We start from the raw sequence: 72,089 nt of genomic DNA on the forward strand, positions 1-72,089 counted from the left end.
TTACAATGCCTGTAAATCAAGACTATTACTAGAGTTCACATGCTAATTAATTCTTCTCTGTTATTTTGTTATTAAAACATGAAATTCTAATGCCATATTAATTCAGATCTGTGAACATGTTTTAGGAGAAACAAATTCTTTACACTCACTATTTTCCTTAAGAGAAATATGGAGACTGTATTCATTCTTCAACTATAGAAATAAATAAACTAAAACAATCAACTACAATGCATCTCTCAAATTAAGACCACAGATTTCTGTTCAAATAAAACTGCACCTCCAAACAAGACTTGCCAGGCTATAAGCCCCATTGGAACATAATGATATTTGAGTTGTGAGCCGCCCTGAGTCCCCTTCAGGGGAAAAGGGCGGCATATAAATATAATAAACAAACAAACAAACAAACAAATATTTACTCAAGAAAATTAAAACACAGGTAGTCCTTGACTTACGATCACAATTGACTCTGCACATTTATATTGTTCACTGCAGTTGTTAAGTTAGTAACCTGGTTGTTAAATGCATCTGGCTTCTCCATTGACTTTGTTTGTCAGAATGTCACAAAATTGACCTTCTGTCAATTTGCATGACTCTTGGGCACAGCAATGGTCATAAATATGAACCAGTTGCCAAGCATCTGAATGTTGATCACATGATTATGAGAATGCTGCAAAGTTTGTAACTGTGAAAAATAGTCATAAGTCAGTTTGTTCAGTGCCGTTCTACCTTTGAATGGTCACTAAATGAACTGTTGTAAATCAAGGACTACCTGTACACATAATTGTGCTAATAGTGCTAATATAATTATCTATACATTCAGGAGAAGTCATTTCAGTCTATGTGTATGTGGGGCAGAGGGAAATGCTCACAGAAAAGATTTCATCTGAGCAGTGGTTGAATTCTGAAGTGATCAAATGGATTAATTTCTTCATTAAATTTAGTAAAACATGTTGGTTAAAATATAATTTCAACAGTTATAGTATTTTGAATATTTCAATGCATTCACACTTTGTAAAAAAGCAGGGGAGACTTAGAATTATATAATCAGAAGAATTTAAATTAACACAAGCACTTAAATTAACATAATTTCCTAAGACAATTCCCAACAGCTGTTACCAAAACAAGATACCAAAAAATCCCCTCTCAAAAGAGATGGAATCCATGTGGCAGACAAATAATTGCATCAATAAATATGTTATTCTGTATTTTGCTCCTTGTGCAGCTCACCAAGAATTATTATTTCTACTGTTATTGAATATCCTGGTTGTTCCAATTTGTTTTACCTCCAAATAATATTATCAATCTGATTTTATTATCTTGATCACAATCAAGTACTTGCTGTTCTATACTTTGCACAGTATAACATACACTATTAACTTTAACCTCTTTAAGATATTTTAATATATATCTATTTTCTTTAATCTTAATTAATTGTTTTATTTACTGGTCTATGATCAAATAAAGATTGATTTGATATGATTCCAAATGTTTTAAATTCAGAATATTTGTTATATTATTTATATTGTAATGAAATAATAAATTAAATAATCAATATTTTACAGGGTCTTTATATTTACAAATTAAATTCAAAGACTAGAGAATATTTCTGTGTTTAGGACTGAAACGTTGTAATTTCTTACTGAGATTAATCAAATTCAAATTAGTTACATAAAAACTTTCTCTGATACTTCAGTAAGATTCAAACATAGCTAAGTATATTTTTTTAAAAAGAAAGTTGGCAACTTTATTAGTTGAAGTTAAAGATACACTTATGAGTATGGACTCTGTATGAGGGAGAAGAAAGAACATTGTTTACCTTGAAATATACTATGAGTTACATATTGTTATTTTCTCACCTTTCCAATAAAGTAGTCCACCAGACACTTAATTGTAAATATAGATTGTAATTAATCAAAAAGCATTTCTTACTTAAAAAACAACTGAAACAATTTACACTCATTTTAGGAGTAGAGATCTTTGTTAAAAATATTGGATTTGTATTTGTTTCTGCTTCTTGTAAAATGTACTAACTTGAAGATTCATATAAATTATGAATCAATGCTTTCTAATCTAATCGAGATAATCAAGGAGAGAATCAATTTAGAACTAAGGAGAAATTTCCTGAGAGTGAGAATAATTAATGAAAGGAATAGCTTGCCATCAGAAATTGTGAGTAGTCCATCACTAAAGATTTTTAAGAAGAAACTGAATAGCCATTTATGTGAAATATGTATAAGACAATGATGGTTAAACTGGAGCCAAAATCAGTGGTGGGATTCAATTTTTTTACTACTGATTCTGTGGGTGTGGCTTGGTGGGTGTGGCATAGCTTGGTGGGCATAGTAGGGGAAGTATACTGCCAAATCCCCATTCGCTCCCAACCAGCTGAGACTCAGGAGGCAGAGAATAGATGGGGGGCAGACAGAGGTAGTATTTATCGGTTCTCCAAACTACTCCAAAGTTTCTCTACCAGTTCTCCTGAACTGGTCAGAACCTGCTAAATACCACCTTTGGCACCCACACAAAGGAGTGCCGGAACCCGGAAGAGAGCAGCTGGCCAGTGAGCATGCGCACTGCATGTGTTCTGGTCAGCTTCTCTCTTCCAGGTTCCGGCATTCTGGTGCATGCGCTGCTCCAGTTTCCACACTTGGTGCCAAAAAGGTTAACCACCACTGTCCTATATCATTTTAGACAAATGACTGTCAGTTTCTTCTTAAACATCTTTAGTGATTGACCACTCAAAATTTCTGAAGGCACGTTTTCCAGAAGAGAGCAGCTGGACAACATGCATGTGCATGCCAGAATCCAGAAGGTAGCCAGTGTTCATGTGCGCTGGACTAGCTGGCTGGTGTGCATGTGTGCAACGGAGCCTGGAAGAACACTGGCAATGGTGCACGTGCCCACAGAGAAGCTCTGTGGTTTGCCATCACTGGTATAGGATCTTCTATTTGAGCAGGGGGTTGTACTAGAAAACCTCCAAAATCCCTTCCAACTCTATTATTCTGTTATTCTTTGTTCAAACAGCATGATAAGCCACAGTGCTTAATTTTGGTTTGTAGTAAGCCTTATTTGGCATAGTTTGTTGCATGACAAGAATTTAGATAACATGGATTGGATACTATGTGTGACTAGGGAGAAAATATTCCAAGATGCCAAAAAACCATCCTAGACCCAAAATGTAGAATAGTATGTAAACTGAGAGATCAATGGCTAAGTCACAAGCTATATATAATTGGTTTGTTTTTAGCTTAGCATTATAAGTGAGCCATCTATTATGACCTATTTAGTAATCCAGTTTTACAAAATATGCCTTATTGTTACATGTATGCGAGTTCAGCCAACACTTATTGGAGTAAATACCTGGGGGAAAGGGAGGGAGTTTCCTTGGTTTGAAAAAAGGTACTTTCCATTCATTAATCTATTAAAAGAAACCTTTGTTCATTGCTGTTTGCTCATCAGGCACTATTCTTATCAAGTGAGAATAGTAAATTTGCAATGTGGAAAACCATCCATGCGGTTTTTTTCATTTGTATCTTTAATCCAGGGTAGGCCAATAAGACTTATTAAAATATTATTTAAAATGATTCACAGGAAATGGAGAAAAAGCATTATGTTCAGCTTTACAGAGGCATATGAAAGAAGACATCCACAGTTAATAATTGTTAGAGGAATTAGTGTGAGAAAAGACAGAATGAATCATATTTATTACTCCTAATAGTGGGAAGAAAAACAATGGCTCTTTATTTTGTATTCTCTTTTTTTATTTTGGAAGTATCTATAAATAATGTCTATTAATGTCTACTATTTCTCTCTGCTACTATTTGTGTATTTCTCTGAAGGTGTGTGTCCAATGTTTATGGAGTCTTTCAGTCCAAGTTAATTATTCTGCGGTCTTAATGTTACAACCATGAAAACTTTGCACCAGCTGTCAATTACAGCCCAATTTGGAACAGAGTTGGTAACGCTTTGAATTATGGGAAGAACCATTATAGCTGAATGCTAAACCCATGTAGATAATCCCAGTTAAGCTGTATGCACTAATCAGCTAGATATAAGGGGTTGGGAGAAAATAACTGCAATCGAAGTAAACAGTACTGGGCTAGACAAGTAATATGATCTAGATTATAACGGCTTCTGGATATAAATCAGGACTGGCTAATTATGGGCCTTAATAAACTGAATAACAGTACTAATTGTTTTTATATCATGTTACATATTAAGCTGTGTGATACATTTGAATGGGATATAGTCTTGAAGGCATTCCACAATTATAAATTTCATTCAAGCAGAGATTTCTCATGGTCTGGAACGAATCAGTATAGCTGAGACTTTATTTTGATCTAAACAAGAAGCAGAAAATTTTGGGGCAACTAGGGATTTGCACCGAAATCCTATTTGCCCCTGTGAGGATGAAAGCAAGAATAAGGGGGGCAAACCCTATGTGATGATGCATACAGGTAGTCCTTGATTTGCAACAGTTCATTAATGACCATTCAGAGTTACAACACTGAAAAAAAATGATTTATGAACATCTTTCACACAACTGTTTTAGCATCCTCATGGTAATGTGATCAAAATTGTTTTTGTAACGGACTCATATTTATGATGGCTGCAATGTTCCTGGAGTCATGTGATGACCTTCTGACAAGCAAATTCAACAAGGAAGCCAGATTCATTTAACAACTGCATTGATTCACTTAAGAACTGTGGCAAGAAAGGTCATAAAATGGTAAGAAGTTCATTTAACAACTTTCTGTTGCCTTACTTAGCAACAGAAATTTTGGGCTCAATTGTGGTCATAAATCGAGGGCTACCTGCACTGTTGGGATTAGGATTCTTTGGACACTTCTTCAAAAGGGGAAGAGGAAGTTTCAGAAATATTAGTTTTAGAATCTTCGCGTTAAGCCTTACTGGGTGATTCAGAGGGTTTGTGTGTATAGGTACACATTTGGATATCAAAAGAATATTCGGAGGGGGGGACAGTTTACTGTTAAGGCACCAGGCTAGATTCTAATCTTGCTTTAGGCATGAAAGCCAATTTACAAGCTACAAAAATAATAAAGGTGAGATATAATTGTGTGTGTGTGTGTGAGTGTGTGTGTGTGTGTATGTAGTGAATGAATGCAGTTGTTAAATGAATCTGGCTTCCTTGTTGACTTTACTTGTCATTCATATATATATATATATATATATATATATATATATATATATGTATGTATGTATGTATGTATGTATGTATGTATGTATGTATATATGTATATATGTATATATGTATATATATGTATGTATGTATATGTGTGCGTGCGTGCGTGCGTACGTACATACATACATACATACATACATACATACATACATACATATATATATATATATATATATATATATATATAATGCATGCCAGAGGACTGGAATAGAGCTGATGTGGTTCCCATATTCAAAAAAAGAAAAAAAAATAGATCTAGGAAACCACAGACCTATCAGCCTGACCTCAATACCAGGAAAGATTCTGGAAAAAATAATCAAGCAACGAATTAGCAAACACCTAGAAGTAAACAAAGTAATAGACAAAAGCCAACATGGGTTTGTCAAAAACAGATCATGCCAGACTAATCATTGCATTCTTTGATAATGTGACAAAATTAGTGGACCAGAAGAATGGTGTTGATATAGTTTTCTTGGACTTCAGGAAGGCATTTGATAAGGTAGACCATAACCTATTACTAGATAAAGTAGAAGAATGTGAGTTAGACAGCATCACCACCAGATGGATTCATAACTGGCTGACCAACTGCACTCAATGTGTAGTCTTCAATGGAACTGCATCTATATGGAGGGAAGTATGCAGTATAGAGTACCCCAAGGCTCTGTTTTAGGCCCAGTACTCTTCAACATCTTCATAAATGATTTGGATGAGGAAATAAATGGGGAACTCATCAAATTTGCAGATGACACCAAGCTGGCAGGAATAGCCGTGTTGAAGATAGGCTTAAGATACAGAAGGATCTTGACAAACTTGAACATTGGGCACTAATCAAATGAAATTCAATGGTAAAAAGAGTAAGGTTCTACATTTAGGCAAGAAGAACGAAATGCACAGGTACAGTATAGGTGGTACCTTGCTCACTTGTAGTAACTGCGAGAGGAATCTTGGAATCCTAGTGGATAATCATTTAAATATGAGCCAGCAGTGTGCAGCAGCTGCCAAAAAAAGCCAACACAGTTTTAGGCTACATAAACAGAGGGATAAAATCAAGATCATGTGAAGTGTTAATACCACTTTATAATGCCTTGGTAAGGCCACACTTGGAATACTGCATTCAGTTTTGGTCATAACGATGTAGAAAAGATGTGGAGACTCTAGAAAGAGTGCAGAGAAGAGCAACAAAGATGATTAGGGCACTGGAGACTAGAGCATATGAAGAACGGTTGCAGGAACTGGGTATGTCTAGTTTAATAAAAAGAAGGACTAGGGAGACATGATATCAGTGTTCCAATATCTCAGGGGTTGCCACAAAGAAGATGGAGTCAAACTATTGACTCCTGAGTGTAGAACAAGAAGCAATGGGTGGAAACTAATCAAGGAGAGAAGCAACTTAGAACTGAGGAGAAATTTCCTGACAGTTAGAACAATTAATCAGTGGAACAGTTTGACTTCAGAAGTTGTGAATGCTCAAACACTGGAAGTCTTTAAGAAGATGTTTGATAGCCATTTGTCTGAAACGGTTTAGGGTTTCCTGCCTAGGCAGTGGGTTGGACTAGAAGACTTCCAAGGTCCCTTCCAACTCTACTATTGTACTGTACTGTACTGTACTGTATTGTATGTTTGTGTGTGTGTATGTGTGTCTGTCTGTCTGTCTGTCAGTGTATCATGTATCCATCCATCCATCCATCCATCCATCCATCCATCCATCCATCCATATGTGACACCTGACCTATTCCTGGAATAGAATTATTAGGAATGAGTCAGTCATTGAAACGAAGTAAATACTGGGATGTAGATGTTCTAGAACAGTGGTTCCCAAACTTGGCAACTTTAAGACTTGTGGACTTCAACTCCCAGAAGAGCTAGCTGGAGAATTCTGGGAGTTGAAGTCCACAAGTCTTAAAGTTGCCAAGTTTGGGAACCACTGTTCTAGAACAACTTAAATATTCTGGCTGCATTCATATATTGTGCTAAGATGTAAAATGGTTTGTTTCCTTTAACACTATGTATACCATGTTACTGTACTTTGCTAATCATTATTTATAGGCCTTACAAGCCTTACCAGCCACCTGTGGACATATTGTGGACAGCCCCAACCTATTCGAACACAATTTATAGCTTAAATATATTCTAGAATTAGACTGCTGAGTTGAAACTATGGTTAAAAACTGGCTTGTGAAATTGGAACATAGGAATGAGGTGGAGCTACATTAGTTACACTTTTAAAGCTGACTCACTTATACAATATAATGAATCCAAGATGCACTTAGTTAAATCCAGATTAAAATAGTGGAAGTGAATCCCACTATACGGTATTTAGTGGGAATTTTTCACAGCATTGTTTATAAATGCAGCAAAACCTAATTTCTGACTGATGTAAGAATATACAGGCCTGGTTTACCCTAAGGCAACATGAAGCAATCACTTCAAATAAACTACTATCAGAGTGCAATTCTCATACCTCCCACTCATAAAATCATGGATGATGGGTTTCCTGCCATGTTGGCTTGCCTACCACTAATTATAGTTAATGAACTTTAACATCAGAGATCAGAACTGACAAGCAGAAACAAATATGATCCTTCATATTAGCACCCAATTTTCAGCTTTGCAACCTCTTGTCAAGATTCTGCTTGAAATTACACAATAAAAAAAATAACAATATGCTGTTCAACCATTCCTCTATTATACAAAAAGCTTTTCATGTTAGGTTAAGTTTGGTTTCTTTTTCCTTATGAACTGGCTGGAATCCCAGTTTTGATGACAGAGTTATCTTGGGAAAGCCACCAAACAGAGAGGAGTGGTTTCATCAAATGGGCTTTCCACATTTCTACCCACTGTTGTATTACTATTCAGAATGTGGGAGCGAAGGTTCCACAGTTCAAACACTGCAACTTTTCCTTTCACTTTTCTAGTGTGGTAAGTGATTTTTCTGGATGAAATGAACATGCTGGACACAGGTGGCCTTAACTTGGTTTAAGCCTGGATTAGATTTATTTGTCACAGCCCATCTGGTAATGTATGTGTCATTTAGAGAAGGTTGCGTAGCTGTTGCAATTATACATCTGCAAATTTTAACTCTTTGTGGATGCTCAAGCAGCATAACACAGCAAGAAGTCGGGTGAACCCATCTAAATAGGATGTGTACTTCCACATAGCGCAGTTGGGATTTGGGACGCTTTGCGTTGGCCCACCTGCAGCTATCTGCCACTTATACTTACCCATCAAGCCTTTCTCAGCACAGATATTAAGCAATGCCTAAATGCAGTTGCTTGGCATTGCTACATACCTATACTGCAAAGGAGTTGTACCTTGGCTGTAGACGACTGCAGAGGGCCAACACAAACATCCCCCAAATCCCAATTGTGCGTTTTGCTGAGGTGCGCGTCTTGAGTGCTGATTGGTCGATCCAACTTCTCTGTTTGAGCGCCCCCTAGCCGGAACGTTTAACGTTCACAGACGTGTTCACGAAACAGCTATGCAACCGTCTCCGAAAGGCAGGCGCACACATTTGCTGACGGGCAATGACGGAGAAGTCTAATCTGGGCTTTAGGCGGCTCTCGGAGAGAAGAGCGTGGGTTGATTGTCAAGCGGCAACGGAGCGGAGGGCGGAGAGAGCGGCTCGCGGCTTTGCAGCCCAGAATGGAACAATAGAGGCAGGGGCGAGAGCCTGAGCCGCTGCTATAAAACAAAGGGCGGCTGGAGGCAGGTCTACGCCCCGCTCTCCACCCATTCCCCGTTTTCCCTCCCTCACGTCTCTTCGGTTTTTGCTCTTAACCTGCTGGAAAGGAAGGGAACAGAGCAGCCGGCCGGGAGTCACACCGGCATCAAGCGAGCCTTTCGATGCCCAAGCACCCGCGCCATTCCTCGACAGTTTCCCCAACACTCCGGAGATCAGAGAAGAGAGACCTTGGCACAGATAGGCTTTCGTTCTTCACCTTCCTTTCTTCTTTCTAGTTCCTCTGCTGCGAACTTGGTTTTGGTTGCCAGGACAGGCGGACAAAAGGCTTTTGTCAACAGCTGCTTTGCAGGCGGCAGCAGCAGCAGCATCCAAGAAAGTTAAACGGGGCGCCGAGGCGGATGGAGAGTTTCTCTGGAGAAGCAGGGCGTCGCTTCTGCCGCCTTCGTCCTGTGATTTCGGCCGAGGGATGGCTCTGTTCTCCCTAACATGTGGCCGCGCTCCCCTTCCGGCTCCGCTGCTTACTACCTGCGTCTCGGTGGGGGTGGTAGTTCATCCCCCTGTCGCCTTCGCCACGGTCTCTACAGGGTTAGCGACTCCGTGACGAGCTTCTGCGCCGGGACTATGCACGACCTCCGAGGAGAACAAAACTACATTATGTGGATCTCACTCCTGGCTTTCCTAACGGTCGGGCTCGTCTCGCTGCACAAATGCCAGCGGCATCCCGGCCCGGTCCTGGGAATGAGTCGCCTTCTCGCGGTGATTGTGCCAGGCTCGGGGCAGCGCCGTAAGTTTCTTCTTCCCATCTTGAATCGCATCATGTTTTCCTCTCCCTTCTTCCCTCTTCTTTGCCTGTCTGTCTACACGTAATCCTTGAGATGCACCTGACCGGCTCCTTGCAGTTGTATCCGCGTCAGCCTCGTTATAACATTAGTGGGATTTGGTCCAAACACGCATAAACTCGAGCTTTAGTTAAATTTAACACGATAATTCCAAGAAATCTGAGTTTTCTTAGAGTGTAGCTCTAATATAAAGTTATAGTTATATGAATTTATACGAGCACTTTTATACACTTCTAAAGGGTTTAATGTTATAAACAAGGCAGGAGTGACTGGTCTAAAGTAAATCAAACTTAGAAGAGAAAGGAACTTCATATCCTTTGAGTTCATTCTTTGAAAAGTAATCCTAAGTAATATTGTGTCTTTTGATTTTGGGGTCCTAGCAGATGCTTATCCTGACTTTGGAGAGAGACATTGGCAGTGGTTTCAAAAAAAATTGCCAGATGGTTTGAGTAGGATCTTCTGCTTGAGGGGGTGGATTAAAATAGTGGTCACCAACCAGTGGTCTGCGGATCACTGTGGTCCCTGAGAAAATTTTGGTGTCCACAGAAAAAATATTTGCATTTTTTATATTTCACTAAATATTATTCATCTTTTTAAAAATTAATATTAGTAGTCTGTGGGATTTAAAATTATGAATTTAGTGGTCCCTGAGGTCCTAAAAGTCCTGCTTGTAGATACAAACAACTGAAATTTAGACTTCTGGAAAATAAACAGCATGATGCATCACTGAGTTTAACTATTTGCAGTTTATGTTTTCCATATGCATGAAATGAAAAACTTTAAGATGTTATCACTAATTACTACTTTTTGGAAGCATTTCTGTACTTAACTTCGGATAATTTAATAGTCCTAGACTTTACTTTTTGCATACTATTGCTCTTCAGTTCCATTGGTTATAATATATATTTGAATAGGTGTCATCAAATTGCAGGAGATTTTGCTTGGTAGGTCTTCCCTGGTCCATGAAGTCCAGGATTTTGGGATAGTTGAATAAGAAAATTCAGTCTGCTCAACTTCTCTGCTTAAAAAACTATGCCAGACTGAGGAACGTTTTTTCCTTCATGAAGGGTATATGGTTATTTGCATGTTGCACTGAATAGAACTTGACAAATCAATTATAAACAGGACAAGAATGTTAGACTTTCTCCACAGATGTATTAATTCATTGCCTAAATAAAATATGAGCAATTGTTTCACACCCTCCCCCTCATGAAATAATAGTAATGAAAGAGTTTCAATAGAAGAATGGATAGAAATTTTTAGAAACAATTGAGATTGTTCAAGAAAATAATCTATGTGAAGAAATTCTTTCACCTCTTTCTCCTCCTTATAAAATTATTTCACTAGTCTTCAGTCATCATGTACCACTGACTATATTATGTGATGTACTGATATGTCTTTTGGTGATCAGCACAAGGATACTTATGCAACCAGGTTACATTTGCAAACTTTGTCAGCACTATGATAATTTCAAATTCTCTAAAATATTTTATTGTATATTTTTAGAGAATCTATTGAACTGTTAGGGATTTTTGGAAAAAGAGGACCAAAATTTAAAATCTTACCCTATTGTGAAACCCTTAAGATGGTTTTAGGTTGATACCTTTCTTAATTATAATTTCTATTCTATGAACTGGCACTATATAAGAAGTAAATATTTGGATTTGGCAGGAAAACTCTTACATGGAAGAAACCAAAAGGTTCCTATATATTTAGAATTGTTCAATTAGATCTGTAAGATGTTGTCATGTTTGCTGATTGCCTTACTGTACAGTAAACTTTTTCTGACCTGATGTCCAGAAATGTTGGGATTACCACTGAGAATTTCTAATCAGAAGTTGGAATCCAACACATCTAGGATGCTTACATTGAGGAATCAGGTTTTGGAATGAGACTGGATATTAGATTGTTTCTCATATTTGTGTTCTTATCCATCTAGTATGAAAGTGATTTGTGGCATACAACATTGTATATGTATATGTGTATGTATGTGTGTATGTATATGTGTATGTATGTGTGTATGTATGTGTGTGTATATATATGTGTGTGTGTGTATGTGTATGTATATGTATGTGTGTATGTATGTATATATATATATATATACACATACACACACACACACACACACACACATATATATATATATATATATATGTTGTATTTGTGCTGATAAATAAATAAAGGTAGACTAGTATAGATCTATTTCAAGCTATTTAGCTCTCATCAGCTAGCCATACCCTTACTGGGATTTGAACCTGGGCTATATTACATACTAGGCAGATATCTTAGCCATTAGGCCACAGGCTCTTATCCGTTATCAGCGAATGGTGATAGGTATCTAACAACCCCCGGTATGCCCGAATATGGGAGCAAGATTACTACTTCCATTCTCTGTCCTTCGGCTCGTCACAAGAGACCATCCAGGCAGAAACCCAATATTTTTACTGTTGCCTTTTTGTTACATTTTGTTGTATTTGTGCTGATAAATAAATAAAGGGAACTAGTATAGATCTATTTCAAGCTATTTAGCTCTCATATTTAACTATTTAGCTTGAATAGATTATAGATCTATTTCAAGCTAAATAGTTAAATATGAGAGCTAAATAGCTTGAAATAGATCTATACTAGTTCCCTTTATTTATTTATCAGCACAAATACAACAAAATGTAACAAAAAGGCAACAGTAAAAATATTGGGTTTCTGCCTGGATGGTCTCTTGTGACGAGCCGAAGGACAGAGAATGGAAGTAGTAATCTTGCTCCCATATTCGGGCATACCGGGGGTTGTAAACATCATATATGTATGTATGTATGTATGTATATATGTATGTATGTATGTATGTATGTATGTATATGTGTGTATATATATAATTAGATGCAATTTAAAATGTGCTGTTATTTGCATCTTAGCTAAGAAGAACCCAGCGGCAACTGAAATCCAAAGACTAATTGCCTTTAACTTAGTCTGATATTTGAATTAAATGCTATAATATCTATTTACCTGAAAGAAAGATTCAATTTCCCAAATAATTTAACTGTGAGATAAAATTTTCTGGGAACATGATGCTTTCTTGTCTAAACCTTTTTCGTGAAAGAGCAGAATTGTCTTAAATGTAGAAGCATCATTCTTTCTGGTAAACATCTAAATCATTCCATGCCTAAATACCATGGAGAGTATGCCTTTAACTATGACAGATATGAAGCTATCTAAGAACAGGATCTCTATACAGATTACATAATTATGACACGTGGATTCCAGATTAATTTATTCATTACATTTGCAAATATTCTTGAAACACCAAATTAATCTAATTTGGAAATTGAAGCTAAAGTTTTTATTATTGATGTAGTGGATATCATGTTTCATTTCTTGATTTAAAACATAACAATATTTGTTGGGGGATAATAAATGTTTTTCTTTGCATTTAGCTTATACACCAAGTTTCTGCCTGGAGTCAATTAAAATATTCATGCTGGAACAAATATGTTGTTAAATATTTGACAAGTTAATAGCTCATATTGGACATAACAATAAACAAAGGTTTGTGGAAGAAATCCCTGGCTTCTATTATGCCCCTCCCTTTTCTCTTCCAGTGTAGCTATGGGAGGGAATTTGGGAATGTTTACTTCTGATTTCAATTAATCAAAATTACATAGTATGCCTCAACTATAAACTCTGATCTACTTCATGGCCTGAGCTATCCTCAAAAACTAAAGCTAGCCTTCTTTTACTAATGCAAATTAAGACAAATTGCAGTTTGATTAGGTTCATTTCAGATATAATATTTAATTATGTTTAATCAAATATGGAAGCAACATTGAACTTCCCTTCCTATTGTTTTGCCACAGAAGAGGATTATGTGAAAACCCAAATTTTACTTTTTTCAAGCTGTTAGAATATGCTAACTTTTATTATTAAGAATCAAAGATGTATAGATCATTTGCCCAAAATGTTATTATATGTCTATCCATTTTTATATAATACCTGCTTTTTAAAATTTTAATTCAATCCAAAGGAATATAAAATCAAACTTATTTTAAGCTAAGCCAGATTTAATTATAAAACCTAGATCTGATTTTGGTATCTTTATTTATCCCACTCAAAAAGAATGGAAAACTGTTCTGAATGGCTAATTAATGACATTTAATGCTTACTTTCTTGCAAAGGAGGAAGGAAGACAGAGGAGACTTTGTAAAAGTCTCCTTAAATGCGATGTGATGCTTAAATGCAGCTTTTGTAGTAGATTCTACCATTTCAGTGATATGCCATCAATTTTAAATCAGCTGGAACCATATCTGTATTTTTAATGCCCCAAATTTTATTTTTAAATACATTTGTTAATCTTGAAGGCTTTTATTATGGAAACATATTGATAAAAATAGCTCATTATGTTTCTTCTATTCAAAATTTAATTTAAATAGGATGTAATTAGGCATCTTGCAAGCAGACAAGAAGCTTTGCCCACTCTTAGTACTCACCTAGTGTCTTTCTCTACTAAGTCCTTAACTACTAAAGGTGTAAACTTATTGTACATTGTGTTACTATTGTTAGCACAGATTGGATTCATGCCATGCAGGTATACTAGTGTACTAGCAGTACTCTAGTAGAGAGTTCATTTCATCAAAGTGCTGCCTATTTAAAATGAAAAAGTAAAATATGTAAAAGTAAGTTTTACCATGTTTTAAGTTGGTATTGTGACCATGCTATATAGCTTCTGTATGACAACAAAGATATTCTCAGACATAAGAATACATTTGTTAACAATGAAAGCCTTGCCTCTCCTTCATAGTAGCAAGTTATTTAGATCTCTTAATGCACTTCTTGAGGACTAGTTTTGAAGTGTACCGTGTCAGTGAGAAGTTAGCAAATCTTTGATTATCATTTCAGCCAATTCTTTTAGTTACTCCTGCCCACATAAACAAAACAGAGTACTTAATTTATGAAAAGAAACACAATGTGAAAATAGACCTCAAATCTGGCAATTCTTAGGAAAAAGTTTAGAATGCTGATAAGCAAGAACAGCTTTATGGCCCAGCGACAAAGAATCTCCTGTGACTTTCCCCAAATGGTAACTTAGTTCAGCCAAATGAAACAAATATCTGATGTTGAGATTAAAACACAGGTGAATGCCAAAATCATTTCTCACAACAAGTTGTCTTAATTCCCCCCCCCCCCAGTAATTTGAAGGTTACCAAATGAATATATTTTAATAGCAAGAAGAAAGTCTAATATTAATTAACTAGAATTTGGGAATCATCTACTTTGGCAGGTATAATGATTCAAAGCTTACTAGAATCTTTCTAGAAATGTTTAATGTAAGAAAAACCATGTACAATAAGCAAAAATTGCCCAGTTAAAAGAGAAATAGGAGAATTTAGGAGATTCAAAATGTAGATTACACAGAAGAGCTAAAAAATATTGAAGGATGTTTCGTTGGAAGTTTTAAGCAAAAATGGGCTTACTCTGTCTAGGGAAACATCTTCCATTTAGTCTGCCCACCCTTTTATCTGCTATTATTTCCATTTGCTGCTTTAGTTGAATCAGAAGAAGAAAAAATAAATGTTACAAGAATGAAAACTTCCACAGGATTACATTAAAAAGTGCTGTAAAAGGATGTGTGGAATATAGGGTATTAGGGGGTGCCTTGCATGTAAACCTGTTTTCAGGTTTGATCACTGATAATGCGGAGTTTATTGCCATTTCATCCATTCTTTGGGAGAAAGATAGCCATTTTGAGTCTATTATTTAAATCTTGCCAGGGACAGAAAGGATTGTAGCATTTTCATGATCTTTGGAAGATTTCACTTAGAGGTTACAAAGTCACATTTACAAACATTGCAGCCTCCTCACGGTCATGCAATCAGAATTCAGATGTTTGGTAACCGGCATGTATTTATGATGGTTGTGATGTCCCAGGGTCATATGATCACCTTTTGCAACCTTCTGACAAAGTCAACAGGGAAGTCAGATTCACTTAACAACTGTGTTACTAACTTAACACTGTAGTGATTTATGTAACAACCATGGCAAGAAAGATTGTAAAATGAGGCAAAATTCACTTAACAGTTGTCTTGCTTAGTAACAGAAATTTTGGACTAAGTTGTGGTTGAATGTACTAACTGTACATTCTTCAGTTGGACTGCTTTTCTTTGGAATATATTTAATGTACCTATACATTATGTAATTTGAGCCACATGGAGAATTTCACGTGAAATGAGAACAAGGGCTCTGAGGCTTTCATTTCTGAATAGAAATAAATTTGGACACAAAACATGGGGACTGGAGAAGAATGTCTTTTTTGGTAGAAAAGTCAATGCCAATATATTTTTAAAAATCTGGATTATGCATGAAAATGTATTAGGGTGCTATCCCTGAGAGATAATGAGGAGCACAATGAGGCGTACTAGTTTATCATTATCCTAAGGTTAAATTAACAGAATGTTGCAAACCAAAAATATTTTTCCTCTGCTTTCCTTTTACTATTTGGAAAATTAAGAAAATCCTTTCTGAAAATCCATTCCTACTTTTGTGGGCTGTTTATTCCATCTATGACTCTTTTATCTCCCAAGGTCATCCACACATGCTTTTTCATAGGGATAGCATTGAACCATTAGTAATAGTTCAATTATTTGAATGCACACTTTTTGGTTATGTTTGGATATAATTTAAGGCACAGTTTAGTGGCCAGAGAATGAGCTAGTCACCCCCCTCTCCCCCCAGGATTTGTCCATAAGAGAAATAAGAGTCATTAGTCTATTATTTTCAGGTAAATGTAGTTTGTCTAAATTTGAACATGAAGGCACAGTTCTTTTTTTAATTAAAGTTTTTATTTTTTAAACAAATAGAAACAAACACAACACATAACATAAAAACATCTTCCATTCCATACAGTGTGTCGATTGGTTACAAGGTTTTTGTGCATCCTTTCCATAGTCATCCCTTAAATTTTATATAAAGTCACATATTGTCAATCAAGTATATTTATATACAATATTATTATATTATAATAATTTTTCTAATATAATATGTCAGCTTACACATTTCATCACATTCCATTGCTCATATCATCAATCTAATGTATATGTATATAATTATTATGATTATTAAACATTCATTGAAAATAGCTATTACTACATACTAAATTTATATTATGGCATTTCATTACATCATCCTGGACTCAGCCAATGATATTACATCTTTATATTCTATTCTATATAGAATTGTTTATCTTTTAATTAAAAAAAGCTTTTCCACATCATCTCTATGGTCTTCACTTACAGCTTATGTAAAATTCCATATTGTCAATCTAGTATATATAAATGGATTATTATCATTATTAATCATTTGTTTAACTATAACTATTATTACTTTGTCTTATACATAATACTCAAAATTTAACTATGTTTAGCTTAATTTTATTGTGACATTTCATTTCATCCTGTATCCTTCTACTAGTAGTGCAGTCCAATATCTCTTGCCATTTGTAGAATCTGTATTCTAAATGTTTTCTTGATAAGTCTTATGTGAACTCCTCTTGGCAACTTGTTGTTCATTGTATATTTTGTAGAAACTCGAGACCCTCCATCTGTTCCTTTCATCAGCTGGGCTTTGGTTATCACTGGTGCTTCTGCGTAAAATGCTCTCATTGTTTCTGCCAAGTTTTTTCCCCTTTCTTCATCTATGTTTTGAAACATGAGATAGAGTTCCAGTTCATCTACCTCTCCTTTTAGTGTTCCACATGTCTCATTTCCCTCCTCTCTCGATTTACTGTCAGCATCAACAATTTTCTCGTCACTTTGTTCATGTTTTTCTGCAATATTTTGAACTCTTATCTTCAAGTTTCATCATTGTTTCATCAATATTCTCACCTCTTCCCTCCATTCCTTCTGTTCTTTGTTCTATAAACTCCAGATTCTTTTCTATTCTTTCTGTGCTTATTAGGATTTTTAAAATTTCTAACATGATTCTTTGCAATGTTAATTCCTCTTCTTCTTCATGTTGCACCATCTTCCCAAATTGTAAACACTGCCACTAGGACATCCAAGAGTTTTTGCTAGGTTTCAAATAAATTCAATGTAATCTTTCAAGTCAGGGCTTTCTCTTTACTTCCAACGAACACCTGTATAAATAAGATGTGTTTTCTCTCTGGCCCTTTCAGTAAGCAAAGCCAATGGCCTTGAGATAACAGATGTAACCAAGCCTCCAGCCTCTAGATGGCAGTATTACTTCTTTTTTTCTCTACTTTTAGCTCCCTCTTTAAGCTCCAAGTTTAAGAGTGAAAAAAAGTGTTTAAAAGTTCCGATCTGGCCGAGCATTTAGAGGAAAGAGATTCTTAGTCCACAAATACAAATAATGGAAGAAAATAGAAGAAGAAGGAGAAAAAGGCCCCATCCAATTTAAAAGTAAGAGGCATTTGTAAAATTTCCATCCATAGAAACAAAACAAAATTAAGGGGAAAAAAAGATAACACAATAGTTTTAATTCAAGCTAATCTGCCGCTTGCTCTCTTCTATCTTCAATTTTAGTTTTACTAAAATTACTAAAATACTTTTTGTGTGTTCTCTTCTCTAATTATAAAATTTATCTCACCAATTTCGACACACTGCTCTGCTTCCGTTGCAGGGGGGCTGTCCCAACCTTATGCAGCTTTGGCTGCTTTTCTTGAAGCTGAAAAAAAAGCTTCTCCTAGATCGATCAGAGGCTCTCCCCTGAGATCAGGAGGATGTACTCTTCTCTATCACCGTCTCTACGGGATAGTTTAGGTCCAAAAAGGACTGCCCAGCAACAGAGATTTCAACAACAATCCTGTGTTGTAGCCGTGTCAGCCCTGGATGTCCATGAAGGCACAGTTCTGACAATGATTTAAGCCAGTGATCCAGGATCATGAACTTCATTTTTGAAGCTGGTTTACTCAGACATAAGATTTAAGTAATTCCAGCTCTGAAACAAAGTATTCAGCTACTCAAGTTAAACTAATTATTCTATCTAAAACTAGGGTTTCATTTTCTTAACTTGATTAGAAAGTTCATTAGTATAAATCAGAAATGAATGTTCACACTTTGTAGAATGATAGCTAAGATTCTAACATAGAGATATACTTTTACTTATTTGTACCCTTATTATTTTCACAAATAGCAGTGATCATATCCAACACACCTTCCTCCTCCTATTTTCATCACCACAATAATCCTGTGAGGTGAGTTGGGCTGAGAAAGTGTGATTGCTAATGTCTAAGATAGGACTTTAACTCACAGTCTCTCATTTTCTAACCTGGTGCCTTAACCATTAGACCAAACTGGCTCTCTTTTAAAATGAAGCACTTTTATATCTAATACTTTTTATCTTTAAAATAAACAGATCGTATTTACACTACCGCCAAACGATTATAGATAAATATGAGAAAGAGCTAATTTGGACATACCTTTTCTTTAAACAAATTGCAGAGAGTTTAAGAAAGTTTCTGGAAGTAATAGGGAAGGGTTTGGAGGTCATTGCACATGTTTACCATAGTGTAAAAGAACACTAGCAGCATGTGGTGGGATGTGGTTTCTTCCTAGTTCTGAACAGCACTTATAAGAAGCCTTGCCAGTGACTTCCTCAAAGGTCTCTTGGTAGGCATAGCCAACAAGGAAATCTTTGTGGTATTCCTGTTGACTTTTTGAAGAGTATAATACCGCCTACAATAGTGTTACATTTATGTATATGAGGATATCATTTGACGTGGCAGTCAACAATTGATGAATTCAAGTGCATATTAGCTCAGAGTCTAACATGATTGAATAAGCAAGCAGGACTGGTATAAAAAAGCTTAGCAACTGGTTTGTTTGTTTTTGTTTTTTTGCTATATTCACAAGAAAGAACTTATTCTTGACATGCTAGGAAACTCAAACTCAAAATTCATTGCTACTTTCAAACTCGTCACTCAAGCAAGACAGGAAAAAAGAATTATGAGAAGTGTTACATGAATGATTTCAGTTTATAATTTCTTAAATTATTGGTACTGCAAGAGAAATATTAAGGTGCATGAAAAAAGCTTATAATAATCCTTAAGGAAAATGGACTAAACATTTTAAAGAATGTTTCAAAGATGAAGAATAATTAATATTTTCATGTTTGAATAGTATACATATTAGATTCATTTGAATACTAGGACTTTGCTTAAAAGCGAGCAACCTTCATTCTATCAGGAGGAAACATGAGATTTGCATTTAGGTGAAAATAGTATCTTTTGAATTATTTTTGTTGGTAAAGCTTATTTAGTTTTTAATGAGAACCTAATTCAAATATATGCAGACGATTTAAAAGATTCATCTGCTTGCAATGAGGAAATTTTTCAGGAGTAAAATTAATATGAGTTAAAGATTGTCCAATACAATTATTTTAGTAACTTCAAGGCTTCCTGAGATACAAGTAACCTCTAAAATATTGAGAGAGGCAAACATTTAATTCCAGAACTGTCTGAAATTTGGACAGATCTAGCTCCTTGTTTCTCCACTATGCTCCTGATCTAGAATTTGAGAATCAAATGTCTTACTGTGGATTAAATAACCATGTACAGGTCTTAGAGGAGAGACTGATTTTAAGAGAGCTAATTATAATGTCAGAGACTATGTAATTAATTTTCAGAATAAAGAATTTGATTTGAATACTCTGTGGCTTGCATAATATATATGTCATAATCTAAATCAGTTCTATATTGAATTTTATCTTGCCCAAGTAACACATTCCCCACTCTTACCCCCATAGTATTCATTCTTGCAATGCCTGGCCTATTGAGTCTTATTTAGGGAAATGAAATGCATAAGTTGTTATACAGTTTGACATTGTACAACTAGCTATGCCTGAGGGTTTAATACATACTGTACATATGTCTCTTTAATGTACTGGAGCCAAAATGTGGCTTCTCTTGCTTTAAAATACTCGTTGATACATATTTATTATTTAACTAAAGCCAGTAAAATCTTGCCCAATGATTTTTGACCACATAGATATTCAGTTCTACCAGTTTTGTTTGGATTCTGCTAATAAAATAGTAAAAAAAATTCTATAAGGAGCCAAGTTGTAAAAATATTTTCAGCTTTATTATTATGTTTAGAAATAAAGAAAAAAGGTAAAGTGCTTTAATTCTAATTCTTTAGAAATAGACTGGCAGAAAAAAATTTCTGAATGAATATATCTATAAATGTTATTTCTATCAGAAATTATTGGAACTTATTATTAACCAAACAGATTTTAATGGTATTTTTTTAAATATGTAACCATCTCATGTTTGTTTCCTTGCAACGCTATAAATATGATCTTAAAACAAACATGGTTCAAAAAGATGGTTACGGGTGATCCTTCTTAACTGTTTTCTCTAGGTAGGCAGTAGTTGATTTGTTATTAGACTCTGAGATATTAATATCAAAATTTAGTTGGGCAAAAGCTTCATTAACTTTTTTCCCTACTGTCAAAATGTGCACAGTTTTAGAAGGCTAAAAATTCAGCAGAGTGCAATAACAAAATATTATGCCATTGCCAGCTGTATAAAGCAGGCTATATAAAATAAACAATCCCACAATAAGATTATAGCCGTGATGGCGAACCTATGGCACTCGTGCGACATGCAGCACCCTCTCTGTGGGCACGCGAGCTGTCACCCTAGTCAGCTCCACCGTGCATGTGTGTGCGCCTCCTGCCAGCCAGCTGGTCATCAGATCTCTGCCGCACATATTTGGGGGATGGGGTGTGTGGCGGACCGGGCGCATGTGGGGGGGATGGAAAAAGTTAGCTATCAGTAGACTATAGTATACTTTAATGAAATAAGCTGGAATAATAGAATCTTGCAAGTCTTCTTATATTTTATCTTCCATTCCCCTTATATCCTTATTGAATCAGAGAAGAAGCAACAAAAACCTGAATTATAAGCTTCAATTATTAAATAGGGCTGGGATAAACTCCTCGGCGGCTTTCGATACCATCGACCATGGTATCCTTCTGCGACGACTGCGGGAGGTGGGGGTGGGAGGCACTGTTTTGCAGTGGTTCTCCTCCTACCTCTCGGACAGGTCGCAGTCGGTGTTGGTTGGGGGACAGAGATCGACCACGAGGCCCCTAACATATGGGGTGCCGCAGGGGTCGGTCCTGTCCCCCGTACTATTTAACATCTACATGAAACCGCTGGGCGAGATCATTCGGAGGCACGGGATAAGATACCATCAATATGCGGACGATACGCAGCTGTATCTGTCTGCTCCGTGCCAACTCAATGAAGCGGTGGACGTGATGAACCAGGGTCTTGAGGCCGCCAGGGACTGGATGAGGGCTAACAAGCTTGTACTCAACCCAGAAAAGACCGAGTGGCTGTTGTGTTTCCCTCCCAATAATTTGGTTAGTGTTCCATCGCTCAGGCTGGGGGGCCAAATTTTACACCCCTCAGACAGGGTTCGCAACTTGGGAGTCCTCCTGGACCCACAGCTGACCTTTGATTACCACCTGTCGGCTGTGACCAGGGGGGCATTTGCCCAGGTTCGCCTGGTGCGCCAGTTGCGACCCTACCTGAATCGGGAGGCTCTCACAATAGTCACTCGCGCCCTCATGACCTCTAGGCTGGAATACTGCAACGTGCTCTACATGGGGCTGCCCTTGAAGAGCATCTGGCGGCTTCAGCTAGTCTAGAATGCGGCCACGTGAGTGATTGTGGGTGCACCTCGGTTCGCCCACATAACACCTATTCTCCGCGAGCTGCGCTGGCTACCTGTTGATCTCCGTGTGCGCTTCAAGGTGCTTCTTACCACCTACAAAGCCCTTCATGGTAGTGGATCTGAGTACTTGAGAGACCGCCTCCTGCCAATTACCTCCTCGAGACCTATCAGATCTCATAGATTAGGCCTCCTCCGAGTGCCATCTGCCAGCCAGTGCCGGCTGGCCACTACGTGGAGGAGAGCCTTTTCAGTAGCAGCTCTGACCCTTTGGAACGATCTCCCCATGGAGATTCGTACCCTCGCCACCCTTCAGACCTTCCGCGCAGCCCTCAAGAGCTGGCTATCCCGTCAGGCCTGGGGGTAAAGATTTGATTCGCCCCCACCCGAATGCTGAATGAATGTTGTTTATTCTTTTTAATTATGTGTTATGTTATATGTTACTGTTTGTATCCCCTCCCATAAGTTGTTAGCCGCCCTGAGTCCCCTCAGGGAAAAGGGCGGCCTATAAATAAACTTATTCCTATTCCTATTCCTTTCTAGGATTTTGGAGTGCTAATGCCCTTTACTGGGAAGACCTGCCTTTATAACTGTGGGCTTGGTGAAAGAAAACATTAGAAGGCATCAGCCAACACTTTAGGAAGGCAACAATTTGCAGAAAACGAATAGCGATCATACAAAATTAAATCAGCTAATTGTTTGAGAATGATTCATCTTACTGATATTCTTTGCCCTATAATATGTCTCCAGACACTATACATTTCAGTGTTCTAACTTTTGGTGGACTATATAAAGTTGGTGATAGAAAGGTAAATGATTTTTTTTAGGTTTTAATCATATGCTAGAAATAATGCAGCATATAAACTGAAGTTTTAAGTAAATATTATGTAACATGATTATCTTTCAAATATGAATTTGAATAAACAGACTGAAGTGAAGTCTTAGAAAAATTTAAACCATCAGATTCTGCACTTCTTGTAATTGGGTTATAAGCATGGGGCTCATGTCCATCTCTTTGCCATGTGGTTTTAAGTATGTATATATTTTGGAAGGGTGTTCTGGCTCTGTTTTGGCCTGCTCTAATTTCAAAATTGTTTTTAATATACTGGCATTCAATTTTTAATGAAAAGAGTCATTGACATTTTGGTTTATTCCTTTCATTTCATACTAAAAAAAGAGACCTATCATTTAATAACAAAATGTTACCATTTCTGTTGTAGAATTTGAAATAAATGCACCTTTTAAGTTTCATCTTCCATGGATATGGTTGCTGTACTGAAACTCTGCAAAGTGACTGAACACAAAACAGATTATATTTCAATGGCTGTCTTCCAGTATCCTCTGACAAAGGGATGAAAATAGTTGGTGGCATGCTGTCCTTTAGTAGAGTACAAACCTCTAACAACGTATCAAATATACAAGGGATATCATTTGAAAATAAACAGTAGTAGTCACAGTAATGTGGCCAAATTAAAGTAACTTTTTAATCTGAAACAAAAATGCTTCATTAAGGAATTTTAAGGAATGCTTTACTGTGGGTCTGGAAAAAATATCAATACAAATGAAATGATAAGATACCCATGTGGGCAATTCCTAGACATGCAATATAAAATATGAACATAGTACAAAAACAGGATATAATTACTTACAGACAGTTTCTTACCCTAGAAATAGCAATAGCAGTTAGACTTATATACCGCTTCATAGGGCTTTCAGCTCTCTCTAAGCGGTTTACAGAGTCAGCATATTGCCCCCAACAACAATCCGGGTTCTCATTTTACCCACCTCGGAAGGATGGAAGGCTGATTCAACCCTGAGCCGGTGAGATTTGAACAGCCGAACTGCAGAATTGCAGTCAGCTGAAGTAGCCTGCAGTGCTGCATTTAACCACTGCGCCACAACTAAAATCCTTGGATGAATTAAAAGAGGAAAATGTAATTCAAACATGGTTCCAGTATGGACAGCTACAGGCCAGGTGGAAAACAGATCAAAAAATTGGTTTTATGCAAGTCGAGGATAATTTATTTAAACAAATAAGAGATCAAAGCTTAATGCATATAAAGAGACTATACAATGTATTAATACAGATGGACTCCGAAACAGAATTAGTTAAAGACTGTATGATAAAGTGGGCTCAAAATATTGAAGAACCAATAATGTTGGATACATGGGAAAGGATTTGGGTAAGAAATGTAAAATTTACACAAGGCCAAAACTTGACAGAAAACTTTTACAAGATGTTTTATAGATGGCATTTAGATCCTAAAAAGTTGGCTTCTATGTATCCGAACTTACAACCCAAATGCTGGAGATGTGATTCTCTCGATGCTACATATTTTCATATATGGTAGACTTGCAAAAATGTTAAAGCATTTTGGATAAAAATATGGTGGATTATGCAAAATGTTCTTAAAAATGTTCTTTAAAAAAGGATAAAGTTTACCCGTCAGTTATTTTTGTTAGGTATAATTGCTGATTGTACAGCTGTAGAGATTAATTTGATTGTGCACTTAATAACTGCAGCTAGATTGTTGGTGATGCAATACTGGAAGAAGGAAGATTTGTCTACAATTCAAGAATGGACATTGAAAGTCACAAATTTAGCTGAGATGGCTAAAATATCTGCATATCTTAAGGATTACTCAAATGAGAGATATAAATGAGACTGGAAAAAATGGATCGATTATATATAAAATAAATATGGGACTAAGAAATTCTAGATAGCTTATGATTAAGATCAGGAATGATATAAATTGTTTAAAGTTAGCCTAGCAAGGAGGAGCTAAGTTCAATTTAAAGATGTTATCAATTTTCTATTCTTTTTTCAAATATATTTTAGACTGTTTTTGTTAAATATTTATACCGTGTATGGGTTCTGGGAAGTCGGGGGAGGGAAGGTTGGGGGAAGGTTGGGTGGGAGGGAGGGATGTATATTAGGCTTGACGAGGGGTGTTAGATTTTAAAGTAATATGATTACACATGTATACTGTCTTGTCTTATTTTTTCTTTAAAACTAAGATATGTTAAGTATATTGATATGGTAGCATAAATACCATCAACATAGAATGGAATTTGCTCAGAAGCTGAAATATACCAAGTGAATGAGAGGAAGAGTGGGAAGCAGAGGAGAGAAGAAAGATAGGAAGAGAGGGATAGGAGAGAGGGTAAGGGGGAAGATGAGGAGAATAAGGAGGAGTGGAATGAAGAGAGAGGAGAAGGAGAAAGGAAGGAGAAGTAGAGTAGAAAAGGATGATGGAGGGAAGAAAGAAGATAGGAGAGAGGCAGAAGAAAGAGGTGTATGGAGAGCAGAAGAGCTAATAATGGGTTTTTATCTTTCTGGGCGTTGATGGCAAGAGGAACTGATGTAATTACTACTTAATACAATATGATATTGGCTATGTAATAGTATACATGTGATTATATGTTATGAAAATGGAAAATAAAAAAAGTATGTTTCAAAAAAATGCTTCATTAAGATAAGATAGTTAAGATTTAATGTAAGAAAAGTTGACAGGCAATAGATGTAATAGTAATGTTAGGTAGTAGTTGAATTTTTATGAAATATATATCCCATGCCTTCTTCAGCTTGCCAGTTTGACAAGTATGTTTGAAAAGGTATAATTGTAGCAGAATTGCCATAAATGAACTAAGCAGGACCAAACTTCATGTAGCAGTTTGCATGTAACTGGATGAGTCAGAATAAGTGACATATGGCATTCTAGCTGTTGATCAAAAATTCTCATCATCCTTAAGAAGCATGAATGCTGGGGATTGTAATTTAATAGCTTCTCTAGTGGTAAACATTGCTTATCCCTGGCTTGAGGATAAAGAAGCAAGCCCAATTTCCAAAAATCACAAAGAGATTACTACTCACTAACCAAAATTGTTCTGATGCCTTTGCTTGATTGGTTGCTTTTCAAAAACAGAGAGGGCGAAAACTTTACTTCAGATTTGAAGTTTCTAAAAGACTTTCTACCAACAACTCGTCATGAATGTCTTTCTTTGTTTGTTATGATTGCATCACTTCCTATTTTGGTTAAGATCAGAAGTCTGATGATATTGTCCCCTGCTTTCCAGAAGAGCTGCCTAGTTCTAAAATAAAAGATACCATAAATACAAGGATTAACATTTTATAAATTATGGCTTGGTCCTTCAAATGTTTGCAATCAGTTTAATAGTTTATTTCTTTTTGTAGCAGACAACAGATGTGTCGTATCAAATGCAGCAACATGTACTGCCTGTCTTGCGGTGGGTCCTGAATGTGGTTGGTGTGTTCAAGAGGTAAACAGTTTCTTTGTATTAGTCAGCTGTTATTTATTTGTTTATGTTTCTTTCTCTACCTATACAGTAGGATTTTGCAACACTTCAATTTTGACAGAATGGTGCTTGGGAAATTCCTGGAATTTCTCACACTTAGCAAATTCCAGTTACCAGGCGTCAACACTGATCTGAAGGCACACACATACACAAAAACACATAAAACTGACTGAACATTGTCTTGAGAGCAGATACACATGAAAGGCACACAGTAGGTTCAAACTTTTTCCCATGTTTGGTCATTCATTTTCTTTTTTTTTAACAGACTCACTCGGTTATAGTGAGATGGGTATAAGCAAATTTAATAAATAAATAAATCTCTGGTGCTTCATCTAATAAAGCTCTTTATTAAAGTAAGGAGCTATCTGGGAGTCAGCAGACAGATAGAGGCCACTAACCTTCCTGCCCAAGGTTTTAGTTGTCTCTATATTCCAATAAATTATCTCTATATTCAAGTTGTCTCTATATTCCAAAGGGATGTGATTACTCAGTGGCTAAGACACTGAGCTTGTTGATCAGAAAGTTCAACATTCAGCAGTTCGAATCCCTAGCGCCATGTAAGGGAGTGAATTCCCACTACTTGTCCCAGCGTTTGCCAATCTAGCAGTTCGAAAGCAGGTAAAAATGCAAGTATAAACATAGGAACCACCTTTGGTGGGAAGGTAACAGCGTTCAGTGCTCCTTCAGCGTTTAGTCATGGGCCATGGAGATGTCTTTGGACAGCGCTGGTTCTTTGGCCTTGAAACGGAAATGAGCACTGCCCCATAGAGTCAGGAATGACTATATGTGCAAGGAGAACCTTTATGTTTACCTTTATATTCCAATAAGTAACCAAACCTTTGGCAAAACAACATGTAGGAATATGCTTTGTTATGATCTCCTAATTATAAAAATAGTGAAATAATAATGTTCAGTGCTTTCTCCAAAAGAAAAGAAAGAAATAATTTTTATCTCTAATGAGGAATGCTATAAAGTTCATCTTTTCTCCTATGAGCACATGAAAGGGCTTCGGATTTGCTAGGCAGCTCTATATGATCCTTTAAATAAAATTTCATGTACTATTACAGGCATTAAAGATGAATACCGGCATTTGTACTTGGTCTTAAAGTTATGTACTTTACTATTGATGCTGATTTCTTATAAAATAGTCTGAATAGCTTTATTCCCACCTGTATCCAGTTTTGTTGCAATGCGCAGTAATATCTCCCCTGTCTTTAAAAACAGTGGTATTATAAATGGTTTGGTGATGTTGGCTTTATTGTTGGTTTGGGATAATAACTTTTTGTTTATATGATATTATATTTTCTGGAAATTAAAGTTCTCCAACTTCTTACACTTTTATTATGTATTTCGCCCCCCCCCCCCCAATTCAAACAGGATTTCATGGCAGGAACAAAGCTGAAAGAAAGATGTGACATAGTTTTACATTTAATCCAAAGAGGCTGCAAGCCAGATTTCCTAGAAAGTCCTAAGGTTGATGTAACAGTGTCCAGCAATGAGGCTAACATTCAAGTTATACCAGGAGAAGCTTCAGTGCACCTGCGTCCAGGTTTGGATATCAGAAATATTGTTTAATATAAAAACTACATTTTGCCTTTGGCACAGACTAGGAGACTGAAGATAAAGGATCTTGGATTCTAACAGATTCTGAAGATGTACTCAGTTTTGAGAAAACAAATGAAATGATTCTAACTTATTCAAAAAATACAACTTCATAATCTTTTGGATACACTAATTCAGTTAGTTGTGGAGTTGGTATAAAATTACTTAGAATAATTGGTTCCAACAATTTTAATGTCCTTGCTGTCTTCTTAAATAACTAATGAATCTGGCTGATGCAATTATCTATTGTCTTAATTTCTACTAGCTGTTCATCAAAATTGGATCATTAAAGTTAATCACTCTATATTTAGTTACTGCTCTCTACATCCAAATTCTGTAAATGACATTTTGTTTACATTGCCTATAATTCTTAGGTAGATTTTGTTTTCTTAAATTGAAGACAGGAATATTCTTCCAGGTGTGAAACCTGATTCTGATTCCAAAATGCATCTTCTGTGTGCATGAATGTGCAGACACACAAATACACACACATAAACACATACAAAGTGGATATCTACCAGTAAACATTATATTTCACTTCTGCTACACAATGCCTGTCATTCATTCATTCGGTGCTGGCTGCAAAGTAGCCTTGATGTATTGCCAGGAGCAAAATATTCCAGCTGCTCTGCAAACTTGGAAAACCAGCCCCCACTGCCCTCATTGGTTGGAACCTGCATTTTTCCTACCGGTATGCCTTGCTTTTTAACTGGGATCACTGAAAAGCTCACCATGCTCCCAATTTCCAATTTTGTTTCACACTAACTTGATAGCAAACTCAAAAGGATCTGCATTCTGCAGATGGTGGGGACAAAATCAAAGAAGGCTGAATTTACAATGCACTGGGAACAGCTTGCAAATTCAATAGTTATGGCATAGTAAAGTTTTTTGTTATATATACATATTTAGATATGATTTAAGCATTTTAATAGATTCTTGTTTTCTCTTAAGCATCTAGGTCAGAGGCGGGCCTGTGCATGTGTGTGCTCAGCTCAATTTGCATGATGGCAGGCCAGAACACATGCACATGCACAAGCAGTTCAACTTGAGTACATTGAACTGTGCAGGCATGTGCATGCACCCCCGCCTGCTGCTTACCCAGGTCAATCTGTGCATTTGCGCCCCGGTTCACCATTCACATGGTTCCAGATAGGTCACAGTCTTGGGGTTGAGGACCCCTTATCGAGGTGATCTATTTATGCTTCCTGTATGATCCCTTGATGGGATGTTCATTAGTTTGAGACTCTGAGTAAAATCTGCACTGTATTTGAACTTGGCAGAATTGTCAGAAAAGGCAATCAATGATCAACCATTTGGATGAGGCATTGGGAAGAAGAAAGTTGAATGAGAATCTCAAGGGCTCAGCCAATAAGGTTACATATTGTGGTGCATGTTGCAGCTATTGATGCATTTGAGGATATTTGAAGCACATTGGAAGCAATATATTTTCAGAATTGAATACAGATTTGTTTCTTGCAAATATCCTCCTCTTTAAGTGAAGAGCATGTAGATATAAGCTTGTTTTAATGCCAAAGGTATGTTCATACAGACAAGAATAGAAATAATTGTTTATTTGGATTACTCTTGGTTTGGAAATTTAGATATTGAATTTGCTGATTAAAATGAAAGAAAACAAAAACTCCATTCTGACAAGCTAATTCGGTTTCTGGGAATTATCTAGCAGGTTGAGAGCTGGTGAACTACATTTGTAAAAACATAAGGTTAACATGAGCATTAACATATTGAATTATGGTTTATTCAGAAATCTTGCTCTAGATGTATGAACCAGATACATATAAAGAATTTTCTCTGAGTTACTATTTAACTGTAGCAGAATTTACTTGCCAAACATATACCTCGTCCCTAATCCTTTGTAAGTGAAGGGGAACTTCAGACCATTATTCATCTGCCTAAAGTTTCCCTACCCAAATATTATTGTTTTCAACATCAACACAATTCATCATTGGTCTAGTGAATTGTACCAAGACTCGTCATTCTTCTTGGTAAATTAACTTGCTTACAATAATATTTTCTAAGTTGATGATTCCAGCTGCATTGAAAGCATTATTTCTAGTTTTGCCTATGATCAAAGAAAGTACAATACAATCAATTTACAAGCCTAACTTGAAAAACTTTGGGTTTCATAACTGTAGTATTTCAGTGGGCATCACCTAGCAAGATTAGTGTTGACTCATGTGGAATCGACCACAGTATAAATCTAATAAATACATAAAACAGCATTGCGCATTGCATTGATGTATGCAGGCCTCCTTTTCGATATTTATACTGATTTTAGTGATCGCTTTCATTCCTCGGTACTAGAGAAAGTTCTAATCGCAGCATTTGGATAGTTCACTTTTTATAATCACCTGGCATTATCATAACAAATATGTAATTTTAATGTTGCAAGCAATGTAGATTTTCTACTCTTTCAACATACATAGAATTAAGGCAAATACCAGTACCTTTTTTGCAGTCACGGACAAACATAGAGGAAACAAATGTAGCCCAACTGATACTGATTGCAAGTACCTCTATTAATGGTCCCTTCTTTTAGAATCCTCTACTTCAGGGGTCCCCAACCTGGGTCCATGGACCTGCACCAATCCACGGCATGCCATAAACTGGGCCGCACAAACAGGTGAAGACTTATCCGCAAGTTGCAAGCAGCACACAAAACCATGCCCCCTCTCTCTATGGAATCAGTCCTGGGTGCCCAAAAGTTTGGGGGAGACAGCTCTATTTCACATAAAATCACACACAAAATCCTAGCGTAAACAACCACTCAGCTATGAACATTGCCCAGGGCATGGAAATTTTAAAATGCATCAGTGTGCTCAATTAGCATTGCGAAATTTCTACCAACTAAATACATCTACAGTACTGTCAATAAGGGAGAACTACTTAATTGCTCCCTATTAAGAAAAGATTATAGGTTGTCCTCACATCCATCCATTTAATGACCATTCAAAGTTACAACAGCATTGAAAATAGTGACTCATGACCAGGTTTCACAATTGCATCTGTTGTAGCATCATCATAGTCACACGAACAAAAGTTGGGCATTTGGCAACTGGCATATATTTATGTACTGCCCATGGTCATGTGATCAGCATCTGTAACCTTCACACCTGGCTTCTGACAAGCAAAATCAATATGGGAAGACAGATTTGCTTAAAAACTGAATGATCCACTTAACAGCTGTGGCAAAATGACATAAAATGAGGCACAACTCACTTAACAACTGCTTTGCTTATCAGCAGAAATTTTGAGCCCAGTTGTGGTCATAGGTCAAGGTTTAGCTATTCACGTTTCTGGTATAAAAAGGTATATTAAATAAAAGCCCAAGTAACTGTAGTGCTGTTAAAGGGCTTTGCTACAGGGTTCATCAGTGTTTTATTTATACCTCAGGGAACTATAGGTATATATAGAACATGAATATCTGCAAAGGGGAATCTACTCTGGATTAATTGTGATGGGATAAACCCAGTTGTACCAGATTTCTGTACATGCACACAGGCCTTCACGCATAGGCAGAAATGCACATAATGGTATGAAAATTGTCTGTTGTTTTCTATGGCAAAGCTCCTGCTATAGTTTTAAAATCTACTCATGGATGATTATAAGATGGTTTAAGTTGATTTCAGCCAATAGGAATGATCTTATAAATTTAGATTATTTTTCAGAGCAACTTGGCCAATCTTTTCATTATCCTATTCCATTCTATCCCCTTATAATAGATGTCTGTGTGCCTGAAAATAGAAGAATGCAGTATTCTGAGCCAGCTGACATTTCAGGAAAAAAATCTTAGTCCGTTGAAAATCAGCTTTTAAAATTCTAACATATTTCACATTTTATCCTCTTTCAAGGAAATTGGCATAAAATAGATGAGTTAATCCCAATGTCCCTGGCCTGTAGCAACCCTGTTAGAAAAAGTAGGAGTTGCCTAAAGCCACATAGTTTGCCTGTTTATATAAACATTCATAATTTTCTTATTATCATTAGCAAAACACAGGAAATTACAGTTGTGGCAGAGGTAATATTTCATTGAAGTAGTGTTATGAAGTAGATTATTACTTATTCTGCTACAAGAAATGAGTTTCCATAAATTCGAATGGAAAGTGCTAAGGAGAAAAATATCATTTTGAAATCTCATATGCTTTTCATTACTTTCTATCAAAGGAGCAGGAACAGTAATAAGTGAGGATATACAATATGTCTTACAGTTTTTTAATTACTATAGAAATACAATGCAGAGGTTGGTTCCTACCAGTTTGGCTGAACCAGTAGTAGTATGTTGGCCTGGGTCGCAGAACCGGCAGAGACCCAGGCTGGCCACACTCCCTAACCGGTTCCCCAGTCACCGCTGTTGTCACCGCTGCCATCTTTTTTTGGAATTCTGCACATGCACAGAACAATTTCCATTGAAATGAACGTGCAGTGCGCATCCAGTATGCGCACAAGCGAACTAGCAGTAATGCCGGCTAGAACCCACCCCTGGTAGAGTGTTGTACTTTTCCCCCCACTATTGAAATGCCAACCCTGATGTAAAATGGATTTATCTTAATGATATATTTTGACATCTTTAGAATACAAAACATACATTTTAAAAAATAATATAAACATCCAGATAATACAGCTACCATCAGAGAGACAGATACAATATTTATTCCTATCTTATTTTTTGGTCAAAGTGACATACATACCTAATTCTGATAACCTAAGATAGCAGTGGCTTTTTCTAAACATGTGACCCCAGCAAAGGAGGAGAGCAGATGGGCATATATTAAATTTCATTGAGAATTATCCTTATTAATGCTAGACTATAGTTGGTGCCCACCCCTTTCATGCGGAAAATTAGGTAACAGGAGTCCTTGGTGCTCTCTGAGCTTGTTTGATTTCTTGCAGACCTTTCATTACCCAAACAAGATAACATCATCAGAGAGTAAGAGACGAGAATTTGTTTATTTATTATTTACTTATATTCTGCCATGTCTCTGTCGTGACTCTTATTTGAGACTCCCTTATTTGTTATGGACTATCCAAGTAGGAAACTGCCATTGAAATAATAGCTTTTATTCCAACCACAAGAATGTCATGCCACATGCAGTAGTCCAGGCACTTGAAAAAATAACAGTGAATCTAAATAGACATAGAACCAACAGAAGAAGAGGAAAAGTGGTTCACAGTAACAGCATCATAATCACAGTGTTGTGACACAAAGTTCAGCTCTTTTCTTGGTACAAATCTTTTTTATTTCCATTTCATTCTATACAATCACATGTTTACTGTGCAACCGAGGCATATAACATTGGGTAATAAACACAGCCCTCACTTTTATAGAAAATGCCCCCTACAATACAAACCCAATATACCACCTTAGCCCACCATACACCCTCTTTCAACCCCCTCCAACTTTCATTCTTCCTTCTCTTATACCCATCTACACCTACTTCCCCTCCCCCTCTATCTAACCCTAACCCTATCACTCCCTCTCTTAATCCATTCCCTCCCTTCCTTCTCCTCCTCTCTCTCACCCTCTCTACTCTCCTTCTTCTTTCATTCAGCTCCTCCCTTCGGTATACTTCTATTACTTTCCAATATATTCAGTTTGTTCTGTTTTGACACTAACATTAAAAAAACCACAGTATACAAGTGCAATCATGCTTTAAAATTTAACACATATTATATTTCCCCCCTCCCCCTAGATCCCCGCCTCCCTTCCCTCCCCCCGACTTCCCAGAGCCCATACATGGTATAACTTTTTGACAATCACAGTCTAAAATATCTCTACATTGAACTCAGCTTCTTGCTGTTACCCAAATTTTTAACAATTTAAGTTATTACTAATTTTAAGCATAAGCTATCTGGAATTTCCTAGTCCCAAAGTTCAGCTCTTTTCTTAGCCCATGGAAATATTACATGCCTGAATGGGGCAGAGCTAGGCAAAATGATGCTGGTTTTTTGTGTGTGTATGTACACCACTTGTGTACACCAACTTCCCAATAAGGGCTAAAAGCAACAAATAGATTCATGCACAATTCTTAAATGCAGATATTTCACAATTTGAAACATAAATATTATTTCTTCACCTAATACTAGAGTAATTTATATACTTTAAAACTGAATAAGTTTAACATTAAATTTGTTTCATCCAGTAAATCTTGTTTATTTTTTAAATAATCAAGTTGAAATATCTTATTTCTTAGAATAACCTTTTGATCCAAATTTGCTTTCTTTTGTGCTTTGTTTTCCTTAGGAACTGTTCTCTGTATTTATGCATTGGTAGCCTTTGTTCACTAGTATTGGCCAGGTTGTTTCTTTGTCTTTTTCCTGCTTTATTTCTAGAAGAAAGGTATGCAAACATTTTTATTGGACCATGATCCTAATGAAATCCCAACTTTTGTCCTTCTAAATACAGTTTAATATATGTCAATTTAATCACCTTTGTTGGGAAAAGAACTGTTTTTAAGGTAAATTATTTGGAGAAGGGGGAGACATTTCTTTTAGCATTTTAGGAGAATGATATCACTAGATGATATTCCATTAGCAAATAATTGAAGAAAGGGAATAGAATTGGGGTATTTTTTCCTTTTGGAGCTTCAGTGAAACCCTCACCCCCCCCCCCAAATTAATAACTAAAGGGATAGTAATAACTAAAGGGATAGTAATTTCAGCTACATTTTGTTATTTTCACCTGCATATACAGTTTTCTTTCAGTACCAGAAGGAGAGCACTTGACTCCGGTTTATAAGGAAAAAACAAACAAACCATAAGCTAGCATGAAAGGAATCACTTTGTCATTGGTAGATGCTTTGTTTAGAACAGTGAGGGTTACCTGAGCAGCTCACCAGTGCGCATGTGTACTCTGGAACCCAGAAGAGAGCAACTGGATTCTGGCCTGTGCATGCACACCGGACATATGCTCTCTTCTGTGTTCCGGCATTCCAGCAGATGTGCATGCATGCGTGGCAGTTTCGGCACTCAGTGCCAAAATGATTAACCATCTCTGTGATAGGGCATTGCATTCACTCAGGATTGGAAAGTTTTTGTAAATATAGTTTATGACCATAGCCTCGACTTATGACCACAGTTGAGTCCAAATTTTATGTTGCAAGTGAGACATTCATTAAGTGAATTTTGCCCCATTTTACAACATTTGGTTAAGTAAATCACTACAGTTGTTAAGTTAGTGACACTGTTGTTAAGTAAATCTTGTTTCTCCTTTGATTTGTCAGAAGGTCACAAAAGATGATCACATGACCCTGCAATGGGTATAAGTCACTTTTTCAGTGGCTTTGTAACTTTGAACGGTCACTAAATGAAATGTTGAAAGTCAAAGATTACCTGTACATATCTGAAATCCAAAGTATTGCTATACTTAGTAATACACACTGTATAATTATATAATTTTTCAACTAAACTGCCTCTTTGTCAGTAAGATCATGAGAATAGCATAGAAAATGGAATGGCTTGAAAAGGTGTGTGTGTGTGTGTGTGTGTAAAATACACTTAATACTTAATACTTACAGTTTTAAAAGCTAAACTAAATTAAACTAGTAAAACTGGAAAAATATTTTGCATAGGATTTGATTTTAAAGTAATGTGAATGTTCAGAAGTACTGATTGTAGATCTGCTTTTTTGCATTATTAGGCTCTGAAGCAAGTTTTATGCTGAAAGTCCGCCCACTGGAAAAATATCCTGTTGATCTTTATTATTTAGTTGATGTATCTGCATCTATGCACAGACATATAGAACGATTAAACTCTGTTGGATTTGAATTATCTCAGAAGATGGAAAATATCTCAATTGATTTGCAACTTGGATTTGGATCCTATGTAGATAAAACAGTATCACCCTATATTAGTATTCATCCAAAAAGAATCCATAATCAGTGCAGGTAAGTATTGTTAAAAAAATAGATATACATAATTCAATGGGGCATTCATGGGTGCACACTTATACATTCAGTGTCTAATTCTCTTTTGGAAAAGTAGAATAACTAATAAGTGAATTTGCATTTGCTTTATCTGCTACAAGGTTTAAATAAATATGTATTGTCATATTATAATATGGCTCTCACAACAGTCACTCGTGCCCTTGTGACCTCTAGGCTGGAGTACTGCAATGTGCTCTACATGGGGCTGCCCTTGAAGAGTATCCGGCGACTTCAGCTAGTCCAGAATGCGGCCGCGCGAGCGATTGTGGGTGCACTTCGCTTCACCCACATAACACCTATCCTCCGCGAGCTGCACTGGCTTCCGGTCGATCTCCGGGTACGCTTCAAGATGCTACTTATCACCTTCAAAGCCCTTCATGGTAGTGGATCTGGGCACTTGAGAGACTGCCTACTGCCAATTACCTCCACCCGACCAATTAGATCCCATAGATTAGGCCGCCTCCGAGTCCCATCTGCCAGTCAATGTCGACTGGCAACTACGCGGAGGAGAGCCTTCTCGGTGGCAGCTCCGACCCTATGGAACGATCTCCCCGTGGAGATTCGTACCCTCACCACCCTCCAGACCTTCCGCACAGCCCTTAAAAACTGGCTATCCCATCAGGCCTGGGATTAAAGACTGTAACCCACCCGAATAGTATGAATGTCGTGCTTTTAATGATGTATTGTCTTATGTGTCAATTGTTTGTTTCCCTCCCTTTTCGAGTTGTAAGCCGCCCTGAGTCCCTCCAGGGAAAAGGGCGGCATATAAATAAATTACTCATATTATAATATGGAGCTTTAGATAGCTGACTACTCCAGTATTATGGATAAGGATGGTAATGTATTTGTTTGATCCCAAAATTGTAAATTTTAATTTTCCAGGACTATCTGTAAGTAGTTGAGAGTGCAATTGCAATGATGCAAACAATGCCTGTTGTTTTTGCGTATGTACATTAAAAAGTAGAAGACTATAAGTGGCATCATTGGTTGCATTATCAGCTTTTTTCTACCATACTCTTTGGATGCACCTTTTTCATACTATTAATAAATAATATTCATTGATAAAAATCATTTAACTGTAATACTAATTTTGGAAAAAAACTTAATTTGCACCCTAGTTTTAAAAGTTTTACATTTCATTTGCTGATGTATGTTTGGTAGTAGGTTAGTAGTAGGAGAATGGAAATGATGTTTATTTTTACTGACACCAATTGCATTAAAAATAATCATTTTTTAAAATAAGAAATATATATTTGTATTATTTTCTCTCTCAAATAGCATATTTTCTATTTATATAATTCACTTCTTAGGCAGAAAATTAGAGGTAGATTTATGAGACCAGCTTACTCCTTAAAGTCACAATTTTATGTGGCTATACTGTACACATTCAGTGATAGAAAAAATAGAGATATTTTTAAAATTGTCCCCTTCTTGATATTTATAGAAACTTTGCCACCAAATGTAAATAATTGCCACTTACACTCTTTCATATCCTTAGAATAGCACATCCCAAAAAATAGTTAAGTGTTTTTTTTCCTGAACTATGCTGATATAACCAGTCATAGTGAGAAACCTGAATTAAAGGAAGACTTGTTAAATAAAAGCTTACCAGTGAAGAGCAAAGATAATTCCTCTCTCAGTTTATAAAGCCTTGAGGTTATCAGTATAATGTTTTAAATATCTATTTGCTGTGCTACATTGCCATATGCAACTAGTTTTAAAAAAAATTATGTGGGAGTTACAAGTTACTATTCTTTCATCCAAACAGTGATTATGAACTTGATTGTATGCCACCTCATGGTTTTATTCATGTTTTATCATTGACTGACAAAATATCAGAATTCAGAAGCGTAATTAATAAGCAGAAAATATCTGGAAATATTGATACACCTGAAGGAGGCTTTGATGCTATGCTTCAGGCAGTGGTTTGTCAGGTAAGCAATAACAGATAATTTGACATTTTATTTTTCTCTTTTGGGGATGATTTATTCTTGTAATGTTGTAATTGTGAAGTTTCCAAAGGATGCCCTAGTTAGTTTACAAAGTTCAAAAGAAATCCAGTCATTTATTAGGAGCAACATTTTGGCATGCTCTTCTGCAGAGTCGAAACTGATTTCCACTTAATGGTCTCTGAACTTTACCCCTGTGTTTCCCCTCCCCTCAGTCTGTGTCATAAATCATATCCACCAACAAAGTGCTGCAGCAGGTGTGAACTTTGCGCTTCACACACCTGCTGTAGAAACCTGAGATCCAATTCTGGCCAAAGGTATGTATGGAATTCTCCCTCCCATGTCAATTTGATAAAAGTCATGGAAACACTTTACAAGTTGACAGTAATGTTATATTAAATGACATATAATATGTATAGGTTTACATTCTTTCATGTATTTATAATCCCATTTTGCCTTCTATAGCCATCAAAATACTTTTGGGGATATATTTACAGTGAAACTTTGGATACAAATAAATTGTCCTTGAAATGAAAGATTTGATACAACCAGCAATGTTTCAGATTCTTGATTTAAACCCTTTTCAATTGTCCTGGATCACTATAGTGGAGCTTCTGGTCAACCATGTGACCTTCTCCCTTGGCACTTGCTATGGTTAGTGTGGTATTTTTGTTTAATTATAGGCCATTTCAATTTTTTTCAGCCATTTTTGTGAGTTGGACATATTCATTCCCCACGACCATAGTGCCCACAGAATTCCAGATGTGCCTGTCATAATGGAATTTACAAATGGTTTTTTTTAAAGCAGTACAATATTTCTTAACTCTTGTATTTTCCTTTACATTTTGATTAGAGATCAGTGACACTTACTTCTATTATCATGAAGTGCTTTGAGAAATTGGTCTGCCAGCACATCATTTCTGGTTTTCCACATACATTTGATAAACACCAGTTTGCATACAGAACAAATTAGATCTACAGAGGATGCTATAGCCATCACTCTTCACACTGCTCTAATTCATTTGGAACGGGGAAGGAGGGAACTATGTGAGGTAGCTTTTTGTAGATTTTAGATCTGCATTTAACACAATACTTCCACATAGACTAGTGACTTATTGATCTTGGACTTTCTTATTCAATCTGCCTTTGGATCATGGATTTCCTGTCCTCAGCCCTTATTCTTAACATTGGTACCTCACAGGGTTGCATGTTGAGTCCATTACTCTATACTCTTTATGTGCATGACTGCATTCCCACTCATGCCAGTAATACTATTATTAAATTTTCAGATGATACAGGTGGTGGGACTCATTTCCAGGGGGGAGGGGGATGAGTCTGCCTATCGAGATGAGGTGAACCTGTTGCTTTTGTGGTGTGGAGACATAACTTGGTCTTTAACACCAATTAGATCAAGAAGCTAATAGTAGACTATAGAAGGAATAGATCCGACATCCAGCCCTTGATTATCAATGGAGACTGAGAGGAGAAAGTGACCAGTTTTAAATTGTTGAGTGTTATAAAAGAGGACATGACCTGGGACACTTACATTGCAGCACTGTCAAAAGGGCCTAGCAGAAATTATACTACCTGAGACTTCTCAGGAAACAACAACTGAATGAAAAATTGCTGGTGATCTTCTACCGCTGCACTATAGAGAATATTTTAACTTACTGCACCCGTGTATAGTTTGCTAATTGCAAGTGGCAGATAGGACAGCACTCCAGAGGGTTAACATCATTGCCCAGAGGATCATTGGTTACCCTCTCCTTGGAAAAACTTTATAGGTCCCGCTGCCTTAAGAAAGTTCAAAACATTCTTAAAGAGCCATCTCATCCTGGGCACCCTTTTTTTCAACTATTATCACATGGCAGATGGTACAGGATAATAAAAACAAGCCCCAAAACAGCTTCTATCCCAGGGCAGTAACTACCTTGAATTCTACCATATAATTCCATTTTAATGCAATATCGGGTTTTCAAGTCAACTCTACAGAATGTGAAGGATGTGTATTTATGTTTTATTTTTATACTTGTAATGTACACTGAAGATGGCATTTAATTTTGTTGCACGAGATGTAATGACAATAAAGTAAACTAAAGTAAATTAAACTACATATATTACATTCCTTTATTTATTGCAGAGCCATATTGGTTGGCGTAAAGAAGCAAAACGGCTGCTTCTCATGATGACTGATCAGACATCTCATTTGGCTCTTGACAGTAAATTAGCAGGGATAGTAATTCCAAATGATGGAAAATGTCATTTGAAAGAGAATGTGTATATCAAAGCAAACAGTATGGTAAGGTATACTTCATAATGAAATGTTACTTTTGGACTAATTCCTAAAACATTAGAAATGTTTTTGTTCTGAGAGATATGAACTTCTGCTCAAAGGAACTTATTCAAATTATTTCATGGTTTTAATTGATCAGAGAGAATACCTATTTGTTCTTGGTCATACTCGCAAGAAAAATATAGAGTCTCTTAGATATTAGGACTATTAAAATTGAAAATTGGCTTTATACTGTTATTGAAATATGAAAAACTGAAGAAAACATTCTTTCCTTCCCCCCCCCCCCAATATATCACTTTGCAATAAAATTGAAGTGATTAAGCTTTGACATGCATACAGGGAGCTCTAGAAGCAATTCCTAAAGTTGTACAAGCTTAGAAAAAGAGTTGCTTTGATGATGCAAACAGAGATGATTTATGCATCTTCCAGCGTAATGCAAAATATGTCTCTTAAAGCACTTGCATGGTTTTACAAGATTGTCCCTTTCCTGACTTGCAGAATACTCAGGTTTTCATTGTTTTGAAATTTTTATTTAAAGTTGAAATGTGACTGCACACCTTTTGTTGTTGTTGATTGTTGATTAATTGATATCTCATTAGGTTCTGCATTGTAATTTTTGTTTTGTCTTTTTAAAGTCAAGAAACTTAAGCAATTATATCCAGAATGGAAAAAATTACCATACTAAAGATTTTTTTTGTGACTCCATTTCCACTACACATGTTTCTTTTGTACATGTGTTATTTTAAAAGTCTCAGTTCATTCAGAAAAACAGTGTTCAGAATTTTTAATTACTATAACATCATATTTCTTCGATTTAAAAGTATTTCATTGTGTGCTTCTAAATGTTTCAAAACTTAGATATCCTAGAAATTGAAAACCTACTGCGAAGGTCTATTTATTGAACAAGTACCATAAATTTAGTCTGTAGCCATGTTCATTTTCTCCATTCTGTATGAAGTTTTCAAACAAAGCTGGAAGACGTCAGTGGCAAGCTGGAATGGCCTTTAAAATCCCCAGATTTAAATATTATTTAAAATTTGTAAAGAGATATGAAACATGCACAGTTTGAAAGGAGACCTAAAAATATTTCTGAGACAGAAGAACTTTGCAAATAATTGTAGTTTAAAAAAATACTCTAGACAAACTCTTTTTGATGGTTTTAGAGAACATTTAGAATTTATTATTTGTCCCAAAGAACTGACTGAAAGTATGTTCAAAATTTTGCACTTACATTGAGTGTTTTCTTATCTGTAAAAAACATGTTAACTTTATGCTGTTTAAAGAATATACCAGCGTTTATTCATGTAAGAATTTATCAAAACATGCAAATTGACCAGGGCTACTACCTATGATGTTTTTTTTAATGCAAGTATATGTTCACCAACTTTTCAATCATAAAAGGTTTGGTGACTAGCTCCATGCTCAGATTTGGCATTAAATCTTGCTTGTCCATATACTTTACCTTCTACTAAGAATTTGGCATACACAGTAGACGACTTACACAAGATTCAGCTAAATTAGGCTCTTTATTGCAAAGAAGAACAAAGTCATGTATGCACAGCTGATTTGGCGACCGCAGTGCAAAAAAGTCAAACTTTTTATGTAGTCTGTCTCCGAGAGTTTAAACCTTTTTCTTCTGCCTTTTCAAGTAAATGGCTGCTTAGCCAGACTTTTGATAGTCGCCAGAAGCAACTGGTAAATGTTTGCCCAACAGTTCTGTGATTTTTGCCTTGCCAGCTTTGGCCCTTACACTTGGGATGATAAATAAATACTTTTGTAACTCATCTCTGTTACTAAACAGGAAAAAATCTTATCTTGTTAAAGATTATATTAAGTTGCATTATGGGCTATTAATGTGAAAAGGATATTTGTATAAAATTATCTTACTAGGAAATTTTGTAGCTTCTCCATTACTTGGCAATGGTTTTGGCGATGGTTGGATTTTAGTAAGTGTTCAGTATGATGGTTTAATTTTATTGCATGTTCATAGGTGGCTAGTAAATTGTATGAAGGGCCCTGGTCCTAAATCAAATGTGTGTATGTAGTTTATTTTTAAAAGGAATAGGAATTTTTAAAGAACTATTTATATTCATGTGTATATGAACATATGTTAGTTTATTTAAGTAAAATGTTAGAATTGGTAATTACAATAATCTATAAAAGCCACATTATGACTCCTCTTTCTGATTTATAGGAGTACCCATCACTTGGCCAACTTTCTGAAAAGCTCATAGACAACAATATTAATGTAATATTTGCAGTCCAAGGAAGCCAATATCACTGGTATAAGGTATATTTAAAAATAAAACAATTCTGTTACTTTGGGACAAGCTATACATTGGCATTATAACCATAAACTAATATTTTCACAGGATCTTTTGCCTCTGCTACCTGGAACTGTTGCAAAACAAATAGAATCAGAGACAGCAAATCTTGGGGATTTGGTACTAGAAGCTTACAAGGTATGCTCCAGTGACACTAATATATCATTATAATATGGTGGTTATTGAAGTTAATAATAAACAATAATAAATAATTGAAGTTCTGTAGATTCTAAACATATCATACAGGAAGATGTTTAATGTGTTTGTGTACCTCTATAAAGTATAAAAATACAATTCCCTGTATAAATTAATGTGATTGCTTTAACCAATTGCTTTTTGGGATAACAATTAGAACTGATATATGTACAATAAACTGAATAAAATATATTAAGAGTTCTACAACTTTCATATCAATGAGGATCTTTTTAATACTGTAAAACATTGGATTGTTTTGAGAAATAAACTAAAAATCCCGCAGATGTTTTGGAATTCAAGTAAACTTTCTGTAACCTCAGATAGCTTGGCTTATGGCAAGATTTTGGAAGGTATGTGCCCAAAAAACTGGGAGGCAGACTGCCTACCTCAATGCTGTTAAAGAAAAAGCCTGCTACTTCCGCAGGTTTATTTTTACACACTTATCTTTCTGTTTTCTCATGCCAATTTTAAGTTAGGTTGTGCTTCTCATATTGCTAGTAGTATTTCTTATGCACGTATATGACATTTTTATCATAGATACTTCTTAGCATATTTATGATTTTGCTGTGATTCATATAATTCAGCATTGTGTTCTTCAACCCTGACTATTGCACAATATGTGCATTTGACAGTGATAATTGTTGTTATTACATAGTGCACAAACACATTTTGCTTATAATGCCATAAATTTGTGTTGTTATATTTATATTATGAAAATCCCAGCTATATTTTTATTTCTTCTTCTTCTTCAAAGGAAAAAAAGGCCTGTTTAAAGCCATTGAATATATAGCATATATATATGATATGTGCAATTATTGCATAGCATTGTAGGCAAATTGAAAAATATATCATTAAGTATCCCCTTTTTACATTGCTGCTGTATTCTTGTTTTTCGAATGATACACACACACACACTTCTGCAGGTGTTCTTGTTCCTATATGCTTTAGGTAGTGTTGGTGGTTGGACATCAGTCAGGTGAAAAACTCTCATAATCTTGAACTAATAGCAGACAGTTCAAACAAGTTGCTGTTTTAATACCTAAGCACTTACTTACACATAATGTCCAATTAAGAGGGTAATATGAGAAATTGCCCTGTGGCATCAGAATGAAAAGGAAGGTCATCCTAAACCATTGAATCACACTGCTGTGAAAACAAAAATCTGTGCAGAAAACAATTGTTTCCTTTATTCCTGGAACAACAGGTTATTTCACTCCAAATGAATTGAGTAGAGCTTGCTAATTGGTAGTACGGTATATGTTGCTGCAGTACTATAATTATTTTTATTTTGCTCTTATTTTCTTTCAGAAGCTGCTTTCTGAAGTGAAAATTCAAGTCAATAACACCCTCAAAGATATACATATCAAAGTTACTGCAATCTGTCCTGATGGAAGTAGAAAAATGGGTTCAGAGGGATGCAAGAACGTCAAATCCTCAACTGAAGTATGAACATTTCTTTTTTTAACAAGGGAGATGAAATATTTTGTTCATGATATTGTGGACATTTTTCAATAGAATAAGGCTTTCTATGGATTTAAAACTGAATTTCAGAGGATTAAAGTTCTTACGTTCTCCATGTTTCTGCCATAGTTTAATTTTTTTGGAGCTTTATTTTAAATTAATCCTAACTAAAAGATTTATTCTTAGACTTTCCAATAAGCTCAAATCAAGTTAACATTTATTTTCTAGAATTCCTGTATGCTCTTGTCAAGTCATCGTAAATACTTATCATTTTACCAAAAGTCTTACTGACTTGAAGTCATTTATTTATAAGTGGGAATGGCAAATGGGTCAAGCTAGCATTTCTTTTACAGAACAGTGAAGCTTAGGAATCAATCAGAACAGAATCAAAATCAAAAGTCCCTCAGTACAAAAATAGAAGCACAATATCATTCATCCAAAATGCTGATTTTCCATCTCTGCAATGGTTCAATTGTCAGGACAGAAATCTCTGGTTGGTTCCAAATCAGCACAAAATTCTCACATTCATTTCCCCTAAATCTCCATTGAGACATTTTGCATGATGTAGTAATTTCAATATTTCATGTTTTTAATCATAGGTATTCTTTAATATTTCTATTGCCATGAAAGAATGTGATGCAACTGGCAGAAGAAACCATGTGATGATAAAACCCCTTGGTTTCAACGAATCCTCTAGAATTAACATCCATAAAAGATGTGTGTGTCAATGTGAGGACAGTGGAAAACACAAAAAAATCTGCATCAATGAAAGCCCTCTTGATGATGAAATATCCACCTGCAAGGATGGAATATGTGGTTCTAGTGAAAAATTATCTTCGGAACAATGTAAGATGGAACTGGACCATCTTCTATGCAGTGGACAGGGAGAATGTGTAAACGGGAAATGCATTTGCTATAAAAACAAATATGGTACAATATATGGTAAATACTGTGAAAGAGATGACTTTTCCTGCCCATATTACCTTGGAAAACTATGTGCTGGTAAGGTTGGAATTTTATAAGGTTTTATTCATATTTTAGTTTCATATGATTTATAATCTCTCTTAATACTAAGTCCCAGGCTAAGAAGCATATTCTCTCCCACATACACATCCACACACACCAGTTTCATTCTTGCAAATCACTTTTAAAACAGAACTGTATAAGCAAAAATAGATGTAGTGTGGTAACAAATGTTCTAGATTTTTTCTCTCCAAAATACTCCAATTTAGACATTCCAGAATTGGTTTGTCATTTTTGAAAGTAATTCCCCCAGTTCTGGAAGTGGGTATGGCCCCATCTGAAAAGGTTGGCAGAGTTTATATGCAAGAAGAAAGACAAAGTGTTCAATCATTTTAAAGAATGTACATTGCAGCAAAGGGGGAAAAAACACGATCATTTAAAAGAGCCTGGAGATGTTTAAACAAGTTGAACAAGATTTGAAGTAGTGGTATATACAAACAATAAGGCCTGAGGTGACAGTACATTTTTAAAGATAATAGCTATTTTGTTGTGTTGTGCTGGATAAAGCAATTGGAAGCCAGTGAATGAATCTAAGAACTTTGATGTTTTGATGTTAAAGTGCTACTTACAATTCACACCAAGTGTATTATGCAGGAATAAAATCTAAGCTGAATGAAAGAAATATTTTTTCATATTTTTAGTATTTTCCTCATGAAAATACACTTTATGGTTTCATAATGAAGTAGGGTGACATTTGTTCTAAAGAGTCTGCCTAAAAATATAATATGGAATAACTTAATAGATTGTTCTAGCAAATAATGTAATCGGGTCTATCTATCCATCTATCTATCCATCTTTCCTTCCTTCCTTCCTTCTCTCTCTCTCTCTCTCTCTCTCTCTCTCTCTTTCTTTCTTTCTTTCTTTCTTTCTTTCTTGATCTGCTTTTGTAGGCAATGGAGAATGTGAAGCTGGCAAATGCAAGTGTTTTGGGGGCTGGGAAGGTGATCGCTGTCAGTGCGCCTTATCCTTGCAAAAACACTGCATGAACTCAAATGGCCAAATCTGCAGCGGAAGAGGAATTTGTGTATGTGGGAAATGCAGGTGTGCTGACCCCAACAGCTTAGGATCTTTGTGTGAATTCTGTCCTTCTTGTAGGAAAGTTTGCAATGACAAGCGGTAAGTCTGTGGTTTGGGAAATATTTGTCATTTTTTTAAAAAAATATTCTAAATCCAAATATATTAAATTCTCTATGAACGTTTTGTTTCACAAAGTAGTTTGAGTCTACTTTTTAATTTATAGGAGTTTCAGGGGAGAGAAAACATATCAATTGTCTGTAACATAGTTTTTTGGCTTTCAGGAGGGTAAATTAATTGCAATGAGGAGGAAGAAGAGGAAAGGGAGGAGAAGGTGTCTTAAAATGAAATGCCTAGAGAAAATAAAATTGCCTAGAGTTGCCATTCTCATTCACTATTTACTTAAAAAAACCTTAATAGCTGTTTATCTCATAAAGTGGTCCTAGATGGCTCAACCAATAAAAACAACAATAAAAGTAGAAGAATAAAAATGCTAATCCTTCCCACAAGACAGACCAGCCAAACTATTGACCTTCTCACTTGATTCCCATCGTAGCTAGGCGTTTCAGTTAGGTCATCTAGGTCTCCATGGCCTTCCAGAAAGCTAAAAGAGTGACAGTCTCCCAAATCAGGTGGGAGGCTCTTCCAGAGGGCTGAGAGGGCTACAGAGAAGTTATATGCCTCCAAAGTCCCACCAGATGACAATCTTTAAGGGAAGGGATTTGGAGTATTTTAAAAAATAAATATTTTGTTTTGCAGTTAACACTTTTAAAAGATTGATCAGACCATCTTTTTCCAACCTTATTTTCAAGGAGCTGAATATTCAATATTCTATCTCTTTGCCCAGACTCCTTATAGAACTGGGAAGATGTATGAATATATAAATATAATATAATACCAGTGGTGTCTGTTTCAAACTCAAAATATTGTGTACATTGTCAGAGTCCATTTAAATGAAATGGTATTGAGAAGGGCTGAGACAAAATGATGATTGTTGTATAAAGTGAACTTTGAAATATATTGTTGCAGCATAGATTCCACCTTTCCATCCAAGAATTATTGCCAAACAGGGAAATGTGGCATAATGAGCAGGGCTTCCAAGAAAGACAAAATAAATTATAATATTTCTTGTGAAGCCTTTTCTATTCATAGCTAGCTGAAATCCTTATGATTGCCTATTTGTTTTCAAACCATTTGTTTGATTAAATAGGAAATAATAATTCTTATTCTAATTGGTACTGAGACAATGAATCAATGTTCAGACTTACATCCATGGCTAATATTTTGTATTGCTATGAAGTCCAGAGACAAAAATAAAATTAAAAACCCGGTCTGCTTAATTTTGTTTTACAGCAATTGTGAATCTTGCCGACACTTCAACTCTTCACATAATACACTTGGCCAATGCAAAACCACTTGCAATTATAGAATGCATTATCTTGAAAGATCAGGTAGGCAAAAAAAAAAACCCAACTGAATTATTTATATATCAGCCTTCTTCAACCTAATTATTAAATTAGAGTTTTCATTGTTATGAGTTTTAAGAAAGATTTGTTTATGAAATATTTCTTAATCCTCAGATATGAATTTGCCTGGTGTGCAGTTCCTTTTATTAGAACTCATAGTTAAAAATGGATACTGTAGATGTCTGTAAATTAATGGCTGTGGATTAATTTCCAATGGTAATCAAATTATATATTTTAGTGTTTTTCTTCTTCTGCCCTTTCTTTCACCAGCATATTGCTAAACACTTAGAATTTCCCTCCTCACATATGAATCACATTCAGTTTTCAGTTTGATTAAGAAAACTCAGAGGAATGTTTATGTATTAATGCTTTAACTGTTCTAAGACTACTACTTTTTCCTGTGGGAAGCAATATCTAATAACAGTAAAAGTAATATTGAAAAAATGTTGATTTTTACATAGTCTGAGACCTTTGAGAATTAATTTTGTTACTGGCAAAGCTGGCCAGAATAATTCAAGAAAAATCGTTCCCTCAGATCATCATTATATATTGTCATTTCTGCATATAAGGCTGTCCTTATTGCACATCCCATTGAAAGAAAATGTGAAGCTATTTTTTAACTTTTAAGACAAACTCATCTTGTTCCTTCTGGGAATTTTTTCAATGGACAAGCACCACTATAGCAGCTTATACTTCCTTAGGCAAAATATTATCTTTATGATCTTTTCAGTTCTGTTAGTGTCTGTGTATGATGGGATTCACTTGGAACTCCTAGGCCTTTCCAGAATAATAATTAAGGTGTTCACTACATTTAGACCTGCTCAATGTTGTTGTCTTTTATGTTACCTAGGACTAAAAGAGAGTGATTGGCCCAAAGTCACCAAGTATGGTCTCATACTTGGTGACTTTGGGCCAATCACTCTCTTTTGATCCTAGGAAGAAGGCAATAAGCAAACTACTCCTAAAAATCTTGCCAATACACCTACAATCACCAGGAGTCACCACTGTTTTGAAAGCACAAATATAATTGTCCAGATAATGATGCACTTAGCTGACTTTAGTTAATCTCAGAATGGTAAATCAAATCTCCTTAGTATATAGATGGGGAATTTTGAAGAAAGACATTGAAAGGCACACTGCCAAACCATTTCCTTATTATTCCCTAGAAATTTCTCTTGATGTCATCAAGTCAATCATGTCTTGTCAAGTTCAATAAAACTTTATCTTATATATCAAAAATAACTCAATTACTTGGAAATGGAAGAATAATTGCAGATATGGGTAACTCTCAAGAGATTCTAAAAAATGTTAGAAAATAATTGGCAGAAAGGGTGCAGGTAGAATGGAATGCAGATTTCCAATTAAAAGCTTAGTTGAGTATGAAATATTTCCTTATTTTAAGATGTAAAAGAGCAGTTCTTGTGGCCATACATTTAGAGGGAATCTTTTATGTGTGTCCTTCTGCAAAGATTATAAGTTATTATATATGCTCTTTAAGATGTGCATTAACTACATTCGTTCTTACTTACAAAATCAGTAAAAAAAAACATAATAATAAGTAATTTTGTTGTTTCTCTTCTAATTTTATATAATTTTTGTGTGACCTTAAGTAGTAACTATATTTCAGCAGAAAAACAGAATATATTTCCAACAATAAATACTTCATTATCAATTTATTCATATTTATTATTAGAGAGTTCCTTTTAACATGGACAAACTTTGTTAATATAAGCTGGTTAATTAACTACTGTGTTTTCCCCAAAATAAGACAGGGACTTATTTTCTTTTGACCCCCGAAATAAGCGCTTGGCCTTATTTACGGGAAGTCTTATAATTTTTGAGATGCAGGAGGCGGCGAGCGTGGTCATCTAATTGCTGCTGCTGTGTTGCAATATTTTTAGGGAGGGCTTATTTTTGGGGGAGGGCTTATTTTAGCGCATGCACTCAAAAGCCCAATTGGCCTTATTATCTGGGGAGGTCTTATTTTCAGGGAAGCAGGGTAGTTGACTTAGTAAGGTGTTCGTTTTGCAGTCGAAATATATTGTCTGGGTTTTCTCACAATATTATTGTTTTGTGAGGGTCAGTTTTTATTTTTTGCTTTTACTGTTTCATTGCAGAATGCCTTTCTGATGATCCGAGTTATTTCAGAATATTTTTCATTATATTTATAATAACGTTTTTGATTGGTTTGCTTAAAGTATGCATAATCCGTCAGATAATTGTATATTGTGACCATAGTAGAATCAAGTCTTCAGCAGGTTATAGAGTGCCTGCAGCCAAAAAGGTAACTGATGATTATTTTCTTGAACATAATTATAATGCTGGCTGTGTGTTTATAGCTTCTGACCAGCTATATTTTCTCCTTCAAGGATAAGACCTTCTTGCCTACTGTTTGTGCAAAAACAGTAACTTACCGGCGTGACAAGCCTGAAGAAATAAACATTGACAGGAGACAAATAAATGAAGCATTCAAATGCAGCTCTTGAAGACAAGAATCTGTTTCTTCAGATCTTTTGTTTTCTTGGTTGAGAATGTTTTTTAAAATATATATTTTTAATGCTGTGGGATTTACAATTTTGAACACTGTAATTTAAAAAAAAACTGACTTGGGAACCTAGTTGCACACTGCCTAGGTTTCAGAAAGAGCTGCTTGTTCAAAACAAAAACAAATGTGCATTAACTACTGTTTAATGTGATTAAAATACTGGTTGCAGCTAAAATGTATTTAGATTAGCATCCAGTTGAGTCCCATTTAATAGTGATAGGATAACATTGGCTTACATGGAAGTGTTCTGGAACTTGGATTTTATATTGATTCTTAAGGCCATTTGGTATTGTAGCACTTTAACATAATATAACTTATTTAGTTGTGTTATAGATTATTAATTAAAACATTTGTGGTAAAATTGCACTGTTCTCACTTTAGAAGTAGCTAACATGGATGAGGATTATAATCACAAACTCCAAAATCCTGTTCTAGAAAACTGTAACTGACAGAAATAAATAAATCAAATATCCATGAGTCTTCCCATTCTGAACATTTGGGAGAGAGTGAAAGCAGGGATAAAACAAATGAATATTAAAAACTCTGTTAGAAGGTACAGTTGCTCTGTATTCTTCCAACCTTGGTGGATTGGAAGCCCAGTATTTTCTAATTGCACTAGTTTGGAAGAAAGTGAAAAAGTATGCTTTCATCCAGTTTGCTCAAAATATATGGAAATTGTCCCAAACGTATTTTATACAGTAGTAATTCTCATGGAATATATTTCCATGACAATATTGCTTGTAAATGTTCAGAAGCTATTATGAGGAGTCTATTCTTCCTGGCAGGTGAGTATATCTTAGAAGGCAAAACCACATGCCTAAGGAAAGATGTCTACAGAGTAGGGTCAAAGAAGTAAGATGGCGGCATTGACAGTAAAAAAAAGAAGCTTAGCCTGTTTTTTTTTGCTGCATCAAGCATCAGTGTAGTCGCCATCTTTATGTTTTTTTTTTACTATAGTCTGCAAACACCCTATTTCCAAATGAAGCACAAATCCTATGAGTCAGGAAATTGATCACTACATAATGTTTATTTACTTTCTTATTGCATTTAGTTTGCTTCAAAGTCTTCCTAAAAATCGGTTAGATATTTTTTTCTGTAAAAGATAGGAGTAAATGTAATGAACTTTTTAAATTAAAATATTGCAGTAAAATACATCGAATTTTTCATTTGTTATGCAAAAAAATATAGTAAAGTGTTCAGTTGGAGTAATTTTTATTGGTTTTGTTCAGAAAAAGATGAGGAGGCAAATTTGCCAGATAAGAATAAATCTAGATCATGAATCTGATGGTATGATCCAAATTAAAGCTACTCAACTAAAATGAAAATTAATATATTTAAGCCCAAAATTTTATCCAAAAGCAGAGGGATTTAATTTTTGGTTAAGTGTGCAGAACATACGATAGTATTTAAAACTTGATCGTACATGAAATTCACATCTTAATACCCTGCTGATGGAATTTTTATTGGTATTCTATTGGTGTGTTATACCGATAGCAATTTCCAGGCAAATTTGAATATCTGAAAATATGCACATATCCTGTACATTATTTTTATTTTTTTATTTTAACAGAACTAGGAAATTGGACATATGCTCTGTTAATGCTTAAATTGCACAACTGCAAAACAAATTTTATTACTGGAAAAATAAAATCTGTGGTTTTATTTGGATTGTGTTAGGTCCCTATTTTGCACACTCAAAAAAGGTACTAAGTGTTAAAATATTTTGTCTAGTACAATATCTAGAATTTCTGATCAGGCTTTTCTACAGTTTCCTATATAGATACAACTAAACTAAACCTAACTGAAAATGTATATTTTTTAGTGTTTTCTGATGCTTTTATATAATGTGTACTGTTCTGTTTTCCTTTTTTAAGCAAAAAAGGGTGAATCAGTTGTGCTTTTGTGGATTTAGATTTTACTATGTAGATTCTTTCTAGGAAAGAAATATGCAGAGAATAATATCTTATCAAATTAATAATTTTAAGAAGTTGAATTCCTATTCTGTTTTACTAAATATTTTGTAGTGTCTGTGACTAACTCTTGTTTCCTTTTATTTATTTATTTGTCACATTAGTATATTGTGAGAAAGTCTATTTTTCTATGAAAGGTACAATAGTTGAACATTAAATTAATACTAGATAATGCAGTCTCAATTATTGTCTCTAATCAATGTTTGAAGCTTGTTATTTTTATTTAACAATAAAATTTCAATTAAATAAAACAAGAAAGCACCAAGTTTGACATCCTACATGTTCTAGTATCAACCATAGTTTGACAGAAATAAAATCAGTAACATTTTGATTTTTATGGACAAAAACAGAATCCAGAATCCAAAAATGAGGAACACTTGATCCACTTTTCCCAACAATGTCTCCCAAAATGTCCATCAGCATTTTTATTCAGAGCTTTTTCTACTCTCCACTAAATATCTTAATTTTGGTCCATTATCAGAACAGAACCTTTCCAGAACCAGAGCAAAACATGTAACTACCCCAAACCTAAGGTGACCAGACGTACCGATTTCAGCGTAACAAGCACGCTTTATAACAATTTTTCCCTCTGCCTTTTAAAAAAGTCCCGATTTTCTGGCTTCATGTTGAAAGCCCAGTGGATTTGCTTAAGAAATCCTAACCGGGGCAAGACAAAAGACACCCTGTCTAATCCCTCTCTCTGTCTCAGTACTTTCATTGAAGATATTAAAATGTTAAAGCAACAAAACGGACCTCCCCCCCCCCGCCGTGCCGCTTTTACTCACTTTTATAATAAAAAAATGATCTAGTACCATAGAACTGCAGGAAATGGCTAGAGAGGGAAGCGACTGTTACTTCCTGGATTTTCCGGAGGGAAGGGGCACGGAGGTTGGAGGACTCCTCCAAAATGGTGGGAAAGTTTCTTTGAAAAATATTGACTTGGAGTTTCTGCCTGCTGGTAAGTGTGCATTTTAAAATAATGTAGGTTTTTAAAAATGTGCAGCTGCTGTTTTTTTATTCAAAACAATATGTGTAACACTATGATGTGCCATGGAAAAATCATTAAAAAAAACCTGAAAGAACAAAAGGGTTTTTTTAGGGTATTTTCCTGATCAAAACTATAATTGTTTCTGCATGACACCCTTAATCACAAATACCCAACTTCATTTATTCATACACTTCATTCTAAATAGTTTTATTTCCTTTATTGTATTTGATTACTCAAGTCCAAAAACTGAGTTAATTGGATAAACTCAGCTCCACAATTTATTAAATATACAGTTACAGGAATTTCATGTATAGTATTCTGTCTCTTAGGGTTTATTGAACATAGGAGAATAATATGAGAGGGATTTGATGTAAAATAAGCTCTTTTAATGAATTCAAAATCAACGCAGCAGACAAGACATGGGAGTGAACATAATATACACTTTAACAATAATTTTTTTTCTTTTAGCCATCAAATACTGCAGCAAGTGTGTTAGTAATAATAGCAAGACAGGCATAGGATTTTCCAGCCAGGTTAATTTTACTTTTTTTATGGTTTTGATGTTGTATTTAATTTTATCTGTATTAGAAACTTATGAAGGCTGTGCAACATTTTGAGGTGATATAGAGTATGTAAAGGCATGAATACAGTAGAACCTCTGGTCACAACCATAATTCGTTCCATAACTTTGGTCGCAAACTGATTTGGTCATGAATCAAACCTAATTTTGGAAATTTGGCGCTTACAAAAAAAATGGTGTAGAAGGGGAAATCAGCAGGGCTGGGGGATGTGAATATTTTGGTCAGAACGATTCGTGACCAGAGGTTCTACTGTATAACATCTTCACTTAAGATTCACTTAAGATATAACATCTTCACTTAAGATTCACTTAAGAACTGTGGCAAGAAAGGTGGTATAGTGACCAAAGTTACAATGGCATTGAAAAAAGTGACTGATGACCATTTTTCACACTTAGCGACCATTTTCACACTTAGCGACCGTTGCAGCATCCTCATGGTCATGCGATCAAAATTTTGATGTTTGGCAACAGATTCGTATTTATGATGGTTTCAGTGTCCTTTTGACAAAGTCAAATGGGGAAACCAGATTCACTTACGTTACTAACTTATCAGCTGCATTTATTCACTTAAGAACTGTGGCAAGAAAGGTGGTATAATGGGCTTAGTGACCAAAGTTACAATGGCATTGAAAAAAGTGACTGATGACCATTTTTCACACTTAACGACCATTTTCACACTTAGCGACCATTGCAGCATCCTCATGGTCACGTGATCAAAATTTGGATGTTTGGCAACAGTTACAATTTATATTTGTAAATTGTAGTTATGTTGAAATAAAAAAAAACGTTACAATACTATTTTTGCGTTGTATGAAAATTTTTGTTGCTCCGTATAAAATTTTTAATCAAACACACACACACACCCCGGTCAAAGATGTTCCTCTTTACCAATCTGAAAATCTGGTCACCTTAGCCAAACCACCTGTTGGATACATGGATGTTTTGTACATTAAATATTTTGCAACATCTGGGTATGCTTCTTAAAGAAATATTCATTGTGATAACATTTGTTTTTATTTTTTTAACTATTTTAAAACCCTAGTCACCAACAACCTCAGTGTTGCACTTCAGTTTGTTATATATCTCTTGAATTCTGCTTGTCATGAGATCTTAAGACATTAAGCTGAATTAAGGTTCTTAAGCAAGCACAAAGCTTTCTTTTCTACTGTTACATAATTGAAAGATCTCTTCCAAGCCTTCTTGCTTGACTGCAACCCAGAAAAATTAGATTGCAGTTTTGAGGCCAGAGAATCTTTTAGATATATCTATTTTCTGATTATACATGTAGATTTTATGGATTAAACTTTGTGATTTATAATAAGTATTCTGCGTATTGTTAAAAGGGCTATATCTTAAAGGAAAATATTTGCAATTTAAGGGTCTTTAATTTAAAGAAACTGAAGATACATAGAAATATAAATAAGAGTACCAAGTGTGTGCACCTTATGATATGATATGAGAGATTGTTTAATCTGTCGATCAAAGAATTACACAACCTCATTCCCACCCATTATCCCATTGACTACGACAAAGAATATGACATTATTACATTACTATTTATAACTATTATGAAATATGGCTTTCAACTGAACTTAAACTGTTAGTCTGTTGACATACATTTAACTCTATGTAGACTGTATGTATTGGTGACTAGATCTATTTTATTGAAGGTGAGCTGTTGAACACTTTTTTTTAAAAAAAATCTTTTTAAAAAAATTGCCATTCCTCTCTGAGAAATTCCATTGTAGGAACCTTTTTCCTCCTCCTTTTTAACTAATAATTTCTTCATTGAAGAGTTGTTTATTCTTCCGTACCTGAAATATATCTCTTGAAAATATGAGTCATGCACGTAAGGCTTGTCAGGCACAAAAGACCAAGTGTAAACATGAAGCTCCAATTGAACTTTATTTCTCATGCCCATGCTCACGAATCTTCTCAACTAACCACCATTTTGGTGCTAAGTAAGAGTTAATGAAATTACAGGGAGTTTGGATTTAACAGATTCTAGGCTGATTCATCTTTTAACTCCATTCCCCAGATTCTGCTACTCCTCTTCCAAGTTTGTCTCAAATTGTCCATTGTCTTAAACATCTGACAAGTCATGTTTGTGACTATTTATTAAGCCTATTTCCCACCTTTGCTATAGCAAGTTAAGCAATATATACTAATCCTTTGATCATTTTTATTTTTTAACTTCACAATTTTGTGAAGTAGAGTGACCTGATTGATAGCAATTCATAATGGTATCCACAGCATGTTCAAAATAGTTAAGATGGCAACCATGATAATGTGATATTTAATCATTGTTTTCTGTATCACACGTTTGCTGGTAAATTGCCATACTTGAGAGTATACTGTATGCTTTAACCACAACACCACATTGCTTGGGGTGTGATGTTTGAATTTTACCAGGATGTCAGTGGCCTGGAAATGAGAATGTTTTTAAGATGAACAATCATTTCTAAACTTAATAATATCTATACATGAAAATGCTCAGATCCCTGTGTAGTTTATAGCAACCAGTAAACTAAATAGGCATCTCATCCTGGGCAATCAAGGATACTAATTTTCTACTAATTTTAGTAGAAGTTATTTCTATAGGATTTATCTATCAAATATTTTATTTTTATTCTATATATTTACAGCTAAGACGAATAATAAAATGGTGAAGCTTAATTTTTCTCACATTTAGTCATTACATACATGTATCACTTTATTCTGAGGGTAAATTTTAAAGAGAAACCTGAATGAAATCTGAATTATTATCCCTGGGTTTTGCCAAGCATTTTTTTTGGTCAAGTATTTTTGTGGCTAGTAAAACTACACAGAACTACTGTCTTTCCACTGAGACTTATTACAACAACGTTCACCTAGAATCACTTATTTTTTTTCTTTTTTACATACCTGTTTATGTACATCTGTTGGTTTTGATGTTCATGAAAGGGAAACAATACAATAAGCTTAAAATGCCATTACTCCTTTTTGAAGACCTTAGACGGGGGTGTCAAACTCACATCATGGCAGCATCATGTGATGTATCAGGAGTTTTTCCCCTTTGCTAAACTGGGTGTGGGTGTGACCAGCACGTGATGGGCCGGGAGAGTGACAGCCCTGGTTTAGAAAATAGGCTTCCTTTGGATGGTTTTGTGGACCATAATACCAAATGGAACTATTTCACCTGCTCCTAAGACTTGATGCTGTAAATAATTTCATGAAATGTATTTTTGTCCACCATTCTTGTCTCAATGTAAATGAAGTCTCTAAATCTGATACAACCTGTAGGAATGAGATTCATTTTCTCCTTTCTTTTTATATCAGTCCTTTCTCTTTTCTATATTCACTTTGTCCCAGACCTAGACAATGTTGTCATAAACTCTGTGTTTCTAATAAGTTTATTTACACTGAATAGAAACAAGGAAAATATCCCATAACATCCATATCTAGTATCTTCTCTACAGATTGTTGAAGAAAGTTATGCATTAGAATATTTTCTACTTGCAGCCCCATCTGACTGTTCAACGCCTTGATTTCTCTTAATGGCCAGAACAACACTGAAACTGGTTACTGTGTTTCTGCCTGAACATTTCCCATGTCTGGACAGCATCATTTCAGATAATACAAAAGGATTCTTTAGTATGGCATGTTCAGAGATATTCCCTCTGGCCAGCCTCAGATATTGTCCATATCATTCTTACTAGCAAGATTCTGTTAAAATTATCTCGTTTGTGTATTAGATTGAAGCCAGAAAAGATTATGGATCTGAAATTTTTCTTAGAAGTTTGATGTAAAATCATAAACATTTCAGAGACTGGTCTCTATCTGTTCCTGTATTAGAAGAGACATCTAGGATCAGCTACCCATTCATTAATTTATCTTATTATAATGTGTTTACTTGTAAATTAAAGAGGGACAGCGCTAATGCATAATATTTTAAGGCCAAATCTGATTTTTATCCAAGAAGCAAACTTTTTATGAATTATTTATTTTCCCCAAAGCACAGGAGATCCATATACCTAAAGGTGGGAGCATTCACAAAACAGGCTTGTGACCAGATCTGGGTTTTTACTTCTTTAAGAGACTCACAATAATGTGCCTAGTAACAATCTTATTTGGGGGAACAGATATTCTAAACTTCCTTTTTTTTAACAGATACTTACAACTTTCAGAGATATTCCCATTTTCTTTTTTAAAAAATACAGTTTTATTGATTTTCTACTATTACATTTAACTAGTGCTTAATAAACATCATGTTGTCTGTGTTATTTTGTTTGCTTAACAATTCAAACTGTTAAGAGATATTCCCACTTTTGGCACATGTAGTTCATCTGGCTTTGGGAGCTTTAGGAAAAAGAATAATAATAGATAATTGAATATTATTTGAATACTATTGTCAATGCAATAACTCAAATTAACTAACAACTTAAAGTGGTATATGAATTAAGCAAGACCTCTTCAAAGACAAAAAAAAGTATCATTACCCAATTAATGTTGATTTTCTTAGTTAGATTGTCATACTAACTGTAGAGCTTAATATTGCAGAATCAAATATGCAAGCAGAGATTAACAAGACCCAAATGATCAATGGAATTCTTCTGAAGGCTAAACATATATGTTTATACATCTGAAATCTGAACCAATTTATACTGTTTTTATGTATAACATTACCTACGAAGCAATGGCAAATAGAAGTTCAAATGTGCCTCTAAGAATGTGGTTCAAATGATTATTTAATTTGCGTAAATTATCAGTGCTAATCTAAGCTTCTAAACTTCTTGGAACAGGAAGATAATGAAATGTATATCTAAGAATTTTCCCTGATTAGAATACTCAACTTTCTGTCTATTCCATTAAAAAAAACTATGATTATTCCTGGGAAGTTTGTGGTGGAGATGAAAAGTCCAAGAAAGGGGCAAGGGTATTGTAATTTGAATAGCTACCCTTTTTGGCTATGACTTATTCAACCTGATATGGATGTGATTGTTGAACAGACAAACACAGTCCAAAACTGACCTGTTCAGTTCTGAACGAGTATAGGACCTCATATTTTGTTTAAATTATGAATGACATTGGGGATGTCATATCTGAAAAATTAAGAGAGATTGGAATCCTTTGTTTCATTTCATTCAAAGATATGCAATCCGCTAGGCATAGGCCTGCATCCTGGAGACACAGCTGACCATGTAAAGTGGCATTCAATGAACCAAAAAGCAGAGCCTGCACTTGCAGGAGTGTGCTAGGGAGGAGGAGGAGGCTTGGTTTCATTCATTTCAAAGAAGCAAGCTCAGCTCAAACTGGTTTAAAGAGCAACTATGCCATCTCGTGGTAGTAGAGATTGCTGCCTATAAATTCAGTGCAATGGATATGCTGTTTGTGCTCATAACAGCCCTCAGGGATCATTTGGGGTGAATATTATTGCATGGGACATATTACAAGAACTTGCTTTCATGTTGCATTTGTGTTGTCAGATAAGAAGACAAAGCAGAATAATTTTATATGTGACCAAAAACTTCTAAGTATCTAGAATAACCTTGCCCAACTCAATGCTCTCTGGAAGTGTTTGACCTAACATTCAACCTCCAGAATTTCCAATCAGCTGGCTAGGAATTATGTTGTAATGAAACACACAGATAGGGCACACTATTAGGAAAGATAGGACACACTATTAGAATTAGTGGACCATTTTAGGTATGCACAATGTTCTGTCATCCTGATAAGATTTTGTTTAGTTCAGCTATGTTTTTAAGTGTAGAGCTACAGTAAACCATTTATCAATACCATTTCACAGCTGTTATTGCCTTAGAGCCAAGGCTGCAATATTCAGATCTTAAAAGTTTCCTTCTACCACACTAAGTCTCATTCTGCTGAAGAAGTGTAATTCTAGCTTAGTAATTAGGAACCCTAATTGCCAGGGGCACCCTAATCCTAACATGGCCTGGTTTCTAAGTTTCAACAACCTTAAGATGCATGAACCTTAATATCAAGGAGACCAAGGAGCTTACAGTGGACTATAGAAGGAATAGATCAGACATCCAGCCCTTGGTTATCAATGGAGACCAAGCGGAGCAAGTGGCTAGTTTAGGGTGACCATATGTCCTGCATTTGGCAGGCCAGGCATGCTTTTTCATAATTTTTCCCGTGTCCCGGGCCGTTCTCAAAAGATCCCACTTTTTAATTTTGGTGCCTTCTTCGATCGCTCGCTCCCCCACCCATCCGCTGCCGCTCGCATGGGTGGGGTAGTGTAGCAAGTGAGCGGGTGGATGGGCGGGGGAGCGAGCTTGCCTTTCCAGCCCCACTTCTACCCGGACAAGCCATGGGAAAGCCTCCGCCTCTCCGAAAAGAGCCATCTGTGTGTGTGGCCCTCGGCGGGGTCTGAAAGCGGTGCCTTTCCGCCAAAGCATCTCTCGCGCACTTCGGTACCGGGGAGCTAGGCGAGCGCAACGGCCGGAGACTCCTCCGCGGGACCCCTTCCGGCTCCGTCTGCTTCCCAGCCTGTCCCGGCTCTCCTGGCTCCTGGGGCCGCCGCTTCTCCGAACTCACCCAAAGAGAGTAAGTGACGAGCATGGGCGGGATAGCATAGCAAGTGAGCGGGCGGATGGCGGTGGGATAGCTGCCAAAAGCCTTCCTGCCCACCACCAGCTGCACTGCAGCTGACTTGTCCCGGGCGGGCTGGAAGGCTTTGGGCATCCGGGCGGGAAGAGCCATGAGCGGATGGTCGTGGGATCGCCGCCCGGGAGCTGCCAGCCTTCCTGCCCAACACCTACTCTCCTCGGACTTGTTTTCATGAGCGTGGGGCGACTGACGGTAGTTTGCACTGGCAAAGGGAATAGAGAGAGGCGGCGGCGAGGCTAACTTTTGCGGGGAGAGCAGGAGCTTGGCCAACCGTGGAAAGGTGCCCTGGCCTGGGATCCAAGGCGCGCTTAACTGGGTGAGGAACTTGTGCAGACCCGCCGGGGTGTGGGAACTGAGGAAAAGAATAGAGAGGGGGGCGTGTGGAGAAGCCCCAGGGCACTTTTCCACGGTGAAGGAGCAGAAGTGGGAGGAACGAAGCTCGGAGAAGCCAGGGAAAAGATGTAACCCCCCGAAAAAACTTCCCGCATGGGTTAAAGTAGAGCCTCAGGATGCCTTCATATGGAATCTCCCCCCTTCCTCTCGGCTTTGACCTAGGGAGATCCCAGGCGCTCCTGCCACCCAGCTGGAAAGAGGAAAACCACGGGGTTGGGGAGAATCAGTGAGCCGGAGAAGGCTGTGGGTGTCTCCGCCATACACTCAGGCACCAGCCCTGCTGCTGCTGCTGCTACTGGGTGGGAGCGCAGGGGCAGCGTCCAGCCAACCTGCTGGAAGCCTGGCAACTGACAATGGCAATCTGTCTTGCTTTCCCACTCCACTCCTCTTTCCCAACGCAAAGGTAGATAGATGGAGAGATAAGGCAGAAGAATGGAGGGCAGCCAATGCCTCGACCGACAAGAGGCATGTCCACTGCACCCTTAAAATCCCCATTTTCTCCCCCCTCCAGGGGAAGGATACTATAAAATCCCCATTCCCTCCTCACTCCAGGGGTAAGATATTGCAAAATCCCCATTTCCTCCCCCCTCCAGGGGAAGGATACTATAAAATCCCCATTCCCTCCCCACTCCAGGGGAAGGATGCTATAAAATCCCCATTCCCTCCCCACTCCAGGGAAAGGATACTATAAAATCCCCATTCCCTCCCCACTCCAGGGGTAGGATACTGCAAAATCCCCATTTCCTCCCCCCTCCAGGGGAAGGATACTATAAAATCCTCATTCTCTCCTCACTCCAGGAGAAGGATGCTATAAAATCCCCATTCCCTCCCCACTCCACGGGTAGGATACTGCAAAATCCCCATTTCCTCCCCCCTCCAGGGGAAGGATACTATAAAATCCCCATTCCCCCCCGCCTCCAGGGGTAGGATACTGCAAAATCCCCATTTCCTCCCCCCTCCAGGGGAAGGATACCATAAAATCCCCATTCCCTCCCCCCTCCAGGGATAGGATACTGAAAAATCCCCATTTCCTCCCCCCTCCAGGGGAAGGATACTATAAAATCCCCATTTCCTCAATGTGACCACTGTCTGTGATCCGGTTCATGATGGAAGGAGGCAGGAAAGCATGGGGCACCGGAGAGCTCACCCAGCTGTATTTCTTTCATTAATTTATCCATTTCGGCACAGTCCATAATTTTTCTGTATAATTTTTCTGTATAAAATTTTTAATCAACCCCCCCCCCCCCCGGTCAAAGGTGTCCCTCTTTACCAATCTGAAAATCTGGTGTGGGGTGTATAATGATAACAACATTTTTTCCCTTGGGAGTCAAGGACATCTAGCCAGTATCTGGGAAGGTGTGACTAGAAGTTAACTGAACGATTGCCTAATTGGACCATGTGATGCAGATGTGAATTCTGAGGAATGAACTTTGATTTTACTTTGGGTGGGGAAAACATGGGGCTTTCAGATTCAGGTTTTTCCCAAATGTGCCAATATGACACCTCTAAAAAATTTATACTTTAAGGAAGATGCCTGCCTCGGAGTTTTAATTCTATTGGGGTGTTACTTGGGACCCTGACAAAAAGACAACTTGACCTGGGACACTTACATTGCAGCACTGGTCAAAAGGGTCCAACAGAGATAATACTACATGAGACTTCTCAGGAAACAATAACGGAATGAAAAATTGCTGGTGATCTTCTACTGCTGCACCATAGAGAGTATTTTAAGTTACTGCACCTCTCTATGGTTTGCCAGTTGCATAGTGGCAGATAGGACAGTGCTCCAGAGGGTTAACCTCATTGCCCAGAGGATCATTGGTTGGTGTCTCCTCTCTTTGGAAGAGCTTTATAGCTCCTGCTGCCTTATGAAAGTTCAGGACATTCTTAAAGATCCATCTCATCCTGGGCACCCTTTTTTTGAACTATTCCCATCTGGCAGACAGTATAGACAAATAAAACAAGGACAAATAGGCTGAAAAAACAGCTATTCCAGAGCAGTAACTATGTTGAATTCTACTGTATAATGCAATATTAATGCAATACCAGGGGTTTTCAATTTAATTGTACAGAATGTGAAGGATGTATGTTTTTATATGTATAATGTACACTGAAGATGGCATTTAATTTCATTGTATGTGCAATGACAATAAAGTCAACATAAACTTAAAGTTAAATACTACAATCCCAAATCTTTAATCTCTATCCACACTGACACCAAACACCACCAGTTTGATTGGAGCAACATAAAATCAGTGCTCATGCTACCACACGCTACATCCGTGAGTTCATTGAAGCCTGGCATTCCACAGCAATTTCATCAACAGACACATTGACCTAAAACCAGCCTATGAACCTTTCAAAATCCAAATCAACTGCACAGCCGAGAGACAGTACTAACCATTATAGTGTTTCAATATCTAAAGAGCTGCCACAAAGAATAGGGGCAATCTATTCTCCAAAGCCCTGAAGCAGGACAAAAAGTCATGGATGGAAACTAATCAAAGAGAAAACCATACTAGAACCAAGGAGAAATTTCCTGATAGTTAAAACAATGTCAGAGAATAACTTTGCTCCAAAAGTTGTGGTTGAAAACAGAAGACATTTTAAGAAAATAATAGATAACCATTTGTTGAAATGATATATGGTCTCCTGCTTAAGCAGGAGATTAGATTAGAAGACTTCCAAGGTACCTTCTAACTCTGTTATTCTGTTATTGTTATCTGACAATTGTCTAGTCCTTTCCTCTTTCCCAGGGTTATTCTTGTTATAACCCCCATTAGGTATATTTGCTTGATATCCAGCAAGGGATGGGAAGGAGGGGAATCGGAAAGTTCTCTAAGGTAACCATAACATCCTCTGAAAGAAGCAAGAAACGCAAGCAATTATTCAGTAGGTCTTTAATATGGAAGCATTGAAAATGGAAATGGGTTTTAATTAACACTTTAAGGAAAAGGGGTAAAATACTGTAAAGTAATTAAATGTACATGGAAATGTTATTTGTAACATTGTGAATACTTTCATAGGTATAGAAATCTGATACAGAGTGAGAATTATTGGTTGATCATCAATATTCTATTATGAATCTGTATTTTTTCTTTAAATGCAATGTAAAATATACAACATAAATAGAAATTATATTAAGGTTGTAATGTTTCTCAGATATGCTGTATGTCAACTTACGCAATCCCTAAACATGTTTGGAATTATAGGTTCTTATTGTCTGTCAGGCGCCACATTGGGAAAGGCTGGTTATGGCATAGTAATTTTCATTCTGTAATGATCTTTCATTCTCATAATCAATATATATATTTATTGCTTTAACTTATGTTCACCCCGATGAATAAAGGTAATATGCTGAAGAAGTTGTTCCAGCTTTATCTGGCATTAGTTCACTGCAGAAGGAATTCAAAATGTGTTGCCTCATCACCTCATTCTGCAATAAGATGAGATAATTTTAAGGGCATTAAATATTTAATTTAGAAAACCTGTTTGGTTTAATGATTAAGACATCAGGCTAGAAATTTGGATATCCCATACTTAAGCACAAAATCAAGAGGGTGCCACCTTGAGCCAATCATTCTTAGCCCTAAGAAGCAGACAATGGCAAACCACTTCTGATATCTTGGCAAGAAAACTTCAGGGACAAGAAAAGGAATCATACAAAAAAATAAGAGCCAAACAATTTGCATTTGCCAATGGTGATCCTGCCAATAATTAATCTGTGTGTACTTTTTATAATTACATACTTTAAATTTAGCAACGTGATAGTGATGGATTGTTAATATTAATCTTGGCTGATCTCAAAAATAATAATAATAATAAGGGTCATACTTCACTAATATTCGGTTGGGAGAATAGCAGTGTAGACTAAACTAAGAAGTAAAAAATACATTTCAAAAGAGGATATTACAAAAGGAATCTATGAGGTCACCATGAGGTGATTTTGAATCTTTCCCTTAGGAGCCTATTCCAGGTTTACAGCCCAATTTTCATACGTTGAAACTCATATTGCCTATTTCCAATTCTAGAGAGAGCTTCATAGCCATAGCTTCATAATGTTCTATTATGGAACATTATTATCACCTGGAATCCAAGCTACTGATCTTAACTACATCATAACTTTTGTTCATTTAAACTGATAAATATCAAATTACTTAATTTTGGCTGGATTATGCTTTCAATCTAGTCAATTTCCCTCCAAAAAAATGTAAATTTTGTAATGCTCATATCTAAAAAAGGTGATTTTTATCTCTTGTTTGGTATCTGAGATAAGTGAATATCTCAACATTAGGATTTTGTAGATCAGAATAATTAATCCTTGCAAATTTCTCCCTGTTTAGTGGAATAAATCACTTGTATGGAAGTGTTTTAACACTACCATACCAACACAACAACAGTGTTTTATTTTTTAGTCACTAACGCTAAAATATTGCTCTCACTTGGGCTGGAGCTCTTTCCTGAATATCCAAAGGTTTTTTCTAAAAAAAACAAAAACAATGGTAGACAATTATATAAAATGATTGTAGTATATGTCACTATATATGCAAACAAAGACCTCAGCTACTTTAATTTTTTTTCACATTTTCCATAACACACATATTATGTGATTATTTAGAAATTTTGTGACTATATAAAATCCTGATATGGCAAGAAGAAATTTAAGAAGATTAAAATTTAAAAGGAAGTATTACAAAACTCTGTAGAGGTTATTTCACCTTTGTGACAGATAAAAGATAGAACGATAAAGGAAAGTAACACTGACCTTACAATGAACATATATATTTGCTAGGGGTTAGTTACATCATTGGTATGATTTACACTGAAAAACAGGTTAGATCAGTTTCTCAAACTTCAGAATGTAAGTTTTCTGTAAATAATTTCTGTGTATTAGTAAATGACTGTGAATTAATAACAGCCCTTCCTCAAAAGGAAGATTAGATGGAGAGAGAGAAAAAACCTTGTCACCTACCCCTTTTACCACATTATCAGCAAGCCAACCATTCTATTTTATAAACAAAGTAATGTTGGTTTATTTCATCCCCTGCTGATGAAATCATTAATAGAAGGCATTAATAGAATGACTGTCAGTATCATTTGTAATAACTGAATTTCTCAAATACAAGAATACGGACAGTCCTTAACTTACAACTGTTCATTTAGTGGGTGTTCAAAGTTACAATGGCATTGAAAAAAATATCATGCTTTCAAAGATTATTGTTCATATTTATATTCTTATATTTGTATTTTTCACACTTACAACCATTGCAGCATCAATGGTCACATGATCATGTGATCATGGTCACAAAATTCAAACATTTGGTAATTTATGACACTCACAGTGTCCTGAGGTCTTTGTGAATTTCTGGCAAGCCAAGTCAATGGAGAAACCAGATTCACTTAACAACTGTGTTACTAGCTTAAGAACTACAGTGATTCACTTAACAACTGTGGCAAGAAAGGTTGTAAAATGGAGCAAAACTCATTTTACACTGAGTTTTAGCTGACTTATTTAGCATCAGAAATTCTGGGCTCAATTGTGGTATAAGTAGAGGATTACCTGTAGTTAATCTCTTCTGGACAGAAATAAGAATATGCTGCTTTTTCTATTTTCATGTAAGGATTTTTCCTTACATGAAAATAGAATGTGAATTTAAAACACTTCAATAAAATCAGAATCAGGAAATAATAGTAATATCCTATCTAGGGATGAAATCAATTTACCTTCTCTACCAGTTCGCCAATATGAGCGCATGCAGAGCATCAAAAACAGGACGTGATGATGCCTAGGTAAGTGGGAGGATTCTACAGCTGCCACCGCTACCTGTCTGCCTGAACTGGATAGAGATGGCTGAATTTCACCACTGATCTGATCCCACAATGCTAGGAATTCATACACACACACACACACACACACACACAGAGATTGTTTTATTATAGTTTCTTTTTTTAAAATTTAATAAACAAAAGCCCAAAAGTATTGGCTGCTAAGTTAGCTCAGAAGTATTGGGTTGCTAAGTTATCATGCTAAGCTGTGATTTAACCACATTGTTTACTGACTTAAAAACTAGCCAAAGCATATTTAGTGTGATTGGCCAACCTCCAAGAAGATCTATCTATCTATCTATCTATCTATCTATCTATCTATCTATCTATCTATCTATCTATCTATCTATCTATCTATCTATCTATCTATCTATCTATCTATCTATCTATCTACCTACCTACCTACCTACCTACCTACCTACCTACCTACCTATCTACCTACCTATCCTATCCTTCTTTGCACATCTATTATTATATTTGAGAATTTCAGTTATTACAAGTGGATTGATTATGAACTTAGGTATGGGATAAAAAAAACAACAGTAGCATATCAAGAAACCTCACGTAAGTCATGATTCTGTGAATGAGAATCATGACACGTGTTCTTTCCTAGCATACTACTGTTGTATACCAAACCCTGCTGAGCCAATGCTGCAGTCTGAACATATTGTCCTAAAATGGTTATACATTGATTCCATTCACTATAATAAAAAATGATTCTACATCCCTTTATCTTTTTCTCTACTTAAGTGTTTATAGTTTGTAATTCTTCATATCTTGTATTCTATCATTTAATTAACTATTTATTGCAGCAATTTGTAATCCATTTAAATTTTGGATGATTTGTAGACTACACTCTGGTCCAAAAACAGTATTGGTGAAAGATTACAGTGTTTTCTTTTTATTGTATATTTTCATAATAACTAACTGAACTAGTTACAATAAATGAATCTGAGAAAGAGAACCACTTTCTGGCAGATAAGGATAACATATCTTGTCAATTGATAAAGCACTTGACTGTCACTTCTGTGATTATGAATAGTTCTTTTAAAAAGTGAGCATGGTAAACAGTGGTGGGATTCAGCCATTTCGCACCTATTCAGGAGAACCAGTTATTAACTTTCTAAGCCGTTTGGAGAACCGGTTGTTGCAAGAACTCTCATTTTGTTTTTTTCTACTTTACAAGGCTAATCCTGTAAGGAAAGCAAGAAGGAAACATTCTGGTGTTGTTTCTAGCCTAATCTTTATTATCCGCTTGGTTAACCTTTATTACATACAGTTAAGGCGAAGTGCCGATCGACGTGAGTAGCATTGACTCGGCCATGCCCATCTAATTATATGACCACTGATCCACACCTACCCAGCTGATCATTAGGGCCAAGACCCGGTTGTTAAATTATTTGAATCCCACCACTGATGGTCAGAATACTTCTGTCTCCTGGTCTTCCAGTTCCTGACTGGGGACAATTACTTGAAATTTTTTGACATAGGGCCCTGATACTGACCTAACTTTATTTTACCTTAAGCAATTCTATTTCACCTGTTGTAAGACCTGAATTTCCCCATAAGCACATTCTTTAGCTGATTCGTTATCATTCTTTCAAAGATTATTATTCATACTTACATTTTTCTATGCTACCAGTAACACCAATTACACATGCTATTCAAATTTTAAAAAATGTTCATTTTCTCTGATTCATTATACATATTTCATCTATATTTTCTTCTAGTTCTATTACATTCTTATCTTTACTATAATCTTCTTTCTTGGCTTTTTAAAAGTTTCTTCTAAATAATTTGCTGAAAAAGTCTGCATTACTCATGTGTAATTTGTGATTTAGATGTTATGTTCTCCTTTACATGGGATCTCCATTGTCTAAGCTGATTATTTCTTGTGAGGAGCTGCAATTTTTCAGAAACATTAAAAGTTTTCAAAAATTAATTCAGACATGAATTTTGGGCATTCATCACAAACAAGTCTGTGACAAATGAAATGAAGTGAAGATACAAGAATGTAGAAAACACGGATCTATGTAATATACTTGTATACACTAGATACAAATACATACTGTAATTTCATGCCTAGTTATGAAAACAAACACAAGAGCCACAGATGACATGAGTTTAAAAGAATTAAAGAAACTCCATGATTTTTCAGCCTTGCTCCTCTTAACTACTTGTCTTCCATGTGTTTTGTAAACTGGCTAAAAATTAAATCTTATCAGATCTTTTTCTGGATTTCAACCCTTTCCTTTCCTTTGACCAGAAAAAGGACTTGATGTTCAATCTGAGCTACATTTACAATGACTCCGGGTTGATGGGAGTTCCTGCTTTTTTACCCTTCTTTAACCCATTGTTTTACCTTTTTGATAAAACAAAATCATTGTATAAACTTGTATATATTTTTAAAAAAAATGCAGTGATCAATGATTGGAGTAGGGTAGCATATCCAGAACAAGGAGAATAGGTAATTGGAAGGTAATACTTTTGATTATAATGAATTAGAGTTCAATCAACAAGCAGAATACAAAATAGTACATATAACATGGTTCCAGGAAACACAGAGTAGCTGCAGTAGCTGCATTAACTGCTAGTAGCAGCAAGGTTGGGAATACCATCCTGCATTGTTCCCAACAGAAATTGAATAATTCATCCTCATACTAGGGCTATGAGGAAACATATCTAATACTGGAATGATGGGTTTGCTATACGAAGCTTTCATTTTATTTTAAAGATACAAGCACAAGTTCATAAGATTTCTCATCATGTAAGGGGAAATAGGGGAAGCTGCTGTTTATGAGAGAAATGACTAACAGACTCCTTTTCTATCTATTGAGTTTGTGTATTATTCCTCCATTCAGTGCTAGATATTTTGACAAATATTCTGGAACTCCCTGTGGTTTGGCTCACTTTTTTTTTTAGGGATTTCAAAAAAGCATCTTCTTTTTTATTTTATCTTTAGGTTTCTGAGCTTTACATTTATGATTTTCAGCCCTGAGCAATTTTGTTTCCATTTTCAATGAGAACCCAGGTACTGGGTATCAGGTACTGTGGAAACTGGCCATCCATGGGGGATCTCTGCTGTCATTATTAATGTGTTCCTAATTGCTTATAAAAGATTTGAGTTTTAACTAGCTTAGTATGTATGCTTTTTCTACTATGCTTTCCAATCTGCTTTCTTGAAATAATAATTAAAATTAAACTTAAAAAATTAAAATCCCATTTTTACAGGCATGTTCATGTCTCTGGATACAAAAGAACCAATTGCCTGGGCACCTGATCACTGTCCTGCACTTAGAAAAATGTAATTGTGACAAAGGTAGTAATCTAGTGACAATGCTTATCTGGGAATAAAATCTGCTAGGCAAAGTGATAGCAGCCACCTGCTTGACCGATCACAAGTGTGGAAACCATTGACTCAAATATTAAACCAGGTGACTCCACCAGTATAGCATAGGTTGGTGCAATTTGGAGATGCTGTAAAACTATATCCAGTGTTAAACTTTTCAATTGTAGCCATAATTAAAGGAGTAACTAGTTCCCTATCTATATATTTCATACCCTGATAGAATTGCTAATTATTTGGGGATACTTCACTTTATTTCACAATTAGCCATAGTGAAATACTTTGTTAAGACAACTTGAACAATGGAGCTTTCAAAAATACTATTGTATTTGAACTATTTGCTTGTAATTTTAGCAGTACTATATGCACATGGATTCAATGAAATGGCGATGGTCCTAGTATATTGGTAATGGGCAGTGGTACACCCCGGTACGTGTGTATCGGTGCCTGCTAGAAGCAGCATCCACCATCCTGGAATGGTGCTTTGGAGGATCCGCTTGCCTGCCCTCATTTTGTATTTGAAGGACCATTTGCGCCTGCATGCGCAGCATACGGTACCTGTGCAATGCTCCGTCAAACAGCTGGAGCATCACATGCAGTAAGTGCGCATGCATGCACAGCGCATGTGCCCATGGTGCATGCCCGGCTCCCGTTGCAGCGTACTGGTTGCAACGAGAGCCAAAACCCATTACTAGTAATGGTAGATCCAAGATCTTGAGCATTTAAAAAGAGCTTATCAGGGATGTATCCTAGTTCCATCTTTATTTATATGTTAAATTATGATGGATATTTTATAAATTCAAAGTTGCATGTAAGATATCCAAACTTTTTTGTACAGACAATTCTGCTGTTATATCACAGAGAAATATTGGATTTACACAAGCTGTTACAATGATAATTCACTATGGCAAGAAAAACCATCTGGTACTTAATTTAAAAACAAAAACAAAAAATCTTGTTTTACAGGAAAGTCAAATAGCAAAGCTGGATCAGAGAAGGGAATAAGATTAGCTTCATAAATATCTTCAAATATCCTCAAATATTTTGTGCCTTAAGGCTCCAAGATTCTTATCAGAGTCTAAGAAGATCAGGTGAGTTTTTACTCCAAATGGACCTGGACAGTGGTGGGTTTCAAATTTTTTTATAACCTCTTCTGGGTTCCACCACAAAACCGCGAAGCCCTTATCTACGCTGACATAAGTGCAGAGGCAAATCTGCGCTGTCCGAACTGCTAAGAAAAAAACAACCCTACCACGATGACATAACCGCGGTAAATCCGCGCCTACCGAAGCACCCTAACCCTAATCCTAAACCTAACCTTAAACCTAACCCTAAACCTAACCCTAAACCTAACCCTAACCCTAATCCTAACCCTAAACCTAAACCTAAACCTAAACCTAAACCTAAACCTAAACCTAAACCTAACCCTAAACCTAAACCTAAACCTAACTCTAAACCTAACCCTAAACCTAACCCTAAACCTAACCCTAAACCTAACCCTAAACCTAACCTTAAACCTAACCCTAAACCTAACCCTAAACCTAACCCTAAACCTAACCCTAAACTTAACCCTAAACCTAACCCTAAACCTAACCCTAAACCTAACCCTAAACCTAACCCTAAACCTAGAGGATCGCAAGCGGGGCGGCGATGCGCGGCGGAAGCAGGCCGCCCTCTTCTTCCTCAACAACATCTCCTTGGAGCCGCCACCGCCGCTGCGTCCTCCGCCGCCGCCGTCGCCTCCCCCGGAGGAAGAGGCAGGGTGGGTGGCGTCGGCGGCTGAGGCTCTCCCAGGGCCGGCAAAGCGGGCTTGCCTCGCGGTGGCGGCCACCCGTCCAAGGAAA

General features: G+C 36.2%; 1 protein-coding gene across 1 annotated transcript; it reads left to right on the plus strand.

The window, feature by feature from the left end:
- Positions 1-9,000: 9,000 nt before the first annotated feature.
- ITGB8 (integrin subunit beta 8) lies at positions 9,001-51,631 on the plus strand. The gene is made up of 14 exons (XM_032237293.1): positions 9,001-9,669; positions 26,600-26,685; positions 28,099-28,270; positions 35,978-36,224; positions 38,032-38,197; positions 40,353-40,511; positions 42,700-42,795; positions 42,878-42,967; positions 44,333-44,467; positions 45,085-45,487; positions 46,399-46,624; positions 47,876-47,973; positions 50,106-50,272; positions 50,358-51,631. Exons 1-14 carry the CDS (start codon positions 9,372-9,374, stop codon positions 50,472-50,474), a joined length of 2,460 nt encoding a protein of 819 aa, XP_032093184.1. The 5' UTR covers positions 9,001-9,371; the 3' UTR covers positions 50,475-51,631.
- The last annotated feature ends 20,458 nt before the right edge of the window (positions 51,632-72,089 follow it).

Source organism: Thamnophis elegans, chromosome Z, assembly GCF_009769535.1.
Source record: "Thamnophis elegans isolate rThaEle1 chromosome Z, rThaEle1.pri, whole genome shotgun sequence".
Classification (NCBI taxonomy): domain Eukaryota; kingdom Metazoa; phylum Chordata; class Lepidosauria; order Squamata; family Colubridae; genus Thamnophis; species Thamnophis elegans.

What these genes read in the sequence shown, in the direction of transcription:
- ITGB8 (XM_032237293.1), top strand. Translation starts at nt 9,372, where the DNA reads ATGTGGCCGCGCTCCCCTTCCGGCTCCGCTGCTTACTACCTGCGTCTC. An exon ending in TGGTACTAGAAGCTTACAAG is followed by an intron (nt 42,968 to 44,332) that starts GTATGCTCCAGT and finishes ATTTTCTTTCAG; the next exon opens with AAGCTGCTTTCTGAAGTGAA. An exon ending in GAGTGCCTGCAGCCAAAAAG is followed by an intron (nt 50,273 to 50,357) that starts GTAACTGATGAT and finishes TTCTCCTTCAAG; the next exon opens with GATAAGACCTTCTTGCCTAC.